At 37.8% G+C, this 72,089-nt stretch overlaps 1 protein-coding gene and 2 pseudogenes across 1 annotated transcript; 2 read left to right on the plus strand and 1 right to left on the minus strand.

Moving 5' to 3' along the window:
• Nucleotides 1-15,420: 15,420 nt before the first annotated feature.
• LOC149222153 (large ribosomal subunit protein uL14) lies at nt 15,421-19,872 on the minus strand. Its single transcript, XM_089385281.1, has 4 exons — nt 19,714-19,872; nt 19,328-19,612; nt 16,030-16,071; nt 15,421-15,794 (listed from the first exon to the last, which is right to left on the minus strand). Exons 1-4 carry the CDS (start codon nt 19,724-19,726, stop codon nt 15,712-15,714), a joined length of 423 nt encoding a protein of 140 aa, XP_089241407.1. The 5' UTR covers nt 19,727-19,872; the 3' UTR covers nt 15,421-15,711.
• A 2,136-nt stretch (nt 19,873-22,008) lies between these two features.
• Nucleotides 22,009-23,507, plus strand: LOC149222154 (amino acid transporter AVT6E pseudogene; annotated as a pseudogene).
• A 3,895-nt stretch (nt 23,508-27,402) lies between these two features.
• Nucleotides 27,403-28,548, plus strand: LOC149222155 (amino acid transporter AVT6E pseudogene; annotated as a pseudogene).
• Nucleotides 28,549-72,089: the final 43,541 nt, after the last annotated feature.

The following is a 72,089-nucleotide window of genomic DNA, read 5'->3' on the forward strand; positions in this document are numbered from 1 at the left end:
CATAGAAAAAGGCCAAGGTCCTCGTATCACTGTGCATATGCAAAGAGAATCTAGGTTTATCAATATGATCAATTGTGCCCCAATCAGAAAATAGATCTTCTGTGAAATCTTTGAATTGAAAGAATACAAGGGAGGTTTCTCATCAAATAGAATACATTTGTGACTACCTTCTAAACATGAAATTAGATATAGGCCCCTTTTGAGATTTAATGGATATTTTTGGCCCATTGTTTTAAGGTTATATGATTGATAGATTAGGGTCACAAGCCTCATCAATCGAGGAAGTGAGAGAAATAGGATCACCTTCTAGATTCTAGGGTACTACTTCATTCTCATGAGAAAACATAGAATAGTCATAGTAAAACTTGTTGGTAAACCTAAGCTCTAGTAAGGAATTGGATTCAATATCAATTATTAGACTTGCAATGGGAGGATTTGGAGTTCTTAAACATGCATCAAATAGAGTATAGTTCATATGAATCACAACATTCTCCTAGTATATGTATCCATCAAACTAAAAATCATCAAATAAAAATTCCTCTAATAAATTACCCTATTGACATTCTTGGCTTCTATAAGATAGAATCTTGGGGTTTCTCTATATTGCTTCTTAACTCCCAAGATTGCTTCATAAGTAATGGTATCATGATATTCATCACACGAGTTACACCATGGAAGGGTAGGGGCATTTTCAACTACAGTTTCAAGGTATTGGAAATCATGTCTAACCAGGATATACTCGAGAAAAAGGTGAACATCCATACAATCAGTGTTTTTTTTTTCTCAGTAAGACTACTCTAGGTAATTATATTATGTACAAAGTAACATTACATGCAGTGAAACTAGTTTCCCATGGCCAGCGATGGCACTGTGGGTTTGCAGCTGGCATTGGCTTACATTTGTGTTCAAGCTGCCTCAAAACCTCATCAAAATTCACCATTTAACTTTGACAATGCCCTCGCAGGGGCTGTGACTCAAAAAACTACCCTCGCAGGGGCGACCTTGGACATTTGCAAACTCCCAGAAAATACTTAGTGACTGAATCAAAAACAGAGAAAGACCTGCAGACAAATTACCAGACCCATTCAAAAGCATACATTTTATCCCATGCATAGTAAGCGACCGAGACAGAAGACCGCAAAACAGGACCTGAATAGAAGATGGATGGTTGAGCTACTCCTCTGGTTCCATCTCCTCCGGCGCCATCTCCACGATCGGGACCCATCCATAGCCATCCTGGGGGTCTGCCTGAACTTCTCCCACTCTGGACGTTGACGCCTCCTGCGTCTGAGTTTGGACGGGCGCCTTTCCTTTTGCATCTGTCGCTTGTCCCTCAGCCTTGTCCGTCTGGTTCGCAGAGGGCAATTCTCTGCTACTTGACCCAGCATGGTCCTCCTCTGCGTCCCTGACGAAGAGGACTGAAATGTGGGCATTAAGATTTCCCAAATTAAATACGGCGGTGCCAAATGCTGGAAGCGCTGGCGGTCCTGGCGGTCCCTCATTCGGATTGCTGGAGTCCAAGAACTGAGATGCTTGCAGGTGGGGAGTTCCAACTCGGCGATAACAGTAACAGCAGCAACAATGGTGGTGTGCATCTGCTGCTGGAGGGCGAGAAGATCTCCCACGACCAGATCCTCTTCTACATGGTTGTCGTTCTCTTGTTCTGGCCATGTTGACGAAGGAACTGGCTGCTCGAAACAGAGCTTCCACTTCACGGTTCCAATTCCCAGCACCGGCAGGTGGTGCCTTGCTATCTCTCCCTTGCAATGCGGGTGGTTTAGAGTCCCCAGGGTCTGCCAGAAGGCCGAGAATGTTCCAGCACGTCTGCACAGCGAGCTGGTCTTGCTGAGAATGGCGCAGCACCACTCTTGCTCCCACCTTAATTCCCATGGCGTGCTCTTGAATCTTGAGCGCCATGAATGCGCTCTGCTCTCACCGCCTACCACCATAAATGTCATTAAGGAATGGAGCAAGAGCTCCTTCATTTATTCCTCCTGCGTCATGTCTTTCATTCCTCCACGGGCTGGCTCGTGGCAGCTCTCGCTGGCCATGTGGCCTTGCCATAACACTTGTACCATCACCCGCATCCGGGTTAACATCCATACAATCAGTGTTGAAAAGATGAGAAAAAAGTAATTAAGGGCATCGTTTCCCAGTATGGTTATCAAATATGTCAATACCAAAACTTAAATATAAGTTAACAACATGTAGTGAACATAAATATCACATAAGTTACACCATGGAGGGGTAGGGGAATTTTCAACTAAAGTTTCAAGACCTTGGAAATCATGTCTAACCAAGATATACTCAAGAAAAAGGTCAACATCCATACGGTTAGTCTTGAAAAGATGAGCAAAAAGAAATTGAGGGCATTGTTGCTTAGTATGGTTGTCGAATGTGTCAATACCAAAACTTAAATATAAGTTAACAACACGTAATGAACATAAATATATAAATATGCATCCATAAATAATAATAATGATAATTGAAATGGTGTGTCCACATGAATCATCAACCATCTTGATTAGTCAATGAAAATAAATATATTGTCACATGACATTATATACACATTGCTATCATTTATTATTCATTATTTAATTATTAAATGTCTACATGAATTTCAGCCTATATTTCTTAGGATGTTGGATATTCCTCTATAAATCAATGCAAATAAATATATTGTCACATGATATTATATACACATTGCTATCATTTATTATCCATTATTTAATTATTAAACATCTATATGAATTTCAATCTATATTTCTTAGGATGTTGGATATTCCTTTGTAAATCAACTAGTGTTCATTTCATTTGGTATCATAGCCAAAATGACCTTTTGTCACATTTTTTATCAATCCTTGTGTAGTGCTCCATATTATTATTAAATACATGATAATAATATTAAATAAACGAGTATCAAAATAGAAACGAAAAGAAAAATTAAATTAAATAAGTATAATAACAACAACAAGCACTTATCTAATATTCAAAAACAAAAACAAAAAACATTAACATATGTAAAAGGAGAAAAGATAAGAATTACAAATGGCAAGTAAATCCTAGGAATAGAGTTCTTTAACAGGAATGGAGAAAGGAGAAGAGGTAGAAAATGACATATTTTGAATGGAGAAAGGAGAAGAGGGAGAAAATGACATATTTTAGCTAAGGGCAATCTGACAACAAGGTTATGAAGAGCTAGAATTGTAGTTGATTAAGGGATAGGGAGTTGCCAGTTGTATAAATATACAGTGTAGCTAAGCATGTTGTTGGATGGAAAACCTTCCCTCACACATTAGTTGTGGTCGGCAAGATTAGAGAGGCTCAATGGTTCATGGTATTGTTAATAAGTGGATTATTCACCTTATGGGTAAGTCTATCACACTACTTGTGGATTTTGGAATCAAAATAAACATATATTTATTTTATGAATTTCTATGTTTATGCATGTAGATTAGGCCATTACATATAGCATGAAAACTCTTAAGGCCTATAGACCCTCTCAATTAAAATGAATGAAAAAAAAAAAACAATGATAAAAAAGATAGATAAAAATCTCCAAAATAAAATTCTTACTCAAATTACTGATATAAAATTGTGGTTATTTTCAAATGATTTTTTGAAAACAAAATATTTAATAATCATATCTAATTTTAAATCCAAATCAAATAATACATAAGGTAAAAACTACTCACATTTATTTCTAAACTTTTATAAATCAACATCATATACTTTTATAAATCATCATTTTAAAATTATTAAATCAAACATCTTAAAATTATATTATTCAGCGTTTGAAAATATATGGTGTGATTTACCTTACCTAGAAACTATGACCTCTACTAATAGGAGGCATGGTGCTCTTTCTCATTCTCCACACAGAAGACCTCCTGAAGTAGACCAGGGTTCCAACTGTTTATTCCCTAGACCACCTCATAAAGTAGATTACCACCATTAGTTTGTGAATCCCTATTGAGCTTCCCACACAAAAGACATAGGCCAAGGTATGGTTGCAGCAAGTAGCCACCTTGCACTCCAAAGATTTAAAACTCCCGCATTGACTCACTACCCATAACCATAAACCAACCGTGTAAACCCACGACCAACCAAACCATATAAATAAACTTCATATATTCTCGAAACTTATGAATCCTCGCTCCAACCATAGCATCTTCGACACTTTTCATCATTAAAGTTTCGCTCCAACCATAGCGTCTTCGAGACTTTTCATCATTTAAGTTTCGCTCCATCACCTCGTTCCTCACCATCATCGGGGAGTGTCAAGAGACACTCTCATATGGTAGTGATGTTGTAAAATGTTATGTTGACTAAGTCAAATATTTAAAATAAAAAAAATTAATTAAATTAAAATTAAAAAATAATTATTATTAAAATAAGTTTGAGTTAGTCATCTAATGGGTTTACGTATGATGGTTTACAAGTCCATGGTATTTGCCCATGGAATTTGTTATGATGAAGCCTATTTAAAGGCTTGAGGAAATCTATTATGCAATTCAAGAGTACTAACTTAGATCCATCTTAACTCTAAATTTGATCTCTCTCGGCACTTTGTAGATATACATTTAAGATGGATGTAAACTAGTGGTGAATGCTCAATTATCCCTCATTCAATAGAAACTACTAAATAAAATCTCCTCAACTCTAAATTTGATCTCTCTGGGCACTTTGTAGATATACATTTAAGATGGATGTAAACTAGTGGTGAATGCTCAATTATCCCTCATTCAATAGAAACTACTAAATAAAATCTCCTCAATGTACAATACTTACAACAGATCTAATACAGCTTGTTTCCCTTCCCACCTTGGTTATTGAAGTTGTTCATGTCAGTTTTTCTCTAATCTATCCTTTCCAAAGTTTGGATCCAAAAAATGAACCATCAACCAATCCTAAATATATGTTGGCAAATATGTGCATACTTAACATGAGAATTCTTGAAAGAATTTCATCTGCAAGAAGTAGAAGGGTTTCGAGGATATCGCTCTACGCATTTTTGTGTATTTGCTTACCTAATGAAGCAATATAAGTAGATTTACTACTTCGATTCCTGAATGTGCAAAGAAAAGCTGGGATATATTTTCGGTTCATTGCTTGAATGCTTAGATCTATTTATATGGTATATAGATTTGATTTGATGATGCATACTTCAAATCTGAGGAAAGATCAGACCTATTGTTATTGTTGGTTGTACATCTAAAACAAAAACGATTGTGTATTAAAAGGCGCGTAACATTGTTACAATTTGGTATATGAGTTGTGTACTTGCATTGTTGCTCATGATTGCATCACAATTTTCATTTTATTTTAGTAATTTATTATAGGTGTTTTCAAAGCTACCTTCTCCTACTTTCTTCCTTCGTAACTCTATTTCTAACATGCTTCTCTTTCGTCACCCTATATTTCTGGACATGTAGCACTTTTTATCAATAAAATTGACCTTGGTCGGGACAACCTACAAAGTAATAAGCCTCCACTAAATACTTGGGCCTCCTTTCCATTCTCATCACCTCCTCTAACCTCCACTAAATACTTGGGCCTCCTTTCCATTCCACGAGTACAAGTCTTTTCCTTTTTGCTTAATCTTCCGTCCAAAAATTTGGATTTGGGTGTATCCTTCATTGATATTCTCCTTAATTGATTTTTGGTGCTCCTTTTTCCGAGCATTAAATCCATCAATTTCCTACCTGATTATTGGTAGATCTAAGAATGTGAACTAGATTTTCTTCCTATGTTCAACAAAATGCCATGCCATGCCATCTTGTTAAGGCGTGAAGGGTCTCGAAGTTTCCAAAGACCGTTGGAAGAGGCTGAAAGAGAGCGTCGACGAGGTGTTTGGACCACTAAGAGCTCCCAAACAAAGCATAAAAAGTGTTTTAGAAACTCACATATAAGACAGATTTCTGGATGTTTACTTTGCCCAATTTTGTTAAAAAGTAGTTAAAGGCATTAAACACTCTAGAAAAATCTAGAGATGAAGACTCTAGAGAAATCATGCTTATATAAACAAGTGATTGTAAGCTACTCTACAAGACTTGTGAACAGGTGTAATATAAAAATATAATTTTAGCTCTTCTGTGTTGTTCCATTTTCCGTTGTGGCATTCCTTGTGTTTTCTTTGTAGTTTATCTAAACACTATATCTCTTCTATCATAATTGATTTGGAGTCTACATCCAATTTTTGGAGTATTCATAGTCGTTCATCAATTTTAATCTAACAACTAGCATCAAAGCGACAAGTTGTTCTTTTTAATTTTTGGTGTATCAGGTTATTGTTGGGGAGAGCTACGAGCATAGAGATAGTGACATTAAGTGATATGGAGAAATTAAACATGGCTAACTTTTCCCTATAGAAAGTGCGGATGGAGGACATATTGATTTTAAAGGATAGTATTTTGCAACTGAGGGAGTAGCGAAAAAGCCCTCATTGATGATGGACAGATATTGGAATAAGTTGAACAGAAAGGCCATCACCACAATTCGTCAGTGTCTAGCAAAGAATGTATATTTTAATGTCAGTGGAGAGAACACTGCAAAAGGTCAATGGAAAAAACTACATTATCTATATGAGAAAAAACACGACATCGAACAAAGTTTTCTTGGTAAAGAAGTTGAACAATCTCAAGATGAAGGAAGGTGCTTCAGTGGTTGAGCATTTAAATGAGTTTAATATAATTACAAGTCAGTTTGCCTCTATCAAAATTATTTTGGATGACAAAATTAGAGCCATCCTATTATTGTGTTTTACACCGAATCGCTGGGAGAATTTGATCATAGCTATCAATACTTCAGCACCTGCAGGGACCCTACAGTTTGATGATGTCAACAGCGGTTTAATGAACGAGGAGCTACGTCACAAGTCAATGGAAAAAATCCAGAGAGAAGCTCTAACCTTCATTGATCATGGCAAGAAGATTGATAGAGTTTGTCAAGGGTATTCAAGGTCAATAAGTAGATTGAAATCAAAGAAAGAAAGGATTGTATGCTTTCATTGTGGGAAGTCAGGGCACATTAAAAAGGAATATTGAGTTTAGAAGCGGCAGCAAAAAGAACACAAATCAGAAATCAACTAGCACAAATGAAGGTGAAACCATTGTTGTAGCTTCAAAAAGTGATGTTTTATTTATGGTTTTACTAGAGGATGCATGCTTATATACATTTAGTTGTAGCATTGATTGGATCCTTGATTCTGAGGCATCTCATCATGTAACTCTAAGTAAAGATAATTTCATTCCATATGACACTGGTGATTATGGTAGAATACATCTTGGAAACAATCATTTCTATAAAATTGTTGGAGTGGGAGATGTCCAAATCAAGACTAATGAGGAACAAGATATTTTGTTGAAACAAGTCAGGGATGTTCCAGAAATGTGCATGAGCCTAATCTCTGTGGGATGACTAGATGATGATGGCTGCACCACAAGCTTTGTAAAAATTGGTTGGAAGTTCAATAAAGGAGCATTGATCATGACCAGGGGATCAAAGACAAGAAACATGTATACATTGACGGCAACAACAAAAATAAGATGTTGTTCTTGCAAAAGAAGGAAAAACAACATATTTATGGCATCAAGAACTAGGTCACATGAGCGAGAAGGGTCTAAAAATCCTTGCCAACAAAAATTTGATTCCAGGTTTGAAATCCTATGATCTTGACTTATGTGAGCATTATATATATGGTAGGCAATAAAGGGTTTCATTTCTTAGAAGTGGCCATGAACGAAAGTAAAATATGCTATTCAAGCCTATCAATATTAAGTCGCTAGGAGGAGACTCATACATTGTGACGTTTATTGATGATGCATCCAAGAAAGTTTGGGCCTACTCTATTGAAAGGGAAATTAAAAAATTGTTGAAATGCTTAAGAATGGGTAATGGTGGAGAATACTGCACAAATGTCTTTAAGGATTTACTATAATAGGTCTAGTATAAAGCAGAAGACTATTCCCAATACTCCTCAACAGAATGAGGTTGCAAAAAAGATGAACCACACTATCATGGAGAAGGTTAGGAGTATGTTGTCAAATTCCAAGTTGAAAAAACACTTTTAGGGAGTTGTACCATTTGTTACATCATAAATTGATCGCCTTCTACAACGTTGGATGGTGGCATCCATATATAAGTCTAGACGGAAAAGAAGGTAAATTATTTTCACCTCAAAACATTTGGATGTGAAGCATTCGTGCATATTCCCAAAAAGCAAAGAACTAAGCTAGATGATAAATCCAATAAATGCTATTTTCTAGGATATGTTGATGGTGAGAGTTTGGTTATCGTCTATGGGATTCAATTAAAAATAAAATCATTACAAGCAAAGATGTCATATTTAATGAATTAGAAATGTTTAAGAGGTCTACAAGAAATATGGAGGTAAAGAAGGTTGTTGATAGACCAACAAAACTAGAAGAAAATGTTCCACCACTACAAGAAAATGAGCATGATGGACATCAAGATGAACAAGGATAAATTTTGCAACATCCATTGCAAGAGGTCCAATCGGAAAGCACTCCACCATAATTCTTTCTCAAGTATACCAGGCCTCATAATCCCTCACCAAGATATCATCCCTTGAATTATATTTTCTTCTCAAATGAAGGAGAGCCTAATTGTTTTCAAGACGTTGTTGAACATTGGATAAACCAACATTCCCCATGTGTTTCGTGACATGGACTAGCCGCCTCTTGTGGATCTTAATCTCTGGCCATGTGATCGTTGACTAACACTTGTGGGTTTTGGTCTAACGACAATCGTGATTCCCAACAAATGGCATCAAAGCATAGGTCATGAGTTCGATACACACCTGACTCACATTGGGGGAGAGATTGTTGGACATTGGATAAACCAATGCTCCCTGTGTGTTTCGTGACATGGGCTAACCGCCTCTCGTGGATTCTTATCTCTGGAGATGTGATCGTTGACTAATACCTGAGGGTTTTGGTCTAACGGAAATTGTGATTCCCAACAAAAGCTTGTAAAAATGATCATAGCAAAGATAGAAGGCTATGCAAGATGAAATGGACTCCCTATTATAAAAATCAAACCTTGGAGTTGGTGATGCTTCCAAAAGGAAGAAGGGCCCTACAAAACAAGTGGGTATACAAAATCAAGCACAAGGGTGAAGGAAAGAAGAGGTACAAGGCAAGACTGGTAGTGAAGGGATTTTCCCAAAAAGGAGGTATTGATTTTAATGAAATATTCTCATGTTAAGATGTCATCCATTAGAGTTAGTGTTGGTCTTGTTGTCTTGGATTTAGAATGTGAACAACTAAATGTGAAGACCGCATTGGATTTAGAATGTGAACAACTAAATGTGAAGACCGCATTCATTGATGGTGAATTGGAGGAGATTTATATGGAGCAACCTGAAGGTTTCAAAGTAAAAGGTAAAGAGAATCTAGTATGTAGATTGAAGAAGATCCTTTATGGGTTGAAACAAGCACCTCGCTAGTGGTACAAGAAATTTGATTCATTCATGTTGATGCATAGTTTTAAAAGACTAGAAGTTGATCATTGTGTCTATATCAAGAAGTATGACCATGAAAAGTATATTATACTACTATTATATGTGGATGGCATGCTCATTGTTGGACATGACAAGATAATGATTAACAAGTTAAAAAATGATTTGGACAAGAAGTTTGCATTGAAAGATTTGAGTCCAACACAACAAATATTGGGAATGAAGATTATTCATGATAGAAAGAACAAAAAGCTATGGTTGTCACAAGAAAAATATATTGAAAAGGTGCTTGACAATTATAACTTGAAGGATGCCAAGCCAATGAGTACTCTTGCAACCCACTTCAAGCTAAGCACTAATTTATGTCCTTGTGATGACAAGGAGAAAGAAGAAATGAGTAGGGTTTATTATGCTTCAACAGTCAGCAGCTTGATGTATGCCATGATATGTACACGAACAAAGATTGCACATGCAATGGAAGTAGTGAGCAAATTCATTGCTAATCACTGCAAACAACATTTGCAAGTAGTAAAATAGATTTTAAGGTATCTCAAATGTACTAGTCATTATTGTTTATGTTTTGGCAATAATGATATTGTGCTTTAAGGATGCAAATATGGCTAAAGATGTAGACACTAGAAAGTCCACCACAAGTTATTTGTACACATTTTCAAGTGTTGCAATGTCTTGGGTATCTAGGCTACAAAAAATAGTAGCTCTCTCCACAACTGAAGCAGAATAGATGGTCACAACAAAGGCTTGCAAAGAAATTTTGTGGATGCAACAACTCCTTGGGGAGCTAGGAATAAAACAATACAAATAGGTGTTGTCTTATGATAGTCAAAGAGTTGTATTGTATTTACCAAAGAATCCAACATTACGTTCACAAACCAAGCACATTCACCTTAGGTAACATTGGATACCTTACGTGTTGGAAGAAGAACATTTCAATTTCGAAAAGAGTCATACAACTAAGAATCTTGCCCGATATGCATAACAAGATATTTCCAAAAGACAAGCACGAGTTATGTAAAAGCTTGGGAGGTCTCAAAGTAACTTGATACACAGACTTGGAGCAAGGATTGTCTACATATGCCTTCATTTAGCTTCAAGTGGGAGAATGTTGAGGCGTGAAGCAAATGAAGGGCCTTGATTTTTCTTTAACAAAACACGTATGTTTCCTTTGCCCAATTTTGTTAATAAGTAATTAAAGATATTGAATACTCTAGAAAAAACTAGAGATGAAGGCTCTAGAGAAGCCATGCCTATATAAACAAATGATTTTTAGTAGCTCTTACAAAGTAAATAAGGCTAGTGAAGAAGCGTAATACAAAATATAATTTTGGCTCTTGTATTGTTTCATATTTTGTTGTGGGCTTCCTAGTGTTCTCTTCTATCCCATAGTTGATTTGGAGTCTACATCCAATTTTTGTGTTGCTCATAGTCCATCATTTTTAATCTAACATGTCTCCATGTAGCTTGTGTCAATCTAAAAAGAGGTACAACTAAAGTTTTTAATCTTAATGTTGAGATGATCAAAACCATAGTTTTCCTTATTAAAATCATGACATTGCCAAATACTCACCGAATTCCATGAGATTAAGTCTTATAAAATCATTGCACCATCCCTTAAAAACACTCTTTCCTTATATTATTCTACCACAAGTAGGTGCAAAACTTGCCTATGGCATGACTAACTTCCAATCTCAATCTCATAACATGATGTGGTTTGTTTTCCCTCACCCACTAGACTTCGTCAAACAGGATAAACTAAAGCACCTAAAAAAATTAGTTTCAAACTCTTCTTGAATGGCCCAACTACATTCACGATGCCAACACAAATATCCCCCAACACAAATATCCCACTCTTTTTTTCAGGCAAGCTCCTTGAGCTGAAAATCTTGTTAAAAAGCATCCACCATTCAAAAAAAAACCACAATGTTCTCCAAAGAAAAATAGGATGAAAGAACAAGATCCTCCATAAACTTAAGGGCGTGCTATATGATAAGACCTTCCCCTCCTTATTACAAGGAATACCATGAGCAAGGAATACCATGAGCAATGACTTGAAAAGCTAACAGATCAACAGCTAACTGATCAACATGCCCCAATGTAACACAAGGAAAATGTATCATAATTATTGGCAATCAATTCCCCAAACCCTAACATACAAGAGTACAAATCTCCCAACTTACTACGAGTGATGTGTTGAAGAGCTAGTTGATTAACATCCCCAACATACCATACCTGAGTAAAAATCTCGCAAGACTTGCCCTTAGCAATGCGTTGATCTACTTGATGAGTGTCCCCCAACCTTACATAACCTACTTAACAAAGATGTATCATACAGTGATATGGGGTTTAATGGTAAGTTTCGCTGGGTGAAACCCACGAGATGAGGGTTCAAATCTCATTGAGTATATATATGACCTGTTGTGTCTTGGCTAGAAGAGTAGGCGACCCCATAGCAGACGTCTCGGCTCTTGTTGAGACATAAGTTTCCAACTTTCCTGCTATTGGGTGGCTTGCTAGCTGTTGCACATAGCCTAGGTTTATAGTGGCAACCAGTTAGATTTTATCCTGGGTCTGTTCAGGATAACTCTCACCAGTTACTGATTATCCTAGATTTAAAAATTAAAAAAAAAAACATAAACAAAAACAAAAAAGAAAGAAAAAGATGCATCATACTTGGAATCAAGGAGAGAATCTAATGAAAACCATTTGCAAATGCGATAGTTCTCCAAGATGAAATTCCATTTGAAGCTTACCTACTAACCAATAGGATGATGCACCAAGAAATTTCGTAAGTAAACTTTAACCCTCCTCTCTATATTTAATCTTGAGTAGCAAATCCATAATTGTATGACTTACACTCTTTATAATCCAAAGAACCTATCCAACTTTTATTCTTACAACTATAATCCAAAGAACCTATCCAACTTTTATTCTTACAACTCTAGTAACACTAGGAACTCCATACTCAATTATGAATTAACGAAGGGCTGTGAGAAATTGATGTCCAAAAAAGGCAAGCCTAATCCATACTCAATTATGAATTAACGAAGGGCTGTGAGAAATTGATGTCCAAAAAAGGCAAGCCTAATCCCTTTGACCTATAGTCTAAGGTTTGAAAAACCATATAACATGTATGAAAATGGGGCATTCATTCTTCTTGATTCCCCTAAATGGAAGTGTTCCCGGTTTGATAAACCATATAACATGTATGAAAATGGGGCATTCATTCTTCTTGATTCCCCTAAATGGAAGTGTTCGAAATTGAAATTGAATGTACTAGCAATATCACAATGTATGATGTCCTAATTTTGGTTCTTGAGAGTCTTTGGAAAGTCTCAACTGATAGTGAACCGAGGGAAAGAATACAAATATGACCTTTTGGATATGTTTAACAATTTGTTCAATGTTGTCAACATGACACCTACTCTCAAGAAATTGTTTAATGTTATTAACATCACAGCTATACCCAAGGAAGTAAGCCACCAGCGTTTAGCTAGGCATACTGTTGATTTCAAGCCTGCCAATTTCGGTCAATTTTCATACTTCATTAAGGCTATGCATAAGCTTGTTATCCATAATAGAGAGTATGAGGATGATGCAAAAACTGATAGATTATTGATCGCTGACAAATATGAACACTGACTTCATATGAAGAGGAGGTTGAATTGGACACTATTCAGCCCTCTAAGCATGAGAAGCATGAGGATATAATTGGAGGTCAATAAGTTAATCAACTAAAAACAAACCCATTAAGAGGCTTTTCCCGCTAGATGATGTGCTTCTAAAGGCACAGAAAAAAGACCCTTGATTCGTTATTTAGCCCTCTAAGCATCTTGCTCAGGTCAAAAAGCTACTTCGTTATTTATCCCTCTAAGCATCATGCTCCGGATATGATCGAAGGTCAAAAAGCTACTCAGCTAAAGATACATCCGTTAAGAGGCATTTTGAGACATGATATGCTTCTAATACCTTCCGTGAAGTCGAGATTATCCGACTTGGAACCTGTAATCTAGGCAACAGATAAAAGACTCAATTGGTCAAAACTATCTAAAAAAAAATTATCTTCCCCCTATGAACTCGGAAATCTATGATCCATCCATCATTTCCTATACTGTTACGGGTATGAAATTTATACCCTTGGGAATTCATTATCACTAATCTAAACTCAAAATGTTAAAGGAGCAGTTTTCAAAAAGACTAAACCTCAGTGTTGTGTTGGATCAAATTCCATTTAGGTTTGACCGAGAAAGACAATAGTACCCGCCAGAAAAGGGCAGCAGAAGCCGAATCCCTTTGATTTTACGGATAAGCGGGAGTATTCTACCACTACTGCCCAGCTAGGTGTCAGCTCCTCCAACTCAAAGAAACCGAATAATCTACTACGCTATAATAGGCCTTGGATAAAATGAGGGACAAATCTGAGCAAAATGACCAGCAGAGTACCCGTTCTGAGGAAAAGGCTACAACATTACAGGAGAATCTTTACTCAGCTGCACAACAACCAGTTTCTGAGGAGGTACTTTCAAACAGGAACTTGGTAGCTAGCTGACTGGAAATCATTATTAATGTTCTCTAGGCTCTGCATCTGTGCTTGGAAGAAGAGGCAAGTACAGGCAAAGGCCAATCCGGCACTCCATGAACTCCAAGTCCAGCAAGTTAATCATCCATCACAATTCAAATAATATGTTTTATTTTTGCTATGTTTATGTTCTAAGACTATATCTGCAGAGCCAGTATAAAATTATGAAAATACATGCATTTCCATTTTTTGGACTTAGAAAGTGTGGAATGTAGCTGTCCTGATTTCAGACACTACATAAATATGGATGTAAAAGGTGCTGAATCGCTGATCTATGAACACAGTTCTATATTTAAAAAATAAATAAAACAAACATGATATTTTAAAAAAATAATATTAAAAGAACCAAAATGCAGACATACAAAATATGGATGTACAAGGTGCTGACCTATGAACACAGTTCTATATTTAAAATTTTTGAAAACAAACAAATGATATTTTAAAAATTCGTATTAAAAGAACAGCCAACATGCAGACATACAAAATATCATAATATACTAGCATCCAACGTTGAAAAGCTTCATGAGGGACATCCATTCATATATGAATATGGATAGATCTTACCAAACATTAAATGTAAAGAGTAAACTGTGAACAAACAAAACCACTAAATAGGTCTTTTTATATAATAGAAAAAACACAGCCACAAAAATCCCCCTTTGCGATATATGAGAAAAACTATGTAAAAAGACAATTATAATCCCCCCCCTTCATAAATGAGAAAAACTATGTAAAAAGGCAACCATGTAAAAAGACAATTATAATCCCCCTTCTTCATAAATGAGAAAAACTATGTAAAAAGGCCATTATAATCCCCCTTCTTGATAAACGAGAGAAACTATGTATATGAATATTGATAGATATTACCAAACATTAAATGTAAAGAGTAACCTATCAACAAACAAAACTGCTAAATAGGGTTTTATATAATAGAAAAAACTCAGCCGCTAAAATCCCCCTTCGTGATATATGAGAAGAACTATGTATATGCCACAATATATGAGAAAAACTATGCAAACACAGCCCTTAAAATCCCCCTTCGTGATATATGAGAAAAACTATGTAAAAACACAATTATAATCCCCCTTCTTGAAAAATGAGAGAAACTATTTATATGAATATGGATAGATATTACCAAACATTAAATGTAAAGTAACTTATCAACAAACAAAACTGCTAAATAGGGCTTTATATAATAGAAAAAACTCAGCAGCTAAAATCCCCCTTCGTGATATGTGAGAAGAACTATGTATATGCCACATATAAAACCCTTCTTTGTGATTATGAGAAAAACTATGCATATGCCAACAAAAACAATCTCAAGGCCAAGGTACAGAGACAAATCTGTTAATAAACCAACAAAATACATTGATAAGAAAAAAAGTTGTAAACCGAAAATGGGAATTTTCTCACGTAAAAACCTTTGGAGATGACAAGATAATATTGACAAAGGCAAAAACTGGACCTTATGTCCAACAATGTTGTTGAAATAAGGATGACATTGTAAAAAATGCCCAAAAAAGTTTTAAAATGTTGATAATATATAGCCTAGCAGCTAAGACGCCATAAAGAATTGTGTAAATTCAAGAAAGTCAAAAATCATCTGAACCACTCAAGCACCTCACACACTCCCCAGTTAGACAATAGCATTTGCAGCACTAGCAATTCTGGGCCATAGATCAGCACACTCCTTGCCAATAGGTCCTGTAATAGCAGATCCTGTGACAATGGAAAGTTCCCATAAGCACACATAAAAGGACCTATCAAGCAGAAAGAACATAATCGTGCAGAACCATAGCAGCCGTATCCGCAGGAAAAGGCTTCTGATGATGCATATACCAATTATACAATTCCATAAATTTAATGGGTGACAATTAACACTTCTCACTAGACCTGGGTATTTGCTTTACAAATATTTAGATAAAAAAAATCCAACTACTTAAAATGTACTGACCTTTCATTTCTCCTTTCGGATTTACTATTACTCCAGCATTGTCTGCAGGAAAAAAAAAAAACAGAAAAAGAGGTGAACAGTAATTCATCGTACACAACAATTGACTTATATTTTTCAGTACACAAAACAACATCAAAATAGCTTCATTAAAAAAATGTATACTTAAAGCTGGAATCTCCAGCTAGATAAGAAACCCAAAAAACCTAAGCATCTAAAATACAGCAACTAAAAATGAAAACTCCTTCAGAAACGCTTGCAGAATCCAGATATGTTGCTTGATGATTTTGTAATTGTATACATCATGTGCACGTGGATTATCTGTGATTAGAACTAAAGATAATCATGGAAAGGAAAAAAGCAAAGCTATGTAGACATTCATGCCACATTAGCAGCTCAGTCATCCTATATGATTGTGGAAAGAGAGATTTGGCTTGCTAGGGCTCCTTTAGTTCTTTAAAAGCAAAGGATTGAATGTAGACAAGAGATCATACCACCTGCTGCAAGAGGCACTCTAGAAGATGCTTGAGTCAAGAGGATGCAGCGCAGAATAAAGTTTAGAAACTTTGCTGCCACTGCTTGGGCACAACATAGAACACTGTAACATTTCTCTGCGTAACAGTTTCTATTGCTCAAGGATTTATTCCTCTGTTGCAGTTGCACAATGAATCTTGCTGTTGTACTGTTTTGTTCCCATGGACTATGATCTGAGAAAATTAATGTTCCTGAATGCATCTGAACACTCCATTCATGCTGTCAAAGATTCTGACATATTCAGTTTTATTCCTGTTGTCCAGTAATAGGTTTTTGATTTTTCATAACAGCGCTGTATTGTCAGCAAGGAAGCGTTGCTGTAAAATCTGTTTGTCAGAAGTTGACCAGAACAGATAATTTTGGTATCCGAACATGCCTCCCTGGAAATGAAGAAATTTCCAGATGATGCGGTGTGCAGAAATTTGGTTGAAAGGGCAACACAATGGAGAGAAGAGTGTGGCTTCCTGACATTAGTTAAAAGAAATAATCAAAGATCCGATCACAGCCTGTCAGATGACAATTATATGCAAATCCTTGGAAAAGTTTTGCCAACTTGGAGATTGGACTCAACCAGTGAAGCATCCGAGAAAACATTATTGGGCATAGCATAGAAAAAAAACGAAGAGAAAACTTTAAGTCTGAAGTCTCCAACATTCTTTTGAGTACATATTAATTGGGAAAAAACAGGTTCAAAATAAAAAATGAAGACAATATTCAATAACCGTTTCAGATTTCACAGAAACAGTTGGGTCAAAGTTCCCAATAGTAAAATGTCTACCTGGCAGAAGACTGTCTAGCACCTAGTATAAAAGACAGATGCAAAGATGTAAGGACAAAACTGAAAACAGGGCCAAGATTTAGCCTGAGCCAAAGCCAGAGCCAAATTAAGGAAAACCATCCAAGCAGAGGCTGAAGCAAGAGCCAGAACTACAGCTAAAACTAGAACCAGAGCCAAATATCCAATACCCACAGGTCCCAACATTGAGCCTGAACCAGAGCCTGAGTTAAGGCAAAGAGTCTGAGCAAAGGCCAATGTAAGAGCCAGACTTAGAGCTAGAGCCAAAAGAACCAGCTATCCAATAGCCACAAGTCCCAAGATAAGAATGTGGAAGATAAAGATATCAAACTAGTCGATGGTGGCCATCAAAATAGAAAGAGTAAGTCTGATCTGTAATTAGATCTTTAAAATAACATGAAAAGATAAATACAAAGCTACATGGGCATCAATACCATGTTAGCAGCATAGTCATCCAAACCTGTTGGCCAATGAAGGATGCATAAGACAGATCACAGCACCAGCTACAAGATGTAGTCCAGCTAAGGCAGACGCTGCACAGAATAAAGTTTGTATACCCTGCAGCCAGTACCTAGGTGCAAGTTGTTCTGTGTCGTGAATCTTCTAGTTCTAATCTGTTTTACTACTATAGAACAATGTGGTAAACTAATGATCCTGCATGCATCTGGACACTCCATTCTATCAAAGCTTCTGATTTATTCAGTTTTATTCAACTTGTCTAGTGTGGAGGTCCTAACTACTGTTAAGATAACGTTGTATAAGCAGACAGGAAACCTTACTGTAAAATCTGTTTGTCAGGAAGATCATATATGTTTCTTATCATTGAATTATTTTCAAGTACATTTCTACTTCAAAAAAAATCCTGTCTCTTTTAAAATGTTTACAGATCAGACATTCTCTACTTGTTTACTGATCTCCTTTCAATCGTAATTGTTGAGACAATGAGACAACGCACAGTAAATGCCTATTAGCATCTTAACATTCAATGTGCCATAGAACCAATCACTGTACCAATGTCAACAATGTACTTACACAGCTGGCACAACAAATTTTAAAAAATGCCCAAGAACGCCATTTATACTATGTTATTATCCTTTACTTGTTGGAAAGTTCACTTATTGTTAACTACCAGAAAAATCAATGTTAAAAATGAATGTTTTCTGACACCCCAAACACACATTCGTTTTCCAGCGGTGCAAATAAAAACCATATGTTTTCTTATTGTTTTGTGATCACGAAACTTTAGGGTATTCCTCGGACTGGAAATCAGCCAAAAGCCAGAGCAAGACTTTCCACGACTTGCTTGAAATTATCGGAAAACACAGTTTGGGACCAAATATTCGCTCATGTAAGATAACTGGAAAACGCAGCTTAAAGGTAAACAGGGATCAGCTTGAGTTATCAATCTAAAGCATACATTATAGTCGACAGCAAGTTGCATATTGATAAAGCAGCAGCGTTCCATAACCCTCGTGGACTATCTAGCCTCTGAACAGGCTATTTGAAAAGGTTGGTGCAGATCGAAGTCCTGAACGATTTTGGCAAAATAGGGACCCCCATCTAGAGGTTTTTAGCCGAGAGGATATTCGTTGAGTATTGTAGAGTACCTACATCCCATTATAATAGGGAGCACCTTGTCGTTTCAAAGAGAAACGAAAATATAGATTTGTTTATATAGTTCATGTTAAACAAAAACTTCAAAAGACCGAGAAGCAAAATTCCCGTCTGTTTTCTGAGGCCGTATTTGGCATCCATAATGTGGAAAAAATACAACGAAAATCAAACGCATAACGAGGTAACTCGTCACCATCTAATAAAATCCCTTATTACACTGGATTCAACATGGTGTCCAAGTGATTCCATGGGCCCTAAACACGGTTTACAGACCCGTTAAACAATAAAATAAAATCCATTACTCCAAGACTGAATTGCAAGAAAAAATGGAGAGAGACAGAAGAGTACTACAAATACCTTCAAAATACATGTAAACACCGTCCTTTCGCCTCCACGGCTTCCTCTGACGAACAATGACAGCAGGCATGACCTTCTTTCGGAGATCAGGTTTTCCCTTCTTGACTGTAGCCATGACCATATCTCCGACGCATGCTGCAGGAAGCCTGTTGAGACGACCCTTGATTCCCTTAACACTGATGATGTATAAGTTCTTGGCACCTGTGTTGTCTGCGCAATTCACCGTGGCCGCCACTGGGAGACCCAGTGACATCCTGAACTTGTTTCCAGCGCTCCCTCCGCGCCCTGCACGGATGTATTAATAATATCAGTTGAAAGATTGTAATGAATAAGAAATTTTACATTCAGAACTCATTCAAATTGGATTGAAAGGTTAGAATCCGTACCTCTCTTCGACATGGCTGCTTCCTTTCCTCCCACAACAATGACCAGATCTAGCGATATAGGTACCAAATATCTCTGGTTGGTTTTGACATCAAAAACCCTAATTTGACACCACCCCTTAACCCTGGTTACGTCCGTAACTTTATTAGATGGTTAGGGTTTTAAGTAAACCGCTCCTCTTGGCTAAATGCCGGTATCTAATAGATATTGGCATCCTCCTGTTTTCAATGGCATAGTCGAATGTGGAGGTTAAAGTTGGTGTTGTTCCCAAAAACACAAATTCTGCACACATACGAGGGATTCCCTAAACAAGTATAAGACACGATGGATTTAAAAAATAAAAAATAAACTTGTGGATTTAGTAAAAGCTTAGAGCATCAAATTTATTGAGTTGTAAATTTTTTTATAACACACCCCAATAAAAAATTTTATAACACAAATTTAAAAAAAATGCATTTTCAAAAATTGTAATTTTTATTATAATTTTTTTTAATAAATATTCATTAAAGGAAATTCTTTACTATCAACATCTATGCTTTTAAAGGAAATTCTTTACTATCAACATCTATGTTTTTGAAATTTTGACTTGACGAAATTTTTCACTTTCTTCATTTGTACTTTTGAGTAGGATTCAATTCGTCATCACCATGAGTGCCTTTTAAACACTCACTTACAGAAAATGCATTATTCGCATTTGTGCTTCTAAAATTATCATTTGCAAGAAACTCTTTATCTTCCATTTCGTAAATGGTGCTTGCATAATCCTTATGATTAGGACTAAGTAGAAAATATGACTCTCTATTCATAGTCAAAATCTCATTTGCAGGAAATTCTTCATCGGTGGTGGTCTCATAATCCTTGGGATTAGAACTAAGTGGAAACTTTGTATTTCTATTTAATGGAAATTCTTCATCCTCCCCTTCATCAGTGGTGCTCTCATAATCCTTAGGATTAGGACTAAGTGGAAACTTTGAATCTCTATTTACTGGAAATTGTTCATCCTCCCCCTCCTCTTCCTCAATGGTGCTCTCATAATCCTTAGGATTAGGACTAAGTAAAACTTTGAATCTCTATTTACTGAAAATTGTTCATCCTCCCCCTCCCCTTCCTCAGTGGTGCTCTCATAATCCTTAGGATTAGGACTATGTAGAAAATTTGACTCTGGAAATTCTTCATCCCACACTTCATCAGTGGTGCTCTCATAATCCTTAGATTAGGACTAAGTGGAAATTTTGACTCTCTATTTACTGGAAATTCTTCATCCTGCCCTTCATTAGTGGTGCTCTCATAATCCTTAGGGTTAGGACTAAGTGGAAAAATGGACTCTCTATTCACAGGAAATTATTTTTGTTGTTCTTCATCACTATTGTTCTCATCATCATTAGGATTAAGACCAAGTGGAAAATTTGTCTCTCTATTCATAGTAAAAATAATTCATGCTATATTCATCAAAACAAATAGACTTGTTGCATGACGAAGATGTTGATGTTGCAGAAAGAAAAACTCCAATATCAGAAGAATCCATGACCTTCAACTAGAAGATGTCAAATGATACAAATGCATTCTCTTTCAATGACAATTTATAGTTTAGAGATTGAAAATTTCACTCCAAAATTTTCCCCCAAAAATTTTCGTTGAAAATTTTCCCTCCAAAGTTTCCCCTCAAAAACTTTTGCCAAAAATTTTACCTCCAAAAATTTCGTTTAAAATATTTCCCTCCAAAATTTTCATCTAAAATTTACTCCAAAACATATTACTAAACTTTTGGTCTTGGAAATTTTCACCCTACTCTTTATTCAAAATATCCATAGAAATTTTCGTTTAATGCATTCCTTGGAAATTTAAATAATTTTTTTTTAATTATTTAACATTGACTAAGTAACTAAATTAATTTTTATAATTAATATTTTATTTTTTATCCCACAATGAATAAAAGTTAATCTAAACGTATAATTAGGCCGATAGGCCTTCCTTTGGAACAGACTTTAGTCGTTCCTTTGGCTCTCGTGCTGACACGTGGCATTAGATTCTGAATGGCTCCTTTGTTCCACATATTGACACGTGGCATCGGATTCTGAATGGCATAACCAGGAGTTTTTCACAGAATAGAGCGGGACAGTTCTGCGAGGGAGTGGTTCTGCGAGGGAATGGCGGGTCGTCTTAACTTCTGCAGTTATCTTCCACCTTATGCATTAACTGTTCTGCGGTTAGAGTAGGGTAGTAATGGCGCATTCTCCAAACCTCTCGCCAACAGAGCCTTTCTGCCCTCTCTCATTCGCAATTCCACCAGGTACACAATGCAGGGCCGAATAAAGCACTCGTTCATCGAGCTGCAAACGCAGGACATATCGTTGGACAACGAGGCAGAGATCAAGAAGTCTGTCAATGGGGTTACCTCAAAGGCATTACGTTCGGAAGACAGTGATGCTTTACCCCTATTGTCAACAGAAAAATCAGGGATAGCAGAAGTGGCGTCTGGATCTGGTATCCCTAGTGCAGTTTTCAATCTGGCGACGACTGTAATTGGTGCAGGAATTATGGCACTGCCTGCAACAATGAAAGTTTTGGGTCTGCCATTATGCTTTGCAGTGATAATCCTGATGGGTATTCTCTCGGAAATAAGCATTGAGTTGCTGGTCGAGTTTTCTGTTCGCCTGAAAGCTTCTAACTATGGTGAAACTGTTGAATCTGTTTGTGGGCACTCTGCCAGGGTTTTATCAGAGATTTGTATTATTGTAAACAATGCAGGGATTATGATTGTTTATTTAATTATCATGGGAGATGTGATGTCCGGATCTTCGCATCACCAGGGGCTTTTTGATCACTGGACAGGAAAGGAAGGGTGGTGGAGCGATCAGAGACTGATAGTTTTCATCACAATGGTATTTGTTTTGGCGCCTCTCTGTGCTCTTAAGAAGATAAATTCATTGAAATTCACATCTGCTGCATCTGTTGCACTTGTAGTTGTTTTTGTTGTTTTGTCATCAATTATTGCCTTTGTTAGGCTTATAGAAGGCAAGATCGAGAGGCCTCGGCTGCTTCCTGATGTTGGGTCCAAAAGGGCAATTTTGGATCTTCTCGTGGTAATCCCAATCATGACCAATGCATACATATGTCATTTCAATGCACAGCCGATCTATAACGAAATGCAGGATAGAACGCCTGCTAAGATGAACAGGGTTGGAAGGATCACCATAGTGTTGTGTGTGTTGGTGTACGAATCTACTGCAATATCAGGTTATCTTCTATTTGGGCAATCTACAGATTCAGATATTTTGTCAAATTTTGACAAAGACCTTGAAATTCCTTTCAGTTCCATTCTTGATAACATTATTAGGGTTGGATATGTGCTCCATTTGATGCTTGTTTTTCCTGTGATCCATTTTTCACTTCGGCAGACAATGGATTGCATGGTCTTCAAGGGATCGAAGCCCCTCTCTGAGAGCAACAGGAGGTTTGTCGTCTTGACTATCACTGTTTTGGTTTTTCTTTACATGGGATCTACTTTGATTCCCAATATTTGGGTAGCTTTTCAGTTCACAGGAGCAACCACAGGTCTATCTTTAGGTTTCATATTTCCTGCTTTGATAGCCCTGAGGTCTCACCCCAACCAACGAGAGGAAAGCTTAGGATTAAGGAAGAAGATTCTCCCGTGGGCTATGCTTGTCATGGCATTGGTTGTGAGCATTATAGGAGTTCTTGGAAATCTTTTAAATCTTACCACTGGAAATAACTAAATATATTCTAGAAGTGGCGCTATGTTGGGAAGCGCCTTATTCTTATAATGTTATATCTCATCAGCTGCTCCAATTTACATATCTTTTTTGGCTCCCTGAGCTTTCTTACCATTCTTCGTTCTTGGTTGCAGGAATTGACCTCGACAATGTCAATTAAAAAAATACCTTCAAAGGTTTTGAAGGCAGCGAAGAGTGTTTTTAAATCTTATAATGGGACACGACTATTTTATCTTGGGTTCTTTTACTTTTCCTCCCGTGGCTCCTTAAATGCTCCTTTCCTCGTTGGTATCTTCGTGTATCTTCTTGCTGTAGTCGGTACGCCCATCTGTGTCTGGGCAGGAACAAGTTTGGATTTTCCTGATCCACTGCCCACACTTCATCGTCTCTGTAAAGCCCGTTATCTATTGGGGGTTTGCCTGTGGGTAGACTCCTGAAGGGTATTCTGTTTCAAGGCTTTGCATAACAGTTTTAGGGAGGATTGATATCTGAGTATGTTGGGCAGGAACAAGTTTGGATTTGCTTGATCAATAGTAATAGAAGGCTTCCTGATGGAAAAGCAGACAAGTATTCTGGACAGAGATGTAACTTACAGGTAAGTCTTTGTTTTATTGTATTTTGGGTGTGTTTTCTCTGCAATATATCAAGGGAGTTTCGTTTTTACTGTTCATTCTTTTCGGGGCAAAACTAGTGGCAAAGCTCAGGACTCAAATATAAGTCGTGTTAATCAAGAATTTTTGTTGATGCTTACAATTTCGCTTATAGCTGCGGCGGTAACCCAGTGAACTCTCCAAATCAGCTCATACTCGCCTTTTAGGGTGAACAATTTTAACTCATAAGTTTGCCTTTGCTTGTCCTGAAGATAAGGCAGATCCTACCCTTGAGTTATTGTGTTATTGTTCTACTGTTTGAATTGGGTCTTTCTAAAGGGCTTTCTTTCTTTTACTGTTTTTGGAGTTTGGAGATTTCGAGAAACAAGTCTCAAATTTCTGTGGACCTCTGTGAAAAGGGTGTTTCCAAGGTGCTTCTCTTTCCGTGTTAGTTTTGATAAAGGTTGAAGTTAGTCAAGGGCCTTTGTAGTCCATATGAAGTCGGTGTCTTTAACGCTTTATGCGTTCAACGTGAATTAATCAGCTGCTTTTCAAATATTTAGGAATTAAGAAGGCAGCCTGCGTTTTAAATTGCAGTGGTTGGAGGAATATGTCCCAAGGGACTGTACATTACATAGTGGACTTCCTCTGGCTTGGCTGCCAGTTCCGAGGGGTAACTATTCTTCCCAACTTGCTTTGTGACTTGCACCTGGCGTTGAATCTCATCCCAGGGTAGACCATAGTGGGAATGGAACCTTGGTGGATGGCTGAATCCTCTGTCAACCTGATAAACATACCAAATCCCCATTAGCAGTCTGAAGTTGTTTTAAGTTTGTGGAATAGATCTTTCATGGGGTTACTCTTTTGTTAAATTATTTGTCTGTTATCTTTTTCTTCAGAAAACCATATTTCAATCTGAAGTCGCTCCACTCTGATTATGAAATGGGTGTTTCACTTGTCCACAACATGTTACTTTCTAAGATTATCTGGCAATTCGCTAGGATTAGTTATATTAGAGTGTTGTGCTATTGGATTGGTGGTTGTTTCCAAAGGTCGGTACATCCTTATTTAATGGTTAATGTTCAGTGTATGAGAAGGATTGTGCTATTGGATTGGTGGTTGTTTCCAAAGGTCGGTACATCCTTATTTAATGGTTAATGTTCAGTGTATGAGAAGGATGGATGCCAATCTGAAGTTTTGTACAGCTCTGTGAAATCGTTACTTACAAAATTTATGCACATCTTGGGGAATTATACTGTCGGTGGCACTGTTCCTGACATGTGCAACGCTGGCACTCATATCCCTTTTTGGGCTCCACTTAGCTGTCTAAAGGAATGATCCATACACCTGCAATGAGGATTCTTCATAGGACCCTGAGTTGCCTATGAGAAGGATGGATCCAATCTGAAGCTTTTGTACAGCTCTGCGAAATAGTTACTTACAAAATTTATGCACACCTTGGGGAATTATACTCTTGGTGGCACTGTTCCTGACATGTGCAACAAAATTTATGCACATCTTGGGGAATTATACTCTCGGTGGCACTGTTCCTGACATGTGCAACGCTGGCACTCATATCCCTTTTTGGGCACCACTTAGCTGTCTAAAGGAATGGTCCATACACCTGCAATGAGGATTCTTCATAGGACCCTGAGTTGCACTATTACTTTACATGCAGCATTAGCATCCATATCCTAAGTTTTTGTACATCCTTATTTAATGGTTAATTTTCAGTGTATGAAAAGGATGGATGCCAATCTGAAGTTTTTGTACAGCTCTGCGAAATCGTTACTTACAAAATTTATGCACATCTTGGGGAATTATACTCTCGGTGGCACTGTTCCTGACATGTGCAACGCTGGCACTCACATCCCTTTTTGGGCACCACTTAGCTGTCTAAAGGAATGATCCATACACCTGCAATGAGGATTCTTCACAGGACCCTGAGTTGCACTATTGCTTTACATGCAGCATTAGCATCCATACCCTAAATTGGGCACCATCTAGCTGTCCAAAGGAATGAGCCACACCCATGTTTTTAGGATTCTTCATAGTGTTCCTTATCAGATGGTTATGACTTTTGCACTAAATATATACTGTTTTTTTTTAATCTTTTGGAGATTAAATAAATCATTTCTTTAGGCCCCTCTTATTTTAGGCCAGTAATTTCATGCTTCAAGAGTTGCAAACTTTATTAAACTAGGAAATTAGTAACAGAGGTCTCAGGTGAAAGAGGTAGTACAAAGAAACTAATGAAATTGATATTTCAGTTTCACAAACCTTCTCCACTAAATACTCGTAGAATTTGTTTATACAAACATTAGAGTCCAGTTCCTTGACTATATGAAATACTAGGCATGAAGTGAAACATGGCCTTGGTGGAGGACTTATTTTCCAGTTGATGACTGTCGTCAAACTGGGTTGTGCAAGATTATAAATAAGACACTATATCATGTCCATTCTGACAGGCATATCAAAACATTCTTTTACCCTTCTGATTACAGCAAAGAACCTTTAGATGTGATTCTTCAAATGTTTTGGATCAAATCATGTTGCTAGAACACACTCATTGAGTTCTCTATTGTTTCTGATTTCTGCCAGAGCTTTACTGGCATATCTGACTGAAAATTTTGAACTTTATGAAATGAGTAGTGAGTTTTATTCTGAAATGAACTCTATTGTGTATTTGTTGAGTACTTGTTTTGAAGGATAAACCTGTAAAACGAGTGCTTATGTGAAAAATAGAACAGAAGATCTCGACTGCATTTGTGACATATTTGCTGGAGTTCTTTAGTGTTGTCTCATAAATAAAGATCGCACTGTAATGATTACCCACAACTTGCAAGAAGAGCCCTGGATTTTAGTTGTTGAAGATTATCGTTTGGGTGTGATGCTTAAATTCTATAAGTTGATCAGAAGAAATGCCAAAATCACAGTGCAGATCTAATTTCAAAGAGTGTTTGGTAATAAATTTTATGGTCTCCAGCTTCTGCATTAAGAATTGTTTGAGTTTACTGCTCCAGGATTATCTGTGTGTAGAATTTCCATACTTGATGTTTTGAATCACACTTGATTTCGTTTTCAGGAAGGAATAAATCATGGGAATGATAACAGAATGACAGTTAATTAGTATTGATAGTGAAGGAAATAGAAGCTTACTTGGGTCTTAAGTAAAGCTGCTCTAGAGGGTTGTATCAATTGGTTGAAAGCTATGTTGCACTGGTTTTCAGTCTCGTGCAGCTAGCGTCAGAATAGAGCGGGACAGTTCTGCGAGGGAGTGGTTCTGCGAGGGAATGGCGGGTCGTGTTAACTTCCTGCAGTTATCTTCCACCTTATGCATTAACTGTTATGCGGTTAGAGTAGGGTAGTAATGGCGCATTCTCCAAACCTCTCGCCAACAGAGCCTTTGCTGCCCTCTCTCATTCGCAATTCCACCAGGTACACAATGCAGGGCCGAATAAAGCACTCGTTCATCGAGCTGCAAACGCAGGACATATCGCTGGACAACGAGGCAGAGATCAAGAAGTCTGTCAATGGGGTTACCTCAAAGGCATTGCGTTCGGAAGACAGTGATGCTTTACCCCTATTGTCAACAGAAAAATCAGGGATAGCAGAAGTGGCGTCTGGATCTGGTATCCCTAGCGCAGTTTTCAATCTGGCGACGACTGTAATTGGTGCAGGAATTATGGCACTGCCTGCAACAATGAAAGTTTTGGGTCTGCCATTATGCTTTGCAGTGATAATCCTGATGGGTATTCTCTCGGAAATAAGCATTGAGTTGCTGGTCGAGTTTTCTGTTCGCCTGAAAGCTTCTAATTATGGTGAAACTGTTGAATCTGTTTGTGGGCACTCTGCCAGGGTTTTATCAGAGATTTGTATTATTGTAAACAATGCAGGGATTATGATTGTTTATTTAATTATCATGGGAGATGTGATGTCCGGATCTTCGCATCACCAGGGGCTTTTTGATCAATGGACAGGAAAGGAAGGGTGGTGGAGCGATCGGAGACTGATAGTTTTCATCACAATGGTATTTGTTCTGGCGCCTCTCTGTGCTCTTAAGAAGATAGATTCATTGAAATTCACATCTGCTGCATCTGTTGCACTTGCAGTTGTTTTTGTTGTTTTGTCATCAATTATTGCCTTTGTTAGGCTTATAGAAGGCAAGATCGAGAGGCCTCGGCTGCTTCCTGATGTTGGGTCCAAAAGGGCAATTTTGGATCTTCTCGTGGTAATCCCAATCATGACCAATGCATACATATGTCATTTCAATGTACAGCCGATCTATAACGAAATGCAGGATAGAATGCCTGCTAAGATGAACAGGGTTGGAAGGATCACCACAGTGCTATGTGTGTTGGTGTACGAATCTACTGCAATATCAGGTTATCTTCTATTTGGGCAATCTATAGATTCAGATATTTTGTCAAATTTTGACAAAGACCTTGAAATTCCTTTCAGTTCCATTCTTGATAACATTATTAGGGTTGGATATGTGCTCCAAGCAGTATGATCTCCTTCTAAAGGCCTACAGTTATTTTTATGTTGCATGCTTTTAAGTATGATAGTAGTTTGCCCAGGAAGAAAAACTTCAACAAATGAGGATATGCAACTGAGAAACAGAGTAAAGGAACATGATTGATTCATGGATGGGGAAACAACCTGCAAAAATTAGAAACCATCTTTCTTGAATCTTCATTGACTTGAAATCATACACAGGTATGATTTTTTGGTCATTGGTATTGCCAGTTTAGTATATTTATATTTTTGCGGTTACATTATAGGCATATGAGAGGCCAACATGTTATTCCCAAAAGTTTTAGTACACTGCAGCCTGTTTTATTGCTCCTAGAGAGACTCTTTGCATGCACTATCGACTTTTCAAGTTTGGTACCATACATACTCACGGACATTCCTTCATTGGGTTTAAATAATTTGTTGACTGCATGGAATTTTAGGCATTTTAAATCATGGAGGCTTGCATGTTCATGCTTTGGTGCCACAGCCTATAATTCTTGATGTAATTTTTGTTGTCTAATAATGGAATATAAGATGCATTTTCAAAGCATAAATACCTTTGTTTCCATAGCTTGATGGATTCCACCCAAACATAGCCATGTTTATGTGCATGGGACCAATCGTTGCATCATGAAGCGCTGTATATTATGTGTGCTTCCTTGTACATGATATTTTACATCCAAGGATAACTGTTTCTTATCTATGGATTTGATTCCGTTTCCAAAATTCAAGTTTACTGTTGCTTTTTCATATATACTTTTGATATAATTCTTGAAACAATCTTTTACATACTAGTGTAGCTGCTTTGTTAGAGTCGTTCTCCAGATAATTTATTACCATGTTGGCATGCTATTTTTACTAACCCAACAAAATTAGTAACCAGTCAAAATCTCATCCATGTGACACAGGATCAAAACCCCAGGTAATCACTATAACCCTTAATTTTTTCATGCAAAGCCCACCATCATCCATCAGTAGGTATCCAGAGATTTAAACCGAGGTGAACAACATAAACAATGAGTCCCAACCACTCGGTGTAACCATGACGGCCTACCAATTCACAGCATTATGCACCTCACAGTGCATCATTAATTGTTGTATATATTGGACACATGCACACATATCGACAATATATCTACACATATACAACAATTAAAGCATTGCTCCAGGATGCCTATTGTTTACCACCAATTTGGTGTCCTGTACTTTCCTCTGATCTATCTGCCTCAAAGTCATTAACTATTCACTAAAAAAAGTATTTAGGTTAATGTGTGAATTGCTATAATCACGATCAATACGTGGAACTGTAGTAATCAACGTCAGTAGCATGCAGAATCCACAACTCAATCAGCCCTTATTAGGCTGATAAAATAACAAGAAAATATCCATACAAATATATAAGTTGGGCTGCTTTTACTAAAAGAAGAGCAGGGTAGCAAGGGGCAGTGCCCATTGGTTTAGTGAGAACTTTAAATGAATCACCTATACATAAGTGGGGCATACACAATTGATATCGATCACATATAATGAAAAGTCAATGCTGCAGAATCCACGACTCAACCAGCCCTTATTAGGCTGATAAAATAACAAGAAAAGAACAATACAAATATATAAGTTGGGCTGCTTTTACTAAAAGAAGAGTTGGGTAGCCAGAGGCAGTGCCCATTGGTCTCACTGAGAACTTTAAATGAATCACCTATCCATAAGTGGAGTATACACAATTGATATCGATCAGCCCAACCTATCCAGGTCTCGCATGCATTTTTGCAAGCTTATTAACAACTAACTAGTGACATTGTTTATAGGGCTTTTCACAACTAACCTTCTGTGATAAAAACTTTCATCTTTATGTTTATGGGGTTTTTCACAACTAACAAAAACTTTCAGTGTAATGGTATAGTTTGAAAGTGACAACACCATTGTGAATATTTATTAATAATCACGGATGGTAATGCTTATGGGGCTTTTTCGCAACTCATTTTTTAGCTTAAAATTGATAATACCATTGTGATAATTTATTAATAATTAGTAACAGTCATCGTTATGTTTATAGGGTTTTCACAACTTACTTTTTAATTTAAGATTGACAACACCATTGTGACAACTTATTAATAACTAGTGACGGTCATGTTTATGTTTATAGGGTCTTTCACAACTTAACTTTTTAGCTTAAAATTGACAACAGCATTGTGACAACTTATTAATAACTAGTGACAGTCATGTTTATGTTTATAGGGTCTTTTACAACTTAACTTTTAGCTTAAAATTGACAACACCATTGTGACAATTTGTGACAACTTATTAATAACCTGTAATAGGCATGTTTATGTTTATAGGGTCTTTCGCGATTTAAAAACAAATATTTACGTTAATTAATTCCTCTAATACTACAATTGCAATTTTTGTAATTATTGGTTTCAATAGGGTTAGATGTTACCTTAGTTGGCATTTCTATGTTTGGAATAAACCATTTTTGGCTCCCATGGACTACAACTAGAGTTGGAATAAGGAAGGATCTTGATGAGCCTTTTGTGTCATTTCTGTGAACTAGCTCAATGAAGTTGTGCTACTCCCAATAGAGTATATATCCCTCCACCCATTGCAACATGGATTCAACATTCCATAAACAAGTGAACATTGAGAGAACATACTTGCTTTTACCCTTTAATTCTTCCTTGTGCACCTTGAGTGCCAATTTAGAACATTGTCGATTACCCTATTTAGAACAACTCTCCTATTCCCAATCTCCATCATAAAATCCATCATTTCACCCTTGTGAACAAGTATACGTAAGCTCTAATCTATTTTGGTTTGCAATCTCAATTGTCGTGTGTGGAGAGGTGCTTTGAATCTCTTAATGGGAGATATTTGTAGTGAAGCATTAGATCAAACAAATAATTAAAACAAATCCATAATGCCAGACAAATTTAAAAAGAAAAAATTAATAATAAAAAGTAAAATGTGAAGTGCATAGGGCATAGAATAGATGATGACATGGTGCTCTTTTAAGGCACTCTGTGGTGAAAAGTTCCAGTTTAAAACTCTATGGGCAAACATCTAATCATGCTAAGGGTTGGTGTGTGGTCTTCAGGTAATTTTAACGACTTTGATGCCCTTGCATTGTGGCTACTCAAGCCATAGGTTAAAAATGTCAGTTATCCCATAACTCACATTACCTAACAAACAAACAAAAACAATTAAAAATTAATAAATAATATTGTATTAAAAAAATACAAAACAATTAAAAAATAATAAATAATATTATATTAAAAAAATATTAAAATTAACTGAATTAAAAATAATAAGAATTAATAATTAAAAAGAAAAGTACCTCAACCACACACTCCATTACACATTATAATGACACTCCATTACACATTATAATGGAACTCCCTTAATTCCAAAGTTAAATTAAACTTATCTCAAAGTTAAATTGACCAACTCTCTTAATTCCAAAGTTAAATTAATTGTATCTCAAAGTTAAATTGACCAATTTCAGTTTAGGCATGAATTGTTAAATAATATGCTATCATTAGAAATGACTATATATCAAATGTAGGTATGAAATATTAAATAATATGTTATCATTAGAAATGACTATGATTATATATGAAATGTATGTATGAAATAATGCGAAAAAGGTTAAATTTAACATGAAAATAGAAGGAAATAATTCCATTAAAATGTTAGCACATGATTTTTATACTAAATGGAAGTCAAGGAAAAAAAACCAACCATTTTGTTTAGTTGATAAAAACATATTATTTTAAATCTAATAATAGTAATGAGAAGTAAATTGTGAAATTCATAAATGTTAACCATTAAATAATTAATTGTTAATACTTTTTTCAAAACAATAAGATTTAATTTTTAATTATTATATTTTAAAAATTATAATATATATTATTCATTTTTGTTATGGGGTCCTTCATTTTTATGAGCTGAATACATATCTATAAATGCATTTTTTAATCATTTTTCCAATTTCCATACTATTTTTCTAATTAAAAAAATCTATCGGCCTCTTTTTGCACTTTTTAGGGCAATTGCTAGTATTAACTATATATTTGAAAAAAGCTACAATCCCATAATCTTTGTTATATAATAACGTTTATTGTTGCTAGTTATCACATCAAATCAAGTTTTCTAGGTTTTGTTAAAAAGTTTGGAGCAATTTTGCAAAGGAGTTTTTTGGATGTGAAATGTTAGTTTGCCTTATATTTTGACTATTTAAAGAGGAATTTGGGGAAACTTTGTTGTTTTATGGTCTTTATGCTCCAAAATTATTATATTTTTATTGTTTTTCTTTTTTCCAAAAATTTTTTGCACTGTCATATTTTATGGGAAAAACCGCATAAAATAACTCTATTTTTTTGTATTTATATAGGGAAGAAAAGGAAAAACAAAAACAAAAACAAAAAACAAAAAAACCTCAAATTTGTAAGATTTATAGGAGAAAAATTAAGAAAAAATTGTATATTTTTAGGGCTTTCAAATGAAGAAACGGATGTTAAATTTTATTTTATTTTTTAGTTTGGCATTGGGACATTTCAATTCCTGCACAAAACAAAAACAAAAAACAAAACTATTTCATTAAAAAAAAAGTTTCCATTTATTGGTTTTTTTTCCAAAAATGCAAAACAAAAAAAATGTATTGATTTTATTTTATTTTAAACCATATATATTGGCTTTTAAATTTATTTTATTTTTTAATTGAATTTTTTTAAACAATATAAGTATTGTTTAAAAAAATAAAAAATTAAAATAAAAAATTAAACGTCAGTGATTTTATTTTATTTTTAAAATGGAGGTCGAAGGCCCATGGGCGGGCCTTGATCATTTGGCACCTAATTTAAAAATTATTAATAATAATAATTTATTATAATTTTATTTCTTTTGTTTATATATATATATATATATAATTTGTTTAATTTATATTGCTTTTAAATTTATTTATTTTTACTTTAAATTTATATTATTTTTATATTTATATTTTTTAAATAAAATTTGCATTGTTATTTTTTTTAATTGTTTAATTAATGTGTGTCTTTTTATTTTATATATATATATATTCAAGAAGATTGCATCAAAGAAGGTCTCTGTAAATGTTTCTAGAACAAATGCAACAATTTCATCATTTAAAGTTGTAGTTGGATGTTTTATGAATATTGTTGATCATACTCAAACTCAGAAACATTGTAAAATTCAAACCACTAGCTCATCAAGTACATTCAAGATTATTTCTGAATGGAGATATTCATGAGAAATAAATAAAACAAATTTTACATGGCATGTTAAAAATATTGAAAGCGATCCCCCGATCAGAGTGGTGAAAGTGGAGAGTACAAATAGAAGGACAACGAAGGGGAGAGGACGACCAGGACGGCCACCAACTGCCCTCATTATAGATTAAACGGACGTGGTGGCATCCTACATGCCTGTGAGAGTTTCAAGGCAGAGAAGTGGTAGGAGAGTGGGGGGAGAGGAGGTAAGAAACGGCGGCGGTAGTGGGATGGGACGTAGGACAGCTGGGAAGGGGTTCATGAGGGTGGCTAGGGTAGGAAGAGAGCCCAGTGTGCAGCGAAGGAAGGAGGAGAACGGAGCAGTGCAGGCACCGGGATTTTCTGCGGTCAAGCGTAAATCCGAGTATGTTTCCTTAGACTCACCTCCTGCATCTCATTCTGTCATGCATAGTAGGTGGGAGGAGGGGGGAAAGCTGGGAATTGCCTGGGAAGGGTCACATCTAAGCGGGTCTGCAATTCACCCTGTTATGCATAGTAAGTTGGAGGAGGGGGGAAAGCTGGGAATTACAGAGGAAGGGTTGGCTCTGAACGGGTCAGAGGTCTGCATGGTGAGGAAGCGAGAAGAACAGAACATCGGCATGTCGAGGGACTATAGTAGCAGGGCAAAGGGTCAGCCTGAGAAATCTAAGAATGCAATCTATGCCGGGGACAGGATGACAGAGGGCTCGACCATTTACCTGAGTCCAGGGGGAGAGAGACCATCGATGACCTAGAATAACGGGGGAGACTGGAGTGGGGAAGGAAGACTCAGTGATAGGGACATGATGGCTTATGGGAAAAATGTAGCTCCTAGAAAGCTAACTTTTGCTGTTGATAATTGTAAGCAGGAGGCAGTAAAGGAAAAGATGGCTCGCCTGGGTAGAGGCAGGGGTCGTGGAGGCAGAGGGCGTCAAAGCCAGCCGGGTAGAAACGATCCAACGACCTCGGCACCAGCAAGTCAGAGGCAAGGCAGGAAATCTATTAGGACGGTTGTTCAAGAAGCCACGCGTACATACAGAGAGGGGACGGACGCTGACATTCGTCAGCTAATACGAGAGATGGAAGACAACGTTGTGGAAGAGGATTATGAGCCAGAGATGGAGGAATGGGGGGATATTATCCCCGACCCAGGGCACACCAGAGGCAGGATGATGCTTTACAGGCAAGCCCTGCACATGTACTGGGTTTTGAAGCGCTTACTAGCCAGGGCTCTGGAGCAGGTGGCGGGTGAAATGGCAAAAATAGCCCAAGGTATGCCAAATATCAAAAAGGATATGAAAAACCTGCAAATTATCATGATTATGCAAGACAACAAGCTGGATGAGATCCAGCAACGGTTGATGAAGCTGTCTCCAGCACCAGGCGACTCGGCGGCAGCACCAGCAAATGTGGAATCTGACAAAGATGACCAAAAGGATTAGTTTTTTGCAGTTTCTAGTTTGATCATTTTGCGGATAGCATTTTCTCTTCAGGTGTTTTATGTTAGTCTGGAACATTATTAGTGTTTTTAGATGTGCAGTTTACTTAGCTTGGATTGAAAGACTGATTAAATTTTGCTATTGGATGGCATATAATAGACTCAGGTGGCCAACAGACTTGGTTTCCCGTATGGGCAAGTTGAGGCCACCAAACTGCTGTATATGGAACAACTTGGTTTTATAAATAGAAAAGAAAGGTACTACCGTAGCTTACAATAAAAAAAAAATATTGTAAGCAACGATAGTACACATATCTACCTATATTGTGGTATGATTAACTTTGGTAAACCATATGAGGTGATGGGAAAAGTACGAGACATATGTTTGGTGCCAAATGCACACAATGTTTATGTTCCTGCAAAATTGCCAAAGACACATGAAAATGTTAGATATCGTCTCTCAAAGGTCAAGTATGACACATATGAAAAATCTACATAGTTGTGTGAAAAAATCGCAGCCAACATTTCAAATAACATTGCAAGTATGCTTATTTATATTTATGTGTTATGCATTATTGTAAGGATCATTAAATTTTTTATAAATGATTGATCATTGACATATTGTATTTTGTTTGATAGGATTTTGTTGAGAGTCTTTCAATCATGTTGGAGAGTATTTATTATCTAGAGCCATATATTATGAATGTGATCAATGGTTTCCATACAAAGATAGAAGAAGAAAGAAGAAAGAAGCAAAGAGCAATAATTCATGACACTGCAATAGTACGATCATCAAAGAATCCCTAAGGTGGGTCAATCTAGTAAAGCTAAACATGTTGCTTTTGAAGATGTGAAAACTAAAGCTGAAGCTGAAAAATATGTTACCATTAGTGAGGAGGAGATTAGAACTATTGTTCAAAAGGAGAAAAGAAATAAAACACCAAAAAGAAAAATGGCCACGAATGTCTCTCTTCTAGTTGATGATGAGGAGATTTTTTATGTAGAAGAAGATATGTCAACTGGTAAGAAGAATAAATCAAAAGTTGGTCAATCTGTAAAAATCATGGGCAACAATGAACATCAAAGTGAAAGTTCTAAAGGCAACAGAGAAATCATAACACCGGGTGCTGATTTAGAGGATGACATTATTAAAACAAAACAAAATGTCATTCGAGATCACTTGATGAAGAATAAATTAATTAATGGTGGCAAAACATTTCAGCTTAATGTCAACTAATTATATAGGCCAAATGAAGGACAATCTCAATATCAAATTAGAAAGTCACATCACCTACATGTCCATAATTTGAAAACATTGTTCAGGTACAATCCATATGCACATGTGGTGGATTATGTGTTTCTTGTTGATCCAAATCAAGTTCCCAACAAAGAGCCATTTGATAGGACATGATGTTTTGAATACAAATATTATGTAATTGGAGGGAACCATTCAACAGAGGCCAAAAGACAATTGATCGAGGAATATCCCAATAACTCTCTTTTTGAAACAATGAAATGCATCATTTATGCTGGTTTAATATAAACATATGCAAAGCTATTGGCATGGGATCATAATGCAGATAATGAGTATAAAATGTCTATGACTTTCATCCAAAGGGTTAATTTATTCATAATGAATTCGTAGAAAAATGTGGTGGAGATAAGACAAAAGTCAGTTTAAGCTGTTAGAAGGAATGTTGTATGGAAACAGGTTATCAAATTGAGGATAAAATCAATTCAAAAGGTGCCAAAGTAAATTCAAATTTATTCAGAGTCATGGGTAACATTTTCCAATTGGCATTTAGAATTGAGGAGATATGGGAACTGATTAATGGGAATTTTGACATGTGGGAGAATATTTCCATAAAAAATTAGAACGTTAAAAAGTATAAACCCATAATATGTACTAACAGTAAGACAAGTCCTGAAATGAAGCAACTTCCGGATGATATGACTATCACACTTTAGAGAACGTTGGAAGGAGTGAAGGATGACAAACTAGTTAAATCAATATTGTGTCGTGTGAAGTCAAGTGAATTGTCATTGGACGAAATGTGCTTGAAATTTCAAAAGTAAGTTTGTTGAATTATTTTTACTTTTTTCTTGGATTATAATTTTCTTTTAAATATAACATATTTATGTTGGCAGTATTTGTTATACATATCACTATATTAACAATTTTTACTTTATCTATTCAGTCATAAAATTTATATGAAAATACAAGAATATATGGTTAAAATGATGAATGAAGAGAGTTAAGATGATGTTGTATTCAACTACCCAAAATCAAGTTCTACAATAACGCTTAAATATTTTTATCTTGCATTCAAAATGTATGTTGATTTTTACATTCATTTAAATATATATATATATATATATATATATATATATATATATATATATATATATATATATATAGAAGAAGGATACAGATGGAGTACCAAATACTTTCAAAATCTTTGTTGAAAAAATTAAGTTGGAAAGGCTAAGGAAACAACGTCTTAGGAATGATGAATTTGATCCTACTCTTACTCATTTCATTTAGAATGGGTTGGACACTAAATAATGCAAGGTGATTGTGAAGACATTGCAAACTTCATACCTAAAAGAGAATATGCCCTGGTTATTACAAACATTCCTCATGGTTTCAATTTCTCAGACATTGGATATGATAGTGAGTCTTATACTTATCAAACTTTTAATAAAGTGGTTACGAGCTTTTGAGAAGTCACAACATCACCACTTTGGAGATTTGTGACATTTCATTTACACACACAATTTGCAATGTTATTAACAAGGTTCAAGGGAAAAACAAACTCAAGGATGCAGCTTACATGGTAAGACACTGAAATTGCATGTTTGGTTAATGTTAAAAAAAAAAATATGTACAAGTTAATTGAACTTTTACTATGTCATGTTACCGGCAAAAGTCAAATATTATTTCTTCCGGAGATCAGCCAATTATAAGTGATTGTAAGTTCATCGATGTTGAATGTTGGACAAAAGATGATAGCTTTAAGCATATTCTTCTTAATCGAGTAGATGGAAAGAGTCATAGTCAAGTAATGGTTCATGACGGTGTCATAAGAAAGTTAACCTCTGAGCATAAAGATGCAAAATGAGAGATAGTTACATCAAAAACCGCAAACATTGATTAACTATCTTATAGATTTATGTTCAAATGAAAGAGATTGAGTTTTGGATTTATTTTGTTCATGTAAGTTTTATTATATAAAATTGAATTTTGATATTTTCTTTTTTAGTTTTTGTGTTTATACTAATTTACTTATTTATTTCTTGTGTACTTGATCATTAGGTACAACACTAGCATGTTGCTTACAAAAAGGAAGAAATTGCATTGTGATTGAAAAAGACCCACTACAATGCAATTTTAGTCAACAAAGAATTAATGCTCTTCAATTTCTTCGAGATGTGATTCAAGAAGTTGGTTTGAGGAAATGAGATTTTAATGAATCACGTGTAGCAAAAAAGGCAAAGAAACCTCAACCACCGTTATATGGAATGATTGGAAAATGACACTTTGGAGATTCGCAGACATGAAAAATCCATTAAAAGAGGAAAATGAGGAAACTTAAGCAAAAAATATTGTGGAAGAAGAAAGTAATGAAGTTCTAGAAGATGATGAACATGGATTATATGATATTGTTAATGAACTTTAAGTTATGCTTGCAAATCAAGCTCAATTTTGAGAGATATTCATTAGTTTTACTTGTAATGTTTTGACTTTGAGATTTTATGAGAAGAATGAGCATTTGATTATTGTTGCTATATGTTTATATTTGTATTATCTTATTTTCACTTTGACTTTTATGTGAATGATTTTTTTTGGTAAAAAAAGTTGTGATTATTATTAATTTTTAACATAAAATCATAAAAAAATAAATAAATAAATTAAATAAAATAAAAAATTGTTATTTTTTTAAAGTTTTTTTTGTTAATATTTTCCCATACAAATGTTTATTTGACATGTCATTTTTGACAAAAAGTCTCAAAATGTGTAATTTTTTCGTTATATTTATATTGAATTTGTGTATTTTTTTGTCAAATATTTAGAATTATTGTTTTTTTAGTAACAATTATTTGATGTGCATTGAAATATTAATTCATATTACATAAACATATAGAAAATACTAACTTTAAAATATTGACCATTTTTTTTTTAAACTATGCGAAAAAATAAAAATTTCATTACACAAAAAAATGAAAAAAATAAAAAAACACAAATACATAAATACACTTAAAAATAAATATCTTAGGAAAGAAGAAGACATTAGAAAATTTAAAGTGTCAAAAATAAACCCTCTAAAAAAAGGGGGTTGTTGCTGCATCAACACTTTTTAAAATCATTGTAAAAATCACTCACGTTTAAAAAAAATTCATACTTGATAAATAAGAAAATTTAAAGTGCCAAAAATATGCTTTAAAAAAGTGTATTCTGAATCACCACTTTTCAAAATCGGGTGATTTTTTTGCTACCACAAAAAAAGGGGTAATCGGTAATTTTCTCTTTTGATCGATAACTATGTTTATGAGTTATGGTTAAAAAAAGTTATATTAATACTCCTAAAATAAAAATGAGCTTTTACAATTTTTATAGCAATTTAATTGAATATTCAACAAAACTTAAAATATACACGAGTTAATCAAGGGATTTGAACCTCGAATCTCGTAGTTCACATATGATTTTATAACTAATTAAGGTGCTTCAAGGACTTATTAGTCTTCATAACTACTTATAAAAAATATAAATGTGCAAAAGACAATGTACTGCAACAAATAATTAATTTAATATAAATTTTATTAAGGTGTGATAAACTTAAATTAATCTAGCTCTCTAGAGTTTGGTGTTTCTTATGGTGGGTGAACATCAGACCCCTCCAACACTAAGTCGGGTTCTTAAAATGGATAATTGCACATACTAGAACTACTCTTAAGAGGGTATGAAGGAAAAGCATGCAAGGTTGAGTTGCTTCCCTCGCCATCCAGCTAATTGTGACTCACTCTAGGTTTCTTTGGAAGTTTCAAGTTATTAGCCTTGGTTTCCATTGAGAAAATGGTTATTCCTACCAAAGTTTTTACAGTTCATTCTTATCATCCCAATAAAGTTGTCACTAGGTGGTTCAGTGCAAGGTGGCTCTGGTTCGATCTTGACCCCCACTCCTCTGTGTGCATTTCTAAAGGTTTTCTTGTTCCAATTATTGTATTTTTTTCCTCCCATGAAATTCTGAGGTTGATTGGCTCTTCTTTATGAGCGAGCTTTCCCTACTCCTTGCATGGACGGTAACTCAAAATGGAGAAATGCCAAGGGCCTTGGCACTTCTTAGTCCTAATCAATTTTTAAGTATCCTTTTAGTGGTTAGTTTTAGGCTAAGTTGGCACTCTATTAACTCAATGACATAACCTTCTCATATGGCACACACCATGCCGTGACAGAGAGCTAGAGTGTGTTAAGGAGCAACTTATTATCAAGAAAGGGGGTGCTTAAGGGATCAAGTGAGAATTAAAAGTCTGGCTGCTAGATACAATGACATCACCCCACAACTAGTTCAAGAGGAAATCACTTAGGTAGACAAGAAATTCGTTGACAAGAGACACACTCTCACAAACACACAAGTGTTGGTGGAGGTGGCAAACTAGGTACTAAAGGCAGTTACAATTAGTACATGTATATTGCTGGCATTTATTGGCACCTAAAATTCCTCCTCAATAGAATACTTGTGGATAGAAAAGAAATAAAGAAGGACATCCTCCTAACTTGAATCACGTGTAGAGGCACATGACAGGAATGGATTGAAGTTTGGGTTGTCTCAAGAATCACATGGACATTCCCCTTGGTCCAAGTTGCTCCCAAGGAAACAACCAGGAACCCATCCCAATTAAAGTTATCGATTCAAGTAAATTGTTTTAAATGTCTTTTAGTTACTTTGTTTTCAATACTTTTATGATTCAAAACTAGAATTTTCTATTTAAAAATGGCCCACGAGTCCCAACAACTAGTCATAGCATTTTGGTATAACTATGTCCAGTGTTATATCTTTCGCATTTCTGAAATAGTTGAAGTTTTGTATTTGTTATGGTCTCTCTAGTGAACAAGTTTCAACAAACTTGAATGCAAACAATTGATTTAAGGAAATGAAAAAGTCTTTACTTTACAAAGAAAAACAAATTGAAATTAGTCTCTATAAATAATAATAATTATTATTACCGTAAAAGTTACATTAATGAATTTCACATTGATTTACTTTTTCTTACCTTTTGCTTATAGATTTAATGTATAGAAGTCCCAACACATCTATAAATATATATCTTTTTATTGTATTGAGCATTAAAATATGTATCATTCATTGGTGTGTTTGTGCCATGGAGGAAAAGCTTGCATTCAGAGCCTTGGTGCAAGCCTAAGAACCTCGAGGGTCTTCTTCTCTCCCCCCTCCCCAAATTTTTTTGTGAAGAAATTAGATAAGATCCCTATAATGGAACTCTTTCCTTCAGATCCATGCAAGAGAGCCCTAGCCCTCGGAGAAAAAGCATTGGTCAACAACTTAATGGGCTAGTGGCTGAACCCAAAATCTATGGAATCGTGGTTCGCGGAACAATGGGGCCCTAAGCTTCAAGGTCATGTAACTTTCTTTGCAATAGGAAAAGATATCTTTGTCCTTTTATTTCTTAATAAAATGGAAAGAGATTTGATTTTTAAATCAGGCTTGCATTTCATGGGGTCTAGAGGCATCTTTATCACTCCATGGACTCTAGATTTCAACCCAGATTCTGAGATTATTGTTGTGTTGGTGTGGGTTTGGCTGCCACACCTCCCTCTTCATCTTTGGGGGCCTGATGCACTAAAAGACATCGGAAACAAGTTGGGATGCTATCTAGATAAAGCATAACCAAAAGGAGGTCAATTTTCTTGTGCTTGTATATGTGTGGAAGTCAACCTCAATGAAGGTTTACCAGAGGCCCTAAAGATAAATCTAGGAGAATGGAGTCATATTCAGGAATTGGACTATGAGCATATTCCTTTCAAGTGCATGAACTTCCATTCTCATAGGCACTTTGCCAAAATATGCCCCCATTGGGAAAAAGACAAGGAGGCCCAAGCCCCTATTTCTAAAGAAGCTAGTTTCCATCCAACACAAAAGTGAAGAAAGAATCATCAAAACAAGGTTGCAACTCCAAAGAAACCTGTTGAAGCAGATCCAATCACAGAACCTTCCATCAACAAAAATTCTTTTGAGGCTCTTCAAGATCCATAACAAGAAGAAGATACCCCTATGGATGAAACCCCAAATGAGGATCAACGAAATATATAAATGTTGGTGGACAATAAAGAGCAACCCCTTCATGGGTCAACCCTCCAGATCTAGAGTCAAATTTTGAGAAAAGAGCATTGGAATTTACACCCTCCGCTCTTGCGAAATTGAAGAATTGTTCCCCAAAGATTTATCGAGAAGTTATGGCCATTAGAGAAACACATGAAAAATCATACAATGAAGGCAGTGTTGAAAACCCCGTCTCCTTGAAGGAAGTGGAACCACCTCTTACAAGAGGTAGGAAATCCAATAAAGAAAAGCGTGAACACAAAATAGATTCTAACTTAGCCTCAGCATAATGTTCTACTTTTGCATTCTCTTATGCTCACAATAAGTAAGAATTTACTCTTGTAAACATGTATAAGGACTTAGTAGTAGAATTTGTGGAAAATAATGGGATATGTCTTCCATGAATTTCGTCATTACCCCAACAGAAGATCCCATTTAAAATTTGCAATGTAATGAATCCCCCTGGCAGTTGTTGCGACCAAGTGCAAATTTAATAGAATCACTTCTCATTTTTGTCTATAAATTAATAAATAAAGCATGTATCATTCCTTATAAAAGATTATAAACATGTAAAAGACAAAGTAGTAGAACAAATAATTAACTTAATATCAATTTTATTAAGGTGTAATAATTTAATATCAATTTTATAAAGTGTAATAAATTGAAATTAGTTTATAGGGGTGGCAGGAAGGGGAGGGGTTATTTACAACCTTGGAGAAATCAATGTTTTAGAGTATTCATGGGGCTTAGGGAAGATGACAAATAATAAGGCATAAACCTATGATTTACTCCAAAGTATTCTTCTCACCAAAAAATTTCAAGTCACTTCTCTCATTATGTTCAGTGACTCCCTTTTAATAATTCGGTATCTGTTCGAAGGATTTTCCCCTAGAAACAAAGTTTTGGATAATCTCCTAAATTTGATCAAGAAGTTATGAAAAGATATCCCAAAGATGTGTTTCAAGCACATTCTAAGGGATAATAACCAAGAAGCAAATCAATGTGCCAACCAAGGCTGCAATTTGAAGTTTAGAGAGTTGATGGTCAATTAAGACCATTCCCCATCCCTTAGTAGATTAAGCATGAATCCTATATTCAAATATGAAAAAAAAAATAAAAAAATCAGGGGCTTGCTAGTCGACGTGGATCTAGGAAAAGATGTTGTAATGAGGGTCATATTTTGGAGTGGTTATATGTACTACAAGTTTTGTCTAATTTTGGGGCTCTATTGGAAGGTATTTACCTCCAAAGTCACATATATGCTTGGTATCGGTTGTATTCCTCTTCGGAGGATAATTTTGGTTCAGGAGCCTATAGATGATACTTGTAACAACCCCTGGTTGATTTTACATGTAAATAAAATAAGACCATCGTCATGGGACACGTATTCCAAGATGAATGTTGGGTAAAACATTATAGTGGGCATCACTTGTGATTAATTAGTGGATATGGAAACTGACAAAGGCATTGGCAAAGGTAAAGTGGCAATAATTGACATTTATTGATGAAAATAAAGGAAAGTAGGAGAAAAGGAAGGTGAAGAGACACAAATATGCATGCAAGGGAAAATAGAGGGAAAATGAAGGAAAATGAAGAAAATGTAGGCATCAATGATAAAAAGGCTTTATAGAAACAATTGTTAGATTTTGAAAGTTGTAGCTTTTTTACCATTTTCAGTTGAGGACTCTCTCATTCTCTCATACTCTTGCACACTTAGAGAAATATTGGAGAATTCCTGAAGCACTTGGGCAATCTTGGAGAATTCCTGAAGCACTTGGGCATTCACTTGGATCAGAGAAAGAAGGAAAGGAAAGCAGGAAAGCACAAGGGAATAGGTGGATCAACAACTACAACTAGATTTCTTTGCAGGTAACAGGTTGCAGGTGTGATTTCCTTGTTGATTTTTGGATGCATGGTATATGCATGTGATTATATGGTTATGTGTTGTCACTAGCATGGATATTTTCCTGGATTAATAGTGGTTTTAGCCTTTCCTTTCCATTTCTTGGATACCCATGGTGTTGTGAGATTTTCCACTTGTTTTTTTTATTCGTGCTCAGGTTCCCAATGATTGTGGGTTGGACCAAACGCTTTGGAAGCCCTAGAACAACCTGGGTTGAGTTACTAGTTCCTGGAGTCGTAGGTTGAGACAAACACTCTGGTTCCCTTAGTGGGTTGAGTTACTAGTCCCTAACGTTGTAGTTGGAACAAATGTTATGGAGCTCTGGAAGGATGTGGGTTGAGTTACTAGTTCCAGGAGCATTGAACAACTTGGTTAGAGATCGATATGGTTGGTGTTAGTGATTTCCAAACTGTAGAGGTGGAATCACTATGGTTGAGGGTTGAGGTGGTTTGGCCTCTAGAAGCCTTGATAGGTTTTGTTTTAATTTATTCCATGAGGTCCCGCATTTATGCTTGGAATATGGCACTGACATGATTGGATGAAAGAGAGATTTGGTTCAACCCAGTATATGGTCAGGTGGTACATGGAAGTCCCTGACTTGGTTGGCATTTTGATATTAATAAGAGATATTTTCCTTCTATTATTCATGAGTGCTTGTAGTGATTATGTTGGTAATATTATGGATGAATTGTCATGGTTTCTATGATAGTTATTTGTTGGTTATATGTTGATTATATGATGTACTCTATTGATGGCTCTTGACGTGTTTTGATAAGTTATTGGTTGGTTGATGAATGCATGGACTAACAAATTGTTGTGCAAGCAATCCTTTTTGCGGACAGAAACGATCCCTCTAGTCCTATGGGAGGATCTAGCAACAATATAATCCAATACATGTAATCTTTCCTAAGTCATACTAGAAAATGCAAAAAATGATAGATCTCCTACCTCCCTCTGATGTTAATATCCTTGATGTTAACCTTGATTCCTTTGGTTCCAAGCTCACAATATCCTCTTTGCTGTTGTAGATGAGTGCCTGCAAGAAATATCAAGTGGAGACAACAAACCCATGCAAATCATAACACTTTCTAATACAAATTATGTAACAGATCAAGGAGTATTACAATAAATGGACAATAATTGAAACATTTATGGAAAGAAAACATATATTGTATTATAAATAGATGAAAAGGGAGCATTACAACCAATGAAGCCTTGATGTTGAAAGCCTCCTTCAAGTGAGATACCAAGTCCAAGTCTTAGCCTTCAAACACCTTTATCCTTTGCAAACGGGCAACATTTGGGCACAGTTCAACACTAGGATGGCAACCCTCCAACCAACAACCAACCATTAGTGGATGGTGGGAAATTCATTTATAGGGAAGGAGAGGGAGTTGAGGATCCATGAAAAAAGGGAGGAGTTCCACATCTTAAGGGAGAGATCCATAGAAGTAGGATCTAGGGCTAGGAATGGGAGGTCTCATTCCAATCTTCATCTACCTAAAGCCACACCGTCATTCTTGAGCTTCTAGTAAGGGAAGCTTCTCCTCCATTTTGGGAAAAAGTGCCCGAAGAGGACCAGCAGAAATATTCCCAATTAAAGTCGTGCTGACAACACTAGACATGTGTAATGCTAGAGGTTACTAGCGTGAGACACTAGTTATAGGAAATGCGTTGGGCTTGCAAACAAGGATTTTGATAAGTTCTTTAGAATTGTTTCAAGGCGAGTTTTCGTCATTTTCTTGAGGGATGTTCTAAACATGTTTCATGGTGAATACATTGTTTGCGACAACTTTCATCACTTTGCGACACTTGTGGCATCGACAACACAAAGTGTGACACTTTAGGACACGAGACTGGGAGTGTGACAAAATATTGTATAACAGATGCCCCCTAAAGCATGAAGTTAGAACGGGAAGTGATGCCTGAAGTTTTTTACAAGCAAATGCAAGGACTTAGAGAACCACCATCAGGAGACTTGCAAATCAAACATAATACAATATATCTGGAATCTCTGATGTAAGTATGCATGAAAACACATCTCTGAGCAGGCATCTAACAATACATGGATCCACGACATGGACGCAACCATCCGAATAGAAAGGACCACGTTTACAATCATGAATACTTAATAACTCCACGCAACCTGAATTTATTAAACAGAACCCAAGGCCTTCATCTCTGTCTCGATCCAACAAGATTACGAATCTCACCATGTGAATAGATGTGTCAGAGTCGAACATGGTAGAAACCACCTAATTATCGATCAATGATGTAATTTGTTAACAGGCATGAGAGAAACCACCAATGACGACTATGGCTCTCAAGGTACAACAACACAATCCATGAGTGTGAACAATGAAGCTAAAGTCGAACACTCGCAAAATCATTTGATCAAAGGCCAGTGATGTGAACCTGTCGTTGAATGTGAAGAACCTACCATTGAGGCATGCAAGCTTCAAGGTACTAAAAGGAAGTTCCTAGATCATCTTCCCGGATAATGAGTTGGATTCGACAGGAAGTGATTGTCGAAGGAGGGCTATAATGTTTCCCACATCATCGACACGAAACATAGGATTTTTCAAAGTTGCCAAGAGTGATTTGGGATTGATGTAGAAAAATTCAAATGTGATATAAGTGGTTTGAACTTGCAAGTGGGACTTCTCTTGAACATATTGACGACATGACTCTGAAATTTGGTAGCATTTGACTCAAAATGGGATCAGAGGTCATGGTGACAATATGATATAATCAAATGAGAGGCAAATGGATTTACCAAACCCGGTAAGCCAAGTGACAAAGTGAGAATGCCCCAAAACCAACACGAGATACAGATAAATGTCATGTTCAAGAGTAACATACTTCATTTCGTACAAAATACAGGATATTTGTTTCTTTCCATTTTCCCCCACTATTCCTAGCAAGTACCTCTTTATTTTTAATCTCAAACTTGAAGAGGATACCATATGCTTGTCGTATAAGTTCATCCTTTGGATGAATCCATCCTAGTATTTATAACGAACCCTAGGAAGGAGTAGCTCGGTCTCATCATGGTGACAATTCCTTCATCATTTTAGTTTTACAAGTCTGATGGAGGGGTAACTCGACATCTTTTTCATGTTTAGAGAGTTTGAAAAAGAGGCGAAAAGAAAACTCCAGATGTCCCTTTTCGTAGATAGTCTCTTAAGTCCAAAAAGGTAGAAAACAATACTCAGGAGAACCTCTTAGTCATGTTCGAATATGGTATTCCATTTTCGTAGCTAGTCTATCTCAGTCGGAAAAAGGTTAAACTTATACTGAGTAGACGTGTTTTCATTTACTTTTACAAATTCAAAAAGACAGGTGCTTGACAATCTTTTCATATTTTTGGAGTCTGAAAAGAGATGAAAGAGGACTCCACCTGAAGGAGCGAGTGGTATAAAAGGATAGCAACTAGTGGTTTTGGTCATGATGGAAATGATCAAAACATGAAAAGGTAAAGAGGTTTGCTAATGAGACCACTCATCACAGATGTTCCTCACGCAAGCATAAAACAACCAAGTGAAAGCATATGATTAGCCAAAGAGATGGTGACGATGGAATGAAAAAACCAAGGCTCATCTAGCAAAAACAGACTGATAAAAATGACAATCATGAGAGGTAAAGTGGGAATGGGATAACTATCCCCTTTTGTTATGGGAATAGGAGGATCGCCCCCGTGTACTGTGGGAATGGGAGGACTGCCCTCGTGTATTGTGGGAATGGGAGGATTGCCCCCCAATTCATTGGAATCTGAAGAAACAAGAAGAACCTGAGCGGTATGAAGTTCACTCTCTATGAGAAAGGTACAATCAACTGAAGGTGGAATCGAGTCAACCATTTTCTCAACCAATGGTTGGTCGGGAATAGGCTCATGGGATTCACATTCAGAGAGAGTGGGATTGATTAGAGATGAATTTTGATCAATCACTTGATCAACTAGTGGAGGATCAGGGGAAATCTTTTGATAACCAATCAGAAGACAAGGCTGAGAAGTTGTAAGGTTGTCCAACACTTTTGAGGCTTCATCCATATAAGGAAAAAGGTGAATATGATGATTCCCTTCACATAACCTACAGGGAAATTTGACTTTACCCTTTTTCCCATGGACCTTACTATCACTAGTTGAGGGTTTATCACCAACATGATCTCCAGAGGTTGATGACAAAGGCTGATGTGAGCTTGTGGACCACACTTCTAATACCTTGGGAATACCAGGACAATCTCTAAGAAGGTGGTCACCCTTACATAACCTGCAAGGGAACTTCACTTTGCGGGGTTGATTGGAAGGTTTCTCCATACTAGTTGCATCCATAACAACGACTGCTTGGTTTCCCCCCTACTTATTTTTCTTCTTCTTAATCTTCCTTTTCTTCTTCTTCTTATCCACCTGGTTACTAACTTGCAGGCTTTCATTAGATGAAGAGGAAGAAGACCAAACTGACTAAGAAGGCAAAGAGTCAACTTTAGGATCAATTGGAGGTTGATATTGTTCAAGTGGAGGAGAACCCAGTTGAGAAGAAGTTTGGACATTCAGAACCATAGGGGTCGAAAATAACCAAACTGGCAAACCAATGGTAAATCTGGGAAGGGACAATGTTTCCATATAAGGAGAATCAATATTTCCAAAGGAAGGAAAAGGACCAGGATTCCGTCAGAGGGGTTTCCTTGATTGGTGGACTCATGAACTATTGCCATTAGTCTCAACCTAAGATCTACTAAGGATTATTTCCACAAGAAGGATGTTGTTTTGTGGTCAATTGATTGATTTTATAAATTAAAGATGCAAACAAAAGAAAGGGGTAACTAGGCAAAAGGGTTTACCAACCAACCGTGAACTCCAACACACACCTTGGTGAACCAAGGACTTAACGTATGACAACCAATCTCCTTGAATGTTGTGTTTGATGTATCACGATATACAAGGCAGAAAACTCAGTTACCTATGGATGGATAGCAACTTATAGGGGACTCCAAAAATATACTTGACGGTACATGGGAGTGTAGTCCGTAGTAGTGTTGTCTAATGCGTAACTGTTCAATGAGAGCATTCCTTTATACTTTTCATGCATGGAGAGTCGTTCAATATACCCAAAGGTACATGAAGAACGATCCTATACACTTACGTACGTGGAATGAGATTTCACCCCCGGGATGCAATGCTGGAAAACAACGACAACTCCTATGTTTAATAACACTGGAACATGTCTCTAGCCTAGACCTCTAGATTTGCGCTAATGTTCCAAATGCTCCTTAGGTTAATTGAGATGAATTTTAAAGTTGATCTCGAATTATGTTTCGGTTTCAAGGCTCAAAAACGATGTCACTTGAACACACCTATGATGCAACTAACATGCCAAAAAGACTCTTTTCATTTCAATGAAAGCTATGTAGTGTAGTGTAGAAGTGCAAACATTGATGCAACAATCAAATATGCAACTAATAATGTCTTCCTAATGAGATATTTCAATTCCACAATTCCAGTGCAACGATAAAAAAGTAAATGAATTTTAATTCACTAAGGTTCACCTACATGAATTTTTTCTTTTCAAATGAATGAAGATGCACTTATCAGCTTTCAACACCAAGAAATGTAATCTATGCTCAATGATAATCCCGAAAACACCTTTCTAGTACAATGTAACCTAATGCAATTTCCAGAAGTAATGATCAATTTTGAGATGAAGGCTTAACAAATGCAAATGCAATTTCTTTTTGGTTTCCAAAAGAACTAAAAATGCTTATCAAATAGCAAATCAGTAACACATGTAAGAAACAAATAGTAAATTTGATTACCCAAAGAACTAAAGATTCAACCAAAGTTCGTTTTCACTACTTAAACATGGAACAAAATTTTGCAAACCACAAAGAATCTAACAACAATAAGTCAAAATTATATGCACACAGAGCAGGAGAAAGACTTTAGAGATCAAGACATTCTAGGTCTTCTGTCAGAAACCCTAAAAAATCTCATTATTTTTACTAGCGCGGGTAGACAATGGAAACCAGTGTTTCAAGCATAGTTGTACTCAGTAAAATCTGCATTGATACGCTCTGTTTCTCAAGAAATGACTACTAGGCAAGAAAAACTTGGGAAAAAACAAATAAATTTGAATAGAGACCTATATTTGACACTCTAAACCACACACGATTAGAATGTGGATCCACAATCAATCAAAGTTATGGATCACTAAGAGGTTGGCCAAACCTATCAAAAGAGACCAGAGACAAAATGAGGTTTGAAGAGTTATGAACTCCCTAGTGGACTCACCATTTTGTTGTGCAGGCAATCCTTTCTACAAACATAAATGATCCCTCTAGTTTTATGGGAGGATCTAGCAACAACATAAGATAATTACATGTAACCTTTCCTAATTCATACTAGAAAATGCAAATGAGGATAGATCTCCTACCTCCCTCTGATGCTAATATCCTTGATGTCAACCTTGATTCCTTTGCTTCCAAGCTGACAATCTCTTCTTTGTTGTTGTAGATGAGTTTCTGCAAGAAAGATGAAGTGGAGACAACAAACCCATGCAAAGAATAACACTTTATAATACAAATTATGTAACAGATCAAGGTGTATTACAATAAATGGACAATAATTGAAACATTTTTGGAAATAGAACATATATTGTATTATAAATAGATGAAAAGGGAGCATTACAACCAATGAAACCTTGATGTTGGAAGCCTCCTTCGAGTGATATTCCAAGTCCAAGCCTTAGCCTTCAAACAACTTTCTCCTTTTCAAATGGGTAGCATTTGGGCACAATTCAGCACTAGGATGGCAACCCTTCAACCAACAACCAACCATTAGTGGATGGTGGGGAATTCATTTATAGGGAAGGAGAGGGAGTTGAGGATCCATGAAAAAAGGGAGCAGTTCCACATCTCAAGGGAGAGATCCATAGAAGTAGGATCTAGGGCCAGAGATTGGGAGGTCTCATTCCAATCTTCATTTGCCTGAAACCACACCGTCATTCTCAAGCTTCTAGTAAGGGAAGCTTCTCCTCCATTTTGGGAAACACTGCCTGAAGAGGACCAACGCAGATTTTCCTAATAAAAGTTACGCTGGTAGCTAGACATGTGCAATGCCATAGGTTACTAGCACGAGACACTAGTTATAGGAACGTGTTGGGCTTGCAAACAAGGGTTTTTGACAAGTTCTTTAGAATTCTTTCAAGGCGGGTTTTCTTCCTTTTCTTCGGGGATGTTATAAACATGTTTCATGGTGAATACATTGTTTGTGACAACTTTCATTGCTTTGCGACAATTGTGGCATCGACGACACAAAGTACGACACTTCAGGATACGAGACTAGGAGTGTGACAAAATACTGTATAACAGAAGCACCATAAAGCATGAAGTCAGAACGGGAAGTGATGGCTGAAGTGCTTTACAAGCAAAGGCAAGGACTTAGAGAACCACCATCAGGAGACCTGCAAATCAAACATAATATAATATATATGACATATCTAATGTAAGTGTGCATGACAATATATATCTAAGCAAGCATCTAACAATACATGGATCCACGTGATGGACGTAGCCATCAAAATAAAAAGGACCATGATTACAATCGTGAATAGTTAATAACTCCACACAACCTAGATTTATCAAACGAAACCCAGGGTCTTCATCTCTGTCTTGATCCATCCAAAGTATGAATCTCACCATGTGAATAGATGTGTTAGATTTGAACATGGTAGAAACCACTTGATTACTGCTCAATGATGTAAATTGTTAATAGGCAAGAGAGAAACCACCAATTATGATGGTGGCTCTCAAGGTACAACAACACAATCCACGAGTGTGAATAATGAAGCTGAAGTTGAACAGTTGCAGAATCATTCGATCAAAGGCCAATGATGTGAACCTATTGTCGAATGCGAAGAACCTACCATTGAGGCATGTAAGCTCCAAGGTACTGAAAGGGAGTTCCTAGATCATCTTCCTAGATAATGAGTTGGAGTCGACAGGAAGTGATATGTCGAAGGGGGGTCATAATGTTTCCCACATCATCGACACGAAACATAGGATTTTGCAAGGTTGGCAAGAATGATTAAGGATTGATGCAGAAAAATTCAAACAGGATATACATGATTTGAACTTGCAAGTGGGACTTCTCTTGAACATATCAGCAAAACAACTTCGGAATTTGGTAGCATTTGACTCAAAATATGATTAGAGATCATGGTGACAATAAGATATAATCAAATGAGAGGAAAATGGATTTCCCAAACCTGGTAAGCCAAGTGACAAAGTGAGGATGCCCCAAACCTGACATGAGATACAAATAAGTGTCATGTTCAAGAGCGACATACTGCCTTTCACACAAAATACATGATATATGTTTCTTTCCATTTCCCCTCACTATTCCTAGAGAGTACCTCTTTATTTTTTAATCTCAAGCTTGAAGAGGATACCATATGATTGTTGTATAAGTTCATCCTTCGGATGAATCCATCTTAGTATTTATAACGAGCCTTAGGAAGGAGTAGCTCGGTCTCGTCATGGTGACAAGTCCTTCGTCATTTTAGTTTTACGAGTCTGATGGAGGGGTAACTCAACATCTTTTTCATGTTTAGATAGTTTGAAAAAGAGGTGAAAAGAAAACTAAAGATGTCCATTTTCGTAGATAGTCTCTTAAGTCTGAAAAGATAGAAAACAATACTCAAGAGAACCTCTTAGCCATGTTTGACTAAGGTATTCCTTTTTCGTAGCTAGTCTATCTCAGTTTGGAAAAGGGTTAAAATTATACTGAGTATACGTCTTTTCATTTACTTTTGCGAGTTCTAAAAGACATGTACTTGACAAGATTTTCATATTTTTGGAGTCTAAAAAGAGTTGAAAGAGGACTCCACCTAAAGGAACGAGTGGTATAAAAGGATAACAACTGGTGGTTCCGGTCATGATGGAACTGCTCAAAACATGTAAAGTTTAAGAGGCTGGTTAATGAGACCACTCATCGCAGATGCTCCTCAGGTAAGGGTAAAACAACCAAGTGAAAGCGTATGATCGGCCAAAGAGATGGTGATAATGGAATGAAAAAACCAAGGCTCATCTAGCAAAAATAGGCTGATAAAAATGACAACCATGAGAGGTAAAGTGGGAATGGGATAACTTCCCCCTTGTGTTATGGGAATAGGATGATCACCCCCCTGTACTATGGGAATGGGAGGATTGCCCCCCAATTCATTGGAATCTAAAGAAATAAGAAGAACCTGAGCGGTATGAAGTTCACTCTCTACAGGAAAGCTGCGATCAAATGAAGGTGGAATCGAGTCAACCATTTTCTCAACCAATGATTGGTCAGGAATGGGCTCATGGGATTCACATTCAGAGAGAGTGGGATTGACTAGAGATGAATTCTAGTCAATTACTTGATCAACTAGTGGAGGATCAGGGGAAATATTTCGATAACCAGTTGGAAGACGAGGTTGAGAAGTTGTAAGGTTTCCCAACACTTTTGAGGCTTCATCCATATAAGGACAAAGGTGAATATGATGATTCCCTTCACATAACCTATAGGGAAATTTGACTTTACTATTTTTCCCATGGACCTTACTATCACTAGTTGAGGGTTTATCACCAGCATGATCTCCAGAGGCCGATGACAAAGGTTGATGTGAGTGTTATAGACATTTTTGTGCCTTACAGCCTCGAGCATGAAATGTCCATAATCTAAGGGATCCAAAGTCCCTAAACATGTTGTTCCTACCCCTAGAGGAACAAGGCAAACCAACCACAGCAATTCACAGAAGTTCTCCACTTGAAAACACTCAAAATCAAGCCAATTCTGGATCATGTCAACTGCTCCACTGAGCATCTGCGATGAATGTCAACTGCTCCACTGTCTACCTGCGTTGAATGTCAACTCCAACAAAGGCTACCTGCGCTGAGCGTAATTGGACAAGTGGCAGGCTCATTCCTCAATGTGTGAATGCCCAGGAAGCTTCCAAAATGACACTTGCATCAAGGAATTCGACTGGTGATGAGTAAGAGGTTCCAAATCTCCAAGTGGAAGCAAGAACCTCCAAGTGGACTCAAGAACTGATAGAGGGAGAGGACACTAGTCAGATCTCAAGCTGACTCATCCTCTCTCCAAACATCTATATATAGATCTCTCCTCCATGAGATCTAGGGGGATGGAATTTTGTGATTGCAAAGAATTGCTGTTGGTTTGGTACTGGATCATTGGGTGCTTAATGCTTTGAAGGGAGCTGAAGAAGGAATTTCATTCTGCTGGGAAGGAGATGCTGGATTGGAGCCCTATGGGTTGTATCTCTTCCTGAACCCTGTTACTTATCAATAAAGCTATCTTGATTCTTTCCTATATGCTGGTGTATTTTGTATGATTGCATTAGTGTATTTGATTTACTTCTAATCCTGAATCATTTATGAATATGTATATTTGCCTTTATGTTGTGTTCTTCTCTTGTCGCAAGTAGCTGTTCTCTTGTCACAGGTAGTTGTTCTCTTGTGATCTCGTGGGAATCAAGTAGCTGTTCTCTTGAGCAAGCGAGGAGACAAGTAGATGTGGACACCCAAAGAGAAGAGGATCTAGATCGAGGGACAACCGGAAGACAACGGTAAGTCTGCCAATCTCCCCTCTTTCACATTTCATAAAGGAAGAAATCATAATAGCTGTATTCGTTTGTTGCTAAGGCGCTGTCACACCTTAGGTGGATAGGATCGTCCTGCATAGGCATTTTTCCCCACAACAAATTGGCGACTCCACTGGGGACAATTTTTTTATTCATTTCATTTGTGTTTCTGTCATTTGTTTACTTCATAGACTTGACAACAACAATCGAACTGCATCTTTCCCGGATGCAAAGTAGAAAGTTGCTGCTTTGATCCAGTTGCTGGACTTGTCTATGATCTGAACAATGGATTCACAAATTATTTGATGATCCTTTGTGATAGATCTTAGTATTCCTTCAAAGCATCCCTTTGATTGCACCTTGCTTGTGTTTCTGATTTGGCCTGAAACCGTTGATTATTGAGCAATTTGTGACCCAGAACCCAGTGAGAAACGAGAGTTTCTCCTTCAGCGCGACCACTGTGAAGGCATTCTGCATTTCAACGCAGGTCCCGTGAAGGCTACCTGCACTGAATGTCAAAACCACAGTGTTGAGGTTGCGCTGAACCAGTTTGGCCTTGTGCAGCTGGGGTTCTCTGCTCTCTGTTGCCCTATTTTGATCTCTGTTTTTTGCAGCCTTTAACCAGCATAGGTACCAGTCAGATAACTCCTTTTCTTTGCTTATATTCCGCCTCCTTTTGTACAAAAAGACTGTGAGTGTTTTTATGTGTTTGTGGCGTCATTTACAATTTTCCTTTGCATGAGTAAAGTAGTCATCCTGTAGCCTTTGATTCAGATCTGATTGATTGTGATCTTAGAAGAGAGTTCATTGGCTGTTTGCAGATTGATTATACATTTACTTTTGCTTATTGGTTTGAATTTGTCTCTTTTAAGTGTCAAAACAAGTCTTTATTTCGAAAATCGTTAAGTGTTGTAATCTCTTCTATCTTCTCTGATTTCGAGAAAGTGAACTTGTTTGTATTGATCATTTAAAAGCAAATTCAAAGTTGTACAAAAAGCTTTCTTTGTAGGCGTCGATACTAAGAAAGCGGAAAACAAACACCTGCATTTTGCATTTTGCATTTGATAGTTTGCATGCTGGATTTAGGAAAAGTGCATTAGAGTGTGCTGATTGCTCTTTGAGAAAAGATGGTGTCTTTCTTTTCCCTTAGTAGCTAGGATTTTCAAAGTTGAAAATATATAAAGCTTGCTTATCATCTTTAGACTGCATTTAGGAATTTGTATCATACATCTCGTGGTGAACCTTGAAAGGCAAACTTTAAAAAGATCAACCTAAAATAAACTGAATGAACCTAACAACGCTTTGTAACATAACGCACAACATAGAGGTCTAGGCTAGAGACGTGTTCCGGCGTCGTTAAGCCTAGTGACTGTCGATCTCGTGGAAGGTGGGTGATTCCTCCTGAGGGACGATAGCGCTAGTACGGATTGTGCTCCCACGTACCGTCGCGTATATATTGGGAGACCCCTATAGGCATATATCCTTTATCCTTAGGAAGCCTTGTCGGCCGCCCTACTGATCGCAATGCACTGAACACAGCATTCAGGAAGATCGACCGCCCGTACCCTAAAAAGTATTCTGCGGTTTTGCGAAAAGTTTGGCATACCCTCTGCCTAGAACTCCAGAGCAGTTCCTTTTGGCCTTTTTCAGACTCTATAACGGAAAAAGTCCATCCGAGCATTTGTCACTTCGGGCTCGTTAAAACATCGAAGGAGACTAGAGTCATCTTTAGCTTTTTCTCGACTCTTTAAAACTGAAAAAGCAAGTTGTGTCTAAAGCGTCATTAAAATTTATTTTAAACGGAATAATCATCACCATTCCCTCGTTGATCTTCGAAGTTAGTCTACCTTCATCACAAAGTTCTTGTAGAATCGCTAGAAAATCTTTTGGATAGACTAGATATGTCTGAACAACCGTCGACATCCAGGACTGTGTCATCCGACACAGCAGCGGCAGAGCCTCCTGCCGCTACTCCAACGATGTTCGCTGGTATACCATCTGTCCCGGCAAATTGTCAACAACAAGCTGGAGTCCAATCAGAGACTGTTTCGACGACATGGTTAGTTCCTATTTCTTCATCCGGATTATCATCTGGTATTTCTTATGTTGAAACTCAACGAATTGATCCAATGTGTCTTCAAAGGCCAATCTACCCTTTAAGTACTGGATTGCCACCATATGGAGGACAGTATGCCTTTTCATTGTTCCCCCCCGGAGAACAACCATATGGGAGTTTACAACAAAATTCAGGTCAAACTGGAATTACATCCAGCGGATGGGTACCAATACTGCCTCAACAACCAAGGGTTGCATATTCAATGCAACCAGTCCACCCTGTGTCGAATGTTGCCACTATACCTGGTATGGTGATTGCGTCGCAAGTAGAAGCGTTACCTGTGGCATGTCAACCCCAAGTTTCTCAGGTTGCCATACAACAGCCCCTTGTCTCGACAACTCAATCGCAACCTCCGGTTAGTGCCTCCTTATCTGGAGCGACTCAGGCTCAAACAAGTACTATGACTCCTCATCTTGGTCAATCATCCAGTATTAGACAACAGCAAATGGTCCAACAACCAGAGCTGGTTCAAACTCATCAACCCCCATTCCAGCAATCATATCCAGGACCTGAGCAACAAGTCTTTGTAAGTAATGGACAATCACATTTCCAAAGCGGTTATCAACAACCATATTATAATGGTTGTGCCCATCAACCTTGTCAAAGTTGCCAGCATCAAATACATTATACTGGTATGCAAAGACCCACTGCTCAGGCGATTCCATCTTATCCTGGGTATGCTTCGCCTAACCTGAATCAACAGTTGCCCTTTGTAGCAACTCTAGAATTACCAGATCTAAACCGGCTGACGAATGATCCAATTGCTTATGCCCCTTGGTGGCCAGCGATTCCGCATAAACTTCCGTCAGATATTCCTAAATTTAATGGAAATCCAGGTGAAGACCCGTCGAATCATGTGATGACATTTCATCTGTGGTGTTCATCAAACACACTGAATGATGATTCGATAAGGCTTCGCCTTTTTCAGAGGACGTTAACCGGTCCAGCGGCAAAATGGTATATTGAATTGCCTAGAGCTTCGTTCGACAACTTCAGTACCTTAGCCACAACCTTTTTAACCCATTTTCAATTACCGATAAGGTATGAAACGGGAACAGAACTCCTTACCAACTTCAAACAGACAACGGCCACTCACATATCTGATCATATACATGAGTGGCGACGTCGTCGCAGGATGGTAAAAATGTACGTTCCCGACCAGCTATTAGCTGAATGGTTTATCAAGTCTTTACTTCCTACAATCACGGAAGATGTGGCAAAAGGGGGAGTCGTAACGGAAGAGCAAGTCATCGCTCGTGCGCAATATCTGGACTTGGTCTATACTCAGTCTGGCACGCTCTACGACAAAATACCTGATGCCCCTAGACCGGAATTCTCAATTCCTCCTCCTCCTAAATCAAACAATGACTCTCACGCCGGCGATGGCGTGATTGGCACGACAAACACGAAATCGACAAAGGCTACGTCCAAGAAAGCCCGTAAGATTTCAGATCAAAATGCAAAAGATGAAATTCTTGCCTCGGAAGTAAATGCCGTGTCGACCGACAAGGGCGAACAACTGAAGCAACCAGGGGGCAAGAAGAAAAAGAAAGGGAGAAAAAGGAAACCCCCTGCGGGGTGTCATATATGCGATGAGGATCATTGGACGAGAGATTGTCCACATATAGCTGAAGTTAAGAAACTCTTTAAGAGTTCAAAAACCTCAGCAGTATTGACTGATCCGTTTCCAAACCCTGGAACCAAACTGGTTGCTAATCAAAATGCTTCCCGATCCCAAGTGCTTATGTTGTCTATCTCAAAGCAGCAAAATGATGCTTTGACAAGGAATAAAGATTACGAGAATCCACAGGTGTCGAATAACAAGGCTAATGAACAACCTAGTAGTTCGACAACAACTTTGACCAAAGCTGTGCCACCCATCATTCCTGAACAAATGATAAAGTCGCCAAAGGGAGTAGTACACAAGTCGACATTTAATCCTCGTGCAAAAATAGCACAGAATTATAATATAATAGAGGACCTGGCCCAATCGCCGTCCGCTATGTCGACGCTTGAGGTACCGCAAAATTGCCTCTCCCAAGAGCAAGCTTTATTATCAGCAATAGGTGGGATTGACCCAATGGATTCCAATCTTGTGGCCTTTAATCATAAAGGATATGACCCTCTGTTACCAGCTCAACTAGCTTTCCTTATCCAAGTGAAAGCCCTCAACAAAACTGTTCATCGAACAATTATTGATGAGGGGGCATCTACATGTATTATGTCGATGAGTTGCTGGAAAACTTTAGGATCTCCAACCTTGTCGCGGTCTGCGACGACGTTAAAAGCATTTGACGGAAGGAAATATGCCCCATACGGTATCCTAAATAACTTGAAAGTTGAACTAGGAGGGAAAACAATAGAAATAGATGTTGAAGTCATCGATGGGAATCTTGATTACAACATCCTACTAGGAAGACCGTGGATCTATGCCATGGCCGTAGTTGTGTCGACCTACTTCAGGAAGATTGCATTTCCCTTCCAAGGAGGAATTACAATCGTCGACCAACAAACTTTTCTCCCCAACAGTTCACAAGTTACGGGAAGCATTCCAATGATCCACGGAAGCAATCATTCGCTCCAAAATATCGGAGTAGGTCTCCTAAAAGACCCTGCTTTAATGGGTACTTTTGCCCTACCGCCTCCAAGTAATCTAGCGGAAGTGGCCACAGTGGAATATGAAACCTTCTATATCTAATGGATCTGGACTCCGAGGACGGTTCTTATCTCGTGTCAACCTCGTTAAAAAATGAAACAAGGAGTCATGAGGATAGTTCTTTTACTGTGTCAACCTCATTAAAAAATGAAACAAATCCCCTTTTCAAATCTCAAAGGTAAACCTTCATTCCAACCACCGAGTTGAATGCAATGAAGCTTGGGGGGCATGCACCTCGATTTGCGTTATTATGCTGGGGGCATGCAAACTTGTTATCGAGCAGTTTTAGCACACAGTTCATGCTCGTTAAAAAATAAATGCAAGATCCGAGCAGTTTTAACGCGGTCTTCATGCTCGTTAAAAAATAAATATAAGCAGTGAGCAGAGTTTCCTCCAGTGTTTAAGCTCATTTTTAACTAAAAAATGAACCTATCCCGGTAAATAACCACCGTGATCGTAAATTTATCAGCCATAAAAACCTTGGTCGTGTTTGCACCTGCCACCTCCACTTTTCATTTGGCCGATCGTTCACCCCCATATGATTGTTTACCCATTTTGAGGAACAGCTGCAAAGAGTGATTTCACCTAGCCATCCTTGTGACACTGCCGTGATTGGAAAATTCCAACCTGTACCTGGAATCAGCTGCTATCCCTGTTTATCACTCGTTCCTCAAAAGACGAGTCTTCTTTAAGCTCTTTTCAATTGACTCGTAAAATATGAAAAGATTGCCGAGTTTTGGCCTTCCAGCTCGTTAAAGGACAGGAAGAGCTATCCCTCCTCTAGATTTTAATCTTTTTGGACCTGAGGGATTATTTCACAAAAAGATCGAGCGCTTGTTTTGTTCGGCTCGTTAAAGATATCGAAAACTCATCCCTTCTGTATTGTTTTATACTTTTTCGGACTTAAGGGATTAGATGACGAAAAAGGAATTTTGGAGTTAACTTTATGTACCTTTTCAGACTCTCTAAAAATGAAAAGGACCGAGTTATCCTTGTCGTTAGACTCGTTAAAATTATTAAATAGCGACAAACTTGTCTTTAGACGAGAACGAGTTTCCCTATCGCTAGGCTCATTAAAACATAGCGATGGGCTTGCCCGAAGGGCAGGTTATAGAACAAGCATATGTTATCCTCCTCAAGCTTGACAAAAATAAAGAGGTACTGGTCAGCAATGACTGGGGAAAAATTGGGAAAAAATCAAGAAAACTTTGATGGTAGCAGGTCGCTCTTGAACATGACACTTTTCCTCCGTACCACAATCGGGTTGGGTTGTTTCATTCACCGGTCACATCACCATGGTCTCGCCATACCATCCATATTTGGGGTAATGCTACCGATCCATCGCATCAGTGTCGCCATATGTTCAAGAGAAGTCGTTCAGAAAGAGTCAACCGGGTCCCATCCACTGCCATACATTATCCTTCATCCATTCATGACCGCCACCCTGAATCATATGTCACAGATCGTTTTCACCTCCATTAAAATCATTAGCTCCGTTCCGTGTCAGTGATGTGGGATTCATCAAGGCCCTCCTTTGACGGATCGCTCCTTGTCGACATCAGCTCATTATCCAAGGAGTTGATCTAGGAACAACCCCTTCAGTACTTTGAAGCTTGCATGCCTCAATGGCAAGTTTCTCACTTCCGGCGACAGGTATACATCAATGACCTTCGACCAGAAGATTTTGCGTGGTGTTCGACGCCAAGTCCTTTATTCACACCACGTGAATTGTACTGCAGTACCTTGAGGGTCATTATCATTATCGGTGATTCCTCTCGCGCTTGTTAACGGTTTACATCATTGACCGGTAATCAAGCGATGTCTTTCCATGTTCGACTTCAGCGCAATTATCACATGGATCGACTTGTACTTAGAGTGAAGATCGAACGAGTTTGAAGACCCCAGATCTAGTTTCATCCATCCGGGCTGCGATATATATTCAGGAAAAATAAAGACATTTGACATGTACATCATTGCAGCAGATGATCATCCTACTCAAAGGATGATAATTTCACCAAAATTATCAGTCTACCATCAGACGATCGTCTGTTCTATGTACAAAAATGAATTTATAAAGCTGAGCATGGGAATGCCCGCCTCAGCTAGATCATGAAAGAAGTATGAATCATAATGTATTGTATTGTATTTTATTACAGGTCTCCTCCCAGCAGATGGATGAACTTCGGACCCTCCTGGATAAAGCATTTCACCCGATAAACGGCCTCATACTTTAGGGGGCAACTGTTATAGACATTTTTGTGCCTTACAACCTCGAGCATGAAATGTCCATAATCTAAGGGATCCAAAGTCCCTAAACATGTTGTTCCTACCCCTAGAGGAACAAGGCAAACCAACCACAGCAATTCACAGAAGTTCTCCACCTGAAAACACTCAAAATCAAGCCAATTCTGGATCATGTCAACTGCTCCACTGAGCATCTGCGCTAAATGTCAATTGCTCCACTGTCTACCTGCGTTGAATGTCAACTCCAACAAAGGCTACCTACGCTGAGCGTAATTGGACAAGTGGCAGGCTCATTCCTCAATGTGTCAATGCCCAGGAAGCTTCCAAAATGACACTTGCATCAAGGAATTCGACTGGTGATGAGTAAGAGGTTCCAAATCTCCAAGTGGAAGCAAGAACCTCCAAGTGGACTCAAGAACTGATAGAGGGAGAGGACACTAGTCAGATCTCAAGCTGACTCATCCTCTCTCCAAACATCTATATATAGATCTCTCCTCCATGAGATCTAGGGGGCTGGAATTTTGTGATTGCAAAGAATTGTTGTTGGTTTGGTACTGGATCATTGGGTGCTTAATGCTTTGAAGGGAGCTGAAAAAGGAATTCCATTCTGCTGGGAAGGAGATGCTGGATTGGAGCCCTATGGGTTGTATCTCTTCCTGAACCCTGTTACTTATCAATAAAGCTATCTTGATTCTTTCCTATATGCTGGTGTATTTTGTATGATTGCATTAGTGTATTTGATTTACTTCTAATCCTGAATCATTTATGAATATGTATATTTGCCTTTGTGTTGTGTTCTTCTCTTGTCGCAAGTAGCTGTTCTCTTGTGATCTCGTGGGAATAAAGTAGCTGTTCTCTTGAGCAAGCGAGGAGACAAGTAGCTGTGGACACCCAAAGAGAAGAGGATCTAGATCGAGGGACAACCGGAAGACAACGGTAAGTCTGCCAATCTCCCCTCTTTCACATTTCATAAAGGAAGAAATCATAATAGCTGTATTCGTTTGTTGCTAAGGCGCTGTCACACCTTAGGTGGATAGGATCGTCCTGCATAGTCATTTTTCCCCACAACAGTGAGCTTGTGGACCACACTTCTAATATCTTGGGAATACCATGACAATCTCTAAGAAGGTGGTCACCCTTACATAACCTGCAAGGAAAATTCACTTTGTGGGGTTGATTGGAAGGTTTCTCCATACTAGTTGCATCCATAACAATGACTACTTGGTTGCCCCCCTGCTTATTTTTCTTCTTCTTAATCTTCCTTTACTTCTTCTTCTTATCCACCTAGTTACTAACTTGCATGGTTTCACCAGATGAAGAGGAAGACGAGCAAGAAGACCGAACAAGTGAAGAAGGCAAATAGTCAACTTTAGGATCAACTGGAGGTTGATATTTTTCAGGTGGAGGAGAACCCATTTTAGAAGCAGTTTGGACATTTAGAACCATAGGGGTCAAAAATAACCAAACTGGAAAACCAACAATAAATCCAGGAAGGGACAATGTTGCCATATAAGAAGCACCAATATTTCCAAAAGAAGGAAAAGGATCAGGATTCTCGTCAGAGGGGTTTCCTTGATTAGTGGACTCAAGAACTATTACCATTAGTCTCAACCTAAGATAAATAGTAAAAATTATTGAATCAACCTAAGGAACATTTGTAACATTAACGCAAGCATTTAGAGGTTTAGGCTAGAGACGTGTTCTGACGTCGTTAAATGTAGGAGCTGTCATTGTTTTCCAGCATTTCATCTTGGGGGTGAAATCTTGTTCCACGTATGTGAGTGTATAGGATCGTACTCCACTTACCTTCGGGTATATTGGTGGTGCTCCACACATGTAAAGTATGTGGGAACACTCTCATCGAACAATTACGCATTAGACAACACTACTACAAACTACACTCCCACGTATCGCGTATATTTTGGGAGTTCCCAATAGGTTATTATCCATCCATAGGTAACCGAGTATGCTGCCTTGTATACCGTGATACATCGAACACAACATTCAGGGAGATTGGCTACCATACGTCAAGTCCTTGGTTCGCGAAGGTGTATATTGTAGTTCGTGGTTGCTTGGTAATCCTTTATGCTTAGATTACCCTCTTTTTTATTTATTTCTTTTTGTATTAATAAAATTTATTGCCAAATGTGGTAGAACAAAATCCCCCTCCCCGTCGTTCGCGTAGAATGCAAAATAAGCCTCCACTTCCTCTAGAGACTACTCCTAACCGTCACCCTATACATAGGCAAATGTAAACTACTGAACCAGGAACATTGGGAACTACTTCTGGCCCTCCACTCAATATTGATAAGCTAGAATCATCTATCCCTTTGATTTCTGAACCTGAGATTACATCCATTCCTGTTGGTGGCACTGGCATAATTGAAACAGAAGTCCCTGAAACTTTGTTACCTGAGGTCATTGAATCTGATCTCCCTAAGTTAGAAACTTTATTTCCTGAGGTTATTGAACCCGAGGAGCCTCAACCATCTTCACCTGAGTCTTTGGGACCTTCCCCTCTCTTCCTTTGTCTCAGACAAAACCAATATATCTTGGGCCTGACGGTGAACCTTTTCCATATAAACTTCTAAGTATTGAAGAGATACCTCAAGAAGAGACTAGTCCTTCTACTCATGTTCATTGGGAAGGACTTCATTTTTATCAAACCGAGCATATTCCACCTCCCCAACCTTGAGACACAATCTCCTTTACTTGATTCTTTGAGCTTACCCACAAATTTCTCACGACAATCTTCATTAGGATTGTTAACCATGACTGTAATTGATCCAAACTCCCAGCTCGTGTCCACCAATATGGTTGAGACATCAAGTGTTGCATCGTCATCCATGTTTGTAACATCATTAGAAGCTCATTTGTATGGTGGTTCGTCTATCCTGCCTGGATATCAATCATTTTTTGGTACCTTTTCTGGTGTGCCTTCCAGTCCTTGGACTTATCCCATGGTATCTAATTCGGGAATAATGTACGATACCTCTCTTATGAATGCCACACAACCTACTCCTCTTCTTCCATCTATACCTACAATAGATCAGCTAGTTGGCCCTTATGTCAGAGGGCAAATATACCCTTAATATCCCAACCCTCTTTATGTTGGGTACCCTCCATCTAGATCACAGTTGCCTCCATCATCCCCTCCTCCCATAGGAGGGGGCAACCTGTTGTTGGTATACCTCAATATGGTAATCTGCCTAGTTACATTCCTCCTCATCCTTGAATGTCTTCCAGTGTTTGGCAACCTACTTTACCCGTACTACCTGGTTCGTATTGGGATTGACAGTTAAATTCTCAAATTGTACCATCTTCATCGCAAATTCCTACTTATCCGTCAGCACATCAACAATATCAAATACATGTGAGCCAACCTTGACAACCAATTCCAATGGTGTTTGGTTCTCCCCAAATCCTTATTCATCAACCTATACAAGGTCCCTCACCTTCTCAATTGCTTGTGCAAGGTACTCCTCAAGTTTCAGTAGGCGAAATTATTTAGAATTTGGCGCAGTCTCAATCGAAACCCTACCAGGAGGCAATGCAAACCCTGATCGAGCAACAATATGGATCACATCAAGTGCCTTTTCAAGGCTAGCAAATCCAAACCCAACCATTGCAGCAACTTTATCGCCATCCTGGGACTAGACAACAGACCCACTTGTATGCTAATTATCAGAACCCTCCATATTCCCGTAACCAGGTTCCTTATTATTAGAACCCTCCTTATCCAGGAATGCAAGTGCTTGTTTCCCAGGTTATCCCTTCATATCCAGGTCATCCTCCTCTAGACTTTAACAGGCAGTTGCCTTTTGTGGCTACTCTTGCGTTACCGATTTAATTGGGCTTACTAACAAACCCATTGCTCATTCGCCATGGTGTCTGATTATTCCCACGAAGTTGCCTTCTGATATCCCAAAATTCAATGGAAATATTGGAGAAGACTCGTCAACACATGTCAGACATATCATCTATGGTGTTCATCCAATTCACTTAATGATGATTCCATTCGACTTTTTCTTTTCCAACGAATGCTTATGAGTACTGCAACCAAATGGTATATTGAATTACCTAGAGTGTCGTTTCATGAGTTCAACACTTTAGCCACTACCTTCCTGACACATTTCTAGTTTCCCATCATATACGAAACTGGAACGAAACTATTGACTAACTTTAGACAATCATACTCCACTCACATTTCAGATCATATTCGTGAGTGGAGACGTCATGGCTGGTTGGTCAAGACTTAAGTTCCCGATAAATTGTTAGCGGAATGGTTTATCAAATCTATGTTTGCCCCCATAACAAAAGATGTGGCCAAAGGTGGAGTCGTGACCGAAGAGCACGTTATTGTTCATGCTCAATATTTAGATATGGTCTACATCCAATCAGGCTCTATGATAAGATAACAAACACTCTGAGATCCTCGAATACTGTTCCTCCTCCACCTAATAAAGAATCTCATGTTGCCGATGGAATTATAGGTTCTGCCAGCTCGCAATGGGTGAATAAACCATTTGGTATTGCTCTTACCACTCCTGCACAAAACCCTCCATCTCATCCTCCTGTGGCTTCTGCTTTTGGGATAAATGTTGTCTCATCTGATAAAGGCAAGTCTCAATAATAACCTAGAAGTAATAAGAAAGGTAAAGGCAAGAAAAAGAAAGACTCTTCACCGTAGGGTAAACAAAAGAAGTTGTCTTCCGATGAGAAATGAAAGCCTCAATACCCATGTTTTATTTGTAATGAGGATCACTTTACACGTGATTGTTTGCATCGTGCTGAAATGAATCAGTTCCTTAAATCATCCACTTCTCCTGTTGTGTTGTCCGACCCATTTCCCAATCAGGAGACCCATATGGTTGCTCGAGATGCCTCTTCCTCTAACACAGCTTTGATGATTTCCTCCTCAAAGCTGAAATTCGATGTTGTGGTGGCCATTCAGAATAAGGACTATGGTAATGTGAATCCACTGAACAGTCAAGCTACTGATCAACCTTCCAGTTCGACACCACTGTTACACAACATTTTGTCACTGTCCCTGTACTCCCCGTTCCTTGATCCTGGAGGACCTCTATAGTGAACCTTGCATACTTTTCCCTCATGAAGAAACTCCCATTATGTCCCTCTTCATGAGCAGATCATTTCCCTTTTGCACCATTTCCCCTGAAACTTATGTTTTGCCTAGTTTATAAGACCGACGTTAATGGCCTTTGTCTCCCCCGCACCAATGTGCAAAGATTAGCATTACTCGTCGTGCCGACTGGAGCAACTGAGCTGTGTTTCTGTCGCGCCGGTCCTGTTATGGAAAGTTTTTTAAATTAGAGCTGAAGCTTCCAGCTCTAGAAGCTCTGTAACAGAAGTTTGGTAAATGGTTTGGCCGGATGGGGTCGAGGATGACAGTTTGGTCTCCTTTCCCCTATAATGATGGAACTGCCTCAAGGGATAAGTCCTTCTCCCATGAGAAGAGGATCCATATCCTATCCATATTTCCTATATAAACCTCCCTTCTTCCCAAGCACAAGCTAGTCACAGTTACAGTTTTTGGCTGAGTGTGAGTATACTATTTTGGATTAGACAAGTAAGCTGTTACTAGTTGTAGCCATCTTGTTGTGTGAGGGAGAAGTGTGTTTGGTTTGGAGTGAAGCCTAAAGGGAAGAGCCTTAAAACTATTGTTGTTTGAAGCCATCATGGAATTCTAGCAAAAGTGTGTGGGAACCTGGTCTTGTCAGAGGAAGACTGCAACGTCAAGACGAATGGTTGTAATCTCTCTTTGATATTAGTATATGCAACTATCGATTGATTTCCTACATGTTTTGTAATATTACATATCCATGTCTTAATGCTTCTTGACTCGTTAAGCAGGTTGAATTGCAATTTGTCTATTATTATGTTTGTGTGTTGTTGTTGTTTACTTGTTTCAGGAGCTTGACAAAGGAAGCGAGAGATAGCTAGAGCGAGCAAGCGAGGAGATCATCAAGCAGGATAAGTAGACCAAGAGGTAGGCCCTCTTGATTGATTCTAACCTAAGGAAATCTTCCATATAATGTATATGTTGTGGCTAGACCCATCATTGGGCTAGAGGAATTCGTTCGTGTCCGCACTTATAATTTTACTTCACCACAAATTGGCGACTCCGCTGTTGAGATCCCATCTTTCGTTGTTTTGGATTTCATGATTTCGTGAGAACTTTTCTAGTTTTCCGTTTCTTTTCTCTTGCTTACTGGCCTAAGTCCAAAAGTCATAGTAGCAGATCTGGTCCCTATTTTGAATTTATTTTTATTTTTCCTTAGTTACCTCGGCCAGCACGCTTAATCCGCTGACAGTTGCGCCAACTAGCGCAAATTGCTGAGGAATAGTCGCGCTGACTAGCCTCTGGCGCTTGTTGTCAGTTAGGTAGTCGCGTCGATGCCTGTAAGTGAAGATTAAGGCTTGACCCCAATCTTGGCAAGTGTGTTTTTCTATTGTGTTTTTGACCTCGTGAGCCTTTTTAACTCTTTTCTCCCTGATTAGAAAGCTACTTTTCATTTGGTTTTGCTTGCTTGTTGGCTTGTCATCTTTCTATTTGATTGATTGAGTCATTGAGTGGCCAACGACACTAGGGCATCTAGTTAGTTTCCCATTCAGCAGCTTGTGGACTCACTAAGTCTGATTGTAGGTGTGTTTACTCACATTTTCTTTTTGGTCCTTTTACGACTTTGACCTCTTTTTACACAAGTTTGAAAAAGTTTTGTTTACAAGCTTGAACATCTCTTTTCGACATAGATTACATTGTCGGCCTTGTGTTTGGTAAAGCTTGTTTTTCATTGACCTGAATGAACTTCTCTTTTCATGTTTTTATATGCTTGAAGAACTCACTGTTTCAAAATCTTTTTCATTGAAAGTTTGTATGCGAAGTTTGTTTCGTTGTTTCATGAGAAAGTATGAAATTCTAGCCTGTTGCATCATTGTGTTACAAAATTTGCATCTTTTTAAAGACTAGAATTGCATTAGCATTTGTGATCCAGGTGGATATTGGTGGCCACCCACTAATTCCACTTGGATCCCCTCTAGTGCTTCTTACAGTTTTTATCAGTTTCCTTAATTATAGCACAGTTTACTATTTTTAGCAGTTTTTCGGGTCCTAAACTTCCGGAGCCGTTTTGAGGCCCTAAACGACATTTTTTGGGAAATCCACCGCCAACGATTTTTCTGATAAAAATCATCTTTTCCGTCGTAGTCCTCGGAGAGATCTTTCCAACGGGCTATCATGCACGTCAAACGGAGATAGTATGACCAATTCGCGACCCCGGGAAGTTGATGTACCAACTTACCCAAAAACGAGGCCGACAATTTGGCGTTTCATCTTCTAGGCTTAGGTTTTGGAATGTGAAGGGTTTTCCATTGTTTCTCAACAATAAATAGGCCCTCGAGCCTCATTGTAACACAGTTCAAAACAGTTCAGAGGCATGTAGCCGACACATCTCTTCTCAGAGATAAGCTACCATCGCCCTAGCTGGGTTATTTCTATTTGTAAGCATATTTCAGTATTCTCCATTAATGAAATGAAGTATTATTTCCGCGGCATCTCTGTTTTTATGGTTATCGCATATTATTATTTCTGTTGCATCTCTGTTTTTATGGTTATCGCATCTCTGTATTTATGGTTATCTCTGTAATCTATTGCGTTCCTGCTTAAATCCGGATAAGTGGTATCGGAGCGGTCTGCTTTTTCTCTGTTTTTCTTTGCATGTCCCCAACGAGGTCGGGATATAAGGAGTTAGGGCTTGAACTGGTCGAACCTTTGCAAGACCAGCCTCGCAAATCTCGACGTCCTCCCATGGCGGATGAGAAGAAAGACGAGGGGTGTTGTGGGGGAAAGTATCCAACTCGGAATGACCCTAACCCACTCTAAGGGTGACAGTTCCTTAGCAACAGCTGAAAGCAAAGCTATCTAAAGTTTCTTCTTTATGACATGCAAGAGATAGAAGGAAGAGATCCACTTACCGATGTCTTGCGCAAATGGTCGATCCAATCTCCTTCGTTTGCCGCTTGCTCCCAGATCCAAGTCTTTTCACGGGCCCAGCTACACGAGATCCTGCAAATAAGACAAGAAAAGGAAACTACAAGAGGCATGCATTCATAATCGATTCAAGGATTAGCATAAATCAAAGACACAAGTAAGACAATACACCATTGAAACACATGCGAATAGAAGAACCTCAAATGCTTTATTAATATATGGAAGTAAGGTTCAGGCGGTGATACAACCATGAGAGGTCCAATCCAGCATCACCTTCCCGACGGAGAGAAATCTCTTCTTCACCTCCCTCAAGCAATCACCCAATGCTCACAACTGTAAACCAACAGCAATTCTTTGCACTAAATTCCGCCCTCTTAGATCCCATGGGATGAGATCCTTATATAGAGTTTTGGAGTGAAGATAAGTCAGCTTGATGTGTGACTTGTTGTCCTCTTCAACTCCAGTTGTTCTTCAGTTCTTCACTCGGAGTTTCTGTCTTCCACTTGGAGTCTTAGAAGCTCTTAACTCATCATTAGGCGAATCTTATCATCAAGTGTCTTTTTAGAAGCTTCCTGGGCACTGGCACTTTGAGAAAAAGATTCCTCCACATGTCCAAGTACGCCCAACGCAGGTAGCCTTTGTTCTACTTGCTATGCAACGCAGGTAGCCTTTGTTGTACCTGCTATGCAGCGCAGATGCCTAGTGGAGCAGCTGCAATGATCCAAAACTGACCTGTTTTTGAGTGTTTTTCAGTGGACAACTGATTTGCAGTGCTGTGGTTTGCTGACCTTGTTCCTCTAAGGGTAAGAACAACATGTTTAGGGACTTTGGATCCCTTAGATTATTGACATTTCATGCTCTATGCTGTAAGGCACAAAAATGTCTATAACAGTTGCCCCCTAAAGTATGAGGTCGTTTATCGGGTGAAATGCTTTATTAGGAGGATCCGAAGTTCATTCAATCGCCGGGAGGTGACCTGTAACACAATACAATACAATACATTATCTTTTCATACTTTCTTTTCATGATCTAGCTGATGCAGGCATTTCCCATGATCAGCTTTATAAATACATTTGCCGTACATAAACAGACGATCGTCTGATAAGAGACGGATAATTCTCTGCTTTTAATTATCATCCTTTTAGTAGGATGCTCATCTGCTGCACATGTCTATGTTTTTATCTCCTGAATATATATCGCAGCCTGGATGGATGAAACTAGATCCGGGGTCTTCAAACTTGTTCGATCTTCACTCTAGTACAAGTCGATCCATGTGAGAATTTCTTGAAGTCGAACATGGAAAGACATCGCTTGATTACCAGTCAATAATGTAAACTGTTAACAAGCGCGAGAGGAATCACCGATAATGATGATGACCCTCAAGGTACTGCAGCACAATTCACGTGGTGTGAATATAGGATCTGACGTCGAACACCACGCAAAGTCTCCCGGTCGAAGGTCATTAATGTATACCTATCGCCGGAAGTGAGAAACTTGCCATTGAGGCATGCAAGCTTCAAAGTACTGAGGGGGTGTTCCTAGATCAACTTCTTGGATAATGAGCTGATGTCGACAAGAAGTGATCCGTCAAAGGAGGGCCTTAATGAATCCCACATCAGTGACACGGAACGGAGCTAGTGATGATGGTGAAAACGATCTGTGAAATATGATTCAGGGTGGCGGTCATGGAAGGATGAAAGATGATGTATGGTAGTGGATGGGACCCGGTTGACACTTTCTGAATGACATCTCTTGAACATATAACGACACTGATGTGATGGATCGGTAGCATTACCCCATGTATGGATGGTATGGCGAGACCATGGTGAAGGGACCGGTGAATGATAATAACCCAACCCGATATTTACGGAGGCCAAAAGTGTCATGTTCAAGAGCGACTTGCTACCATTAAGCTTTGAGGTTCTTCCCAATTTTTCCC

This window comes from Pinus tabuliformis, chromosome Q, assembly GCF_031772625.1.
Source record: "Pinus tabuliformis cultivar Carrire ecotype Pingquan chromosome Q, CPIR1, whole genome shotgun sequence".
In the NCBI taxonomy this organism is placed as follows: domain Eukaryota; kingdom Viridiplantae; phylum Streptophyta; class Pinopsida; order Pinales; family Pinaceae; genus Pinus; species Pinus tabuliformis.

Bases quoted from the DNA above. Each gene is read 5' to 3' on its own strand.
- LOC149222153 (XM_089385281.1), bottom strand. The intron at 16,072-19,327 runs GTATTTGTAGTA...TTTTTCCTGCAG, and splicing joins TGTTTACATGTATTTTGAAG to ACAATGCTGGAGTAATAGTA. The intron at 15,795-16,029 runs GTCAGTACATTT...CCATTGTCACAG, and splicing joins TCCGAAAGGAGAAATGAAAG to GATCTGCTATTACAGGACCT.